The sequence below is a fragment of the Triticum dicoccoides genome, chromosome 5B (genome assembly GCF_002162155.2).
Source record: "Triticum dicoccoides isolate Atlit2015 ecotype Zavitan chromosome 5B, WEW_v2.0, whole genome shotgun sequence".
NCBI lineage: Eukaryota > Viridiplantae > Streptophyta > Magnoliopsida > Poales > Poaceae > Triticum > Triticum dicoccoides.
In genome coordinates, this window is record NC_041389.1 from 377540026 (window position 1) to 377596923 (window position 56898).

At 49.9% G+C, this 56898-nt stretch overlaps 3 protein-coding genes across 3 annotated transcripts; 1 reads left to right on the forward strand and 2 right to left on the reverse strand.

Annotated features, from left to right (window-relative positions):
• The first annotated feature begins 19831 nt into the window (after positions 1–19831).
• Positions 19832–21088, forward strand: LOC119305551. The gene is made up of 3 exons (XM_037582044.1): positions 19832–20294; positions 20467–20585; positions 20684–21088. Exons 1-3 carry the CDS (start codon positions 19994–19996, stop codon positions 20864–20866), a joined length of 603 nt encoding a protein of 200 aa, XP_037437941.1. The 5' UTR covers positions 19832–19993; the 3' UTR covers positions 20867–21088.
• Positions 21089–23749: 2661 nt separating this feature from the next.
• On the reverse strand, positions 23750–27111 carry LOC119309270 (zinc finger BED domain-containing protein DAYSLEEPER-like). The gene is made up of 4 exons (XM_037585302.1): positions 26994–27111; positions 24308–26428; positions 24165–24231; positions 23750–24076 (listed from the first exon to the last, which is right to left on the reverse strand). Exons 2-3 carry the CDS (start codon positions 26424–26426, stop codon positions 24191–24193), a joined length of 2160 nt encoding a protein of 719 aa, XP_037441199.1. The 5' UTR covers positions 26427–26428; positions 26994–27111; the 3' UTR covers positions 23750–24076; positions 24165–24190.
• Positions 27112–28384: 1273 nt separating this feature from the next.
• LOC119309271 (zinc finger BED domain-containing protein RICESLEEPER 2-like) lies at positions 28385–31676 on the reverse strand. Its single transcript, XM_037585303.1, has 5 exons — positions 31554–31676; positions 31344–31412; positions 28941–30992; positions 28804–28859; positions 28385–28718 (listed from the first exon to the last, which is right to left on the reverse strand). The coding sequence occupies exons 2-4, from the start codon at positions 31408–31410 to the stop codon at positions 28843–28845; spliced, it is 2136 nt and encodes a 711-aa protein (XP_037441200.1). The 5' UTR covers positions 31411–31412; positions 31554–31676; the 3' UTR covers positions 28385–28718; positions 28804–28842.
• Between the last annotated feature and the right edge of the window lie 25222 nt (positions 31677–56898).

A 56898-nucleotide genomic window follows, 5' to 3' on the forward strand; every position in this document is an offset into this window, starting at 1 on the left:
CTTTGGGTTTTTCAAAATGTTGAGCGCGAGCGTAACACCAACTGGGTCGGCTGGCGACAACCCGGCGAAGCCAATTGGCGAGCAGCCGGTCGTGCGGCTATTTACTTTTATTTTCTGAGCGACGGGCCGGGTTGGTCGACTCGGCAGCCTTTGACTTGGTGTTTGAAGCATGAAGGAGCTTTGGCCCATTGTGCTTGCTAGCCGACAGCCGAAGTCGGGTATGTGGCCTAGGGCAAAGTGGGGGACCGCGGCGTCCTTAGTGCATGAGGAATCACCAAGTAAGGCGGCGGGGTGGCGATCAAGCCGGCTAGCCCCCGAGCCCGCGGGTCGAGCGAGTCGGACCGGTGGCCGGGTTTAGAAGCATAGTGATGCAAAAAAGTAGGGACACAATAAGTTCGTCGACAAAAGGCAGCCCCCAGGTCTCGTTCGGGGGCCCCATAGTTTCATGCGTTTACAAAAGGAGACGATACATACACTCGTGCAGCTAACTGTAAAACGGGCCAAGGAGTTCCGCGTTCCATGGCCGGGTCATTTCTTCACCGGCGGTGTCTCTCTTGCGCTTGTTTGACTTGCGCGCGTCGATGAGGTAGTAGGCGTTGCGATCGCGCAAGGCCCTGCTCACGATGAATGGGCCCTCCCATGGAGGGGACAGCTTGTACTGGCCGACTTGCTCTTGGACGAGTCGGAGGACGAGGTCGCCCTTGCGGAACGCGAGGGGCTTGATCTTCTTGCCGTGGTAGTGCCTCGGGCCTTGCTGGTAGATGGCCAAACGGCTGAGTGCCAGGAGGCGGGCTTCTTCGAGTAGGTCGACGCCATCTTCGCGGGCTTCTTTGGCTTCGGCTTCGGTGTACATCGCAACACGTGGTGAATCAAACTAGACATCGGTCGGGATGATGGCTTCGGCTCCATAGACGAGGAAGAACGGGGTGAACCCGGTCGAGCAATTCGGCGTGGTTCGGACACTCCAAAGAACGGCCGGCAACTCGTCGAGCCAGCTGCCGGGTGAGCGGATGAGTGGATCGACCAGTCGCGGCTTGATGCTGGATAGGATGAGGCCGTTGGCCCGCTCGACCTGCCCGTTGGACTGCAGGTGTGCAACGGAGGCCAGATCAAGGCGGATGCAGGAGACAGAGCAGTATTGCTCGAGCGCGCCCTTGGCGAAGTTGGTGCCGTTGTCCATGATGATGTTGTTCGGCATGCCGTAGCAAACCGCGATGTCTTTGATGAACCGGACGGCTGCTGGCCCATCTAGTTTCTTGATTGCCCGTGCTTCGATCCACTTGGTGAACTTGTTCACCGCCACCAGTAGATGCGTCATGCCACCTCTGACAGTTTTGAAGGGTCCCACCATGTCGAGTCCCCAGACCACGAAAGGTCAGGCGATCAGAATGGTGCGGAGTGCTGACGCCGGCTTGTGGCTGCGTTTGCTGAAGTGCTAGCACCCCTCGCACTTGAGAACGAGGGACTCGGCGTCTTGGAGGGCCATGGGCCAGTAGAAACCATGGCGGAAAGCCTTGGCCACCAGGGATCGCGACGCGGCGTGGTGCCCGCATTCGCCCTGGTGTATGTCGAGGAGGATGTCAACGCCCTGCTCCTGCTCGACGTAGCGCTGGAAGACACTGGTGGAGCTGCGCTTGACGAGCTCGTTGTTGATGATGTTGTAGGTGGGCGCCCGGTGCTACACTTGCCGGGCTTCGGTCTCATCCATGGGGAGAACCCCGTTCTCCAAGAATTCTGATATTGGCAGGGCCCAAGACGGAGCCGTTGCCACGGCGAAGACGGCCACCGGGGCGGGTTCTGAGTTGGCAGCCCCCGAGCCGGGTTGAGCAGCCCCCGGGTCGAGGATGGCGACGGCCGGGTCTGGGGCGACGGTGGCCGGGTTGGCCTGAGCAGCCGCCAGGCCGGGTTCAGCAGCCCTGGGACCAGGTTCGGCAGTCCCCGGGCCGGGTTCAGCAGCCTCGGGCCGGGTTGAGATGCGGCCGCATCATCTGGAACGTGGATGGACTCGGAGTCCGGCGATGGCTTGACGGATGGCTTGTGTGGGTGCTCGAGGGAGACGCCGGATTGGATGGACTGTCGGGATGAGGTGATTTTGGCGAGCGTGTCGGCCGCTTCGTTCTCCGCGTGTGGAACGTGGAGGAACTCGTATCCCTCGAAGGACCCGGACAGCTTTTGGATGAGGAAGCGGTAGCTTGCCATGTTGGAGTCGCGGGCATCCCACTCGCTGGAGCGCTGCTGCACCACCAGGTCCGAGTCGCCATAGCACAAGATGCGTCGGATGCCGAGTTCCTTGGCAAGCTGGAGGCCGTGCACAAGGGCTTCATACTCGGCGATGTTGTTGGAGGCGGCGAAGTGTTGGAGGCCGTGCACAAGGGCTTCATACCCGTGCACAAGGGCTTCATACACGGTGCTGGAGGTATTGGGTCTCGGTCCAGTCGATGAGGAAGTCAGCCAGGACCTGAGACTTGATCATGGTGCATGGCTCGTAGAGGATGGTGTCACCAGCCAGCTGGAGCACCCACTTGGCGACCCGGCCAGAGGCATCCCGGCACCCGATGATTTCTCCGATGGGAGCCGTGTTGACCACGGTGATGACGTGCTCTTGGAAGTACTGCTTCAGCTTCTTGGCGGTAAAGTACACGCCATAACACATCTTCTGGTAGTGCGGGTAGTTCTGCTTGGAGTTGGAGAGCACCTTGCTCAGATAGTAGACCAGGTGCTGGACGACTTGGATCTTGCCCCTCTCTGGTCGCTCGACCACCAGCACCGTGTTGACCGCCCGTGAGGTCGCGGCTATGTAAAGCAACAACGGCTCCTTGTCGGCCGGCGCGGCCAGGACTGGTGCGGTGGAGAGCATGCGCTTGAGGTCTCGGAAGGCCTCGTCCACCTGGCTGTTCCATTCGAACGACTTCATTTTCTTCATCAGCTAGTACAGGGGTAGCGCCCTCTCGCCCAGCCGGCTTAGAAACCGGCTGACCGAGGCCAAGCAGCCGGTGAACTTCTGGACATTGCGCAGCCAAGCTGGCTTGCGCATGCGCTCGATGGCCTTGATCTTCTCCGGGTTTGCCTCAATGCCGCATTCCGAGACAAGGAAGCCGAGTAGCTTTCCGACCGGGACGCCGAAAACGCATTTTTCTTGGTTAAGCTTGACCTTGTATTTGCGGAGGTTGGGGAATGTTTCCTTCAAATCGTCGAGGAGCGTGAGATGCTGCTTGGTCTTCACCACTATATCATCCACGTAAATGTGGATATTGCGGCCGAGTTGCGGCAACAGGCATTTCTGCATGCAGCACTGGAAGGTGGCGCCGGCATTCTTCAAGCCGAATGACATGGTGATGTAGCAATATGCCCCAAAGGGCGTGATGAAGGACGTCTTCAGGGCGTCGCCCGGGTCCAGCTTGATCTGGTGGTAGCCGGAGTAAGCGTCCAGGAAGGACAGGAGTTCGCATCCGGCGGTCGAGTCGATGACTTGGTCGATCCGCGGGAGGGCGAACGGATCCTTGGGACAGGCCTTGTTGAGGCTGGTGTAGTCGATGCACATGCATCAGGTCTTGTTCTTCTTCAGGACGAGGACTGGGTTGGCCAGCCACTCGAGGTGAAACACTTCCATGATGAAGCCGGCCGCCAAAAGCTTGGTGACCTCTTCACCTATGGTTCTTCTCTTCTCTTTGGAAAAACGTCGCAGGGGTTGACGGACAGGCTTGGCGTCCTTGCGGACATGGAGTTTGTGCTCGGCGTACTTCCTCGGGATACCCGGCATGTCCTTGGGGGTCCATGCGAAGATATCCCGATTCTCACGGAGGAAGTCGACGAGCTCGCCTTCCTATTTGCTGTCGAGGCGGGCGCCTACGACAACGTACTTGCTACAGCTGGGATCTTCCGGGTTCAGCTTCACTTTCTTGGTCTCCTTCGAAGGCTTAAAGGCAGCCTCGTCGGTCGGGTCCTTGGTTGGGATCAACGCGGCCGAGGCTTCGCCCGCCATGGCGACGATCCGGTCAAGCTGGCGCCGCTCCTCGGCAATGACCAGTGACTCGGCCAACTTGGTGTTATCTCGGGCGCACTCCAGGGACTTGTGGTAGTCGCTAGTAATGGTGATGAGGCCCTTCGGACCCGGCATCTTCATCTTCAGATACGGGTAGTGGGGGACCGCCATGAATTTGGCAAGCGCGGGTCAGCCCAGCAACGTGTGGTATGCGCTGGACAGGTCCACCACTTCGAACCATATTGGTTCGCGCCAGAAATGGTTGATGTTGCCGAACAGGACGTCGAGCCAGACCCGGCCAATGGGAGATCATGAGAGGCCGGGTACGATGTTGTGGAAGATCGTCCGGGTCGGTTCCAGGTCCTCGGCCTTGAGGCCGAGTTTGGTCATTGTGTCGCGGTAGAGGATGTTGATGCTGTTGCCGCCGTCGATGAGGACTCGGGAAAACTTGCACGTGCGCTGTGCGACGATGGTGGGGTTGAGGACGAGGGCGTAGCCACCCGGATTCGGCATGACTGCCGGGTGGTCCTCCCGGGTCCAGGTGACCGGGCGGTCTGACTAGTGCATGAACTCTGGTTTGGCGGGGACGACGGTGTTCACCTCCTGCCGAAGGAGGCGCTTGCTACGCTTGTCGTCACCAAGGCTGGTGAAGATGACATAGGATGCATTCTAGTCTGGGTAGGCGTCGTCGCGCATTGTGCCACCGGCTAGAGGCGGCGGTGGAGCGGAGGCGGCTGCCCTGCGCCTAGAGCCAGAGCTGGAGGAGGCGGGACGTCGCCCCTCATGATGCGCTTGGTGATGCCGCACTGCCGAAGTGTGTGCGTGGACGGCCTTGCCCCACTGTGGTGCTTGCAGGGGCGCCAAGCATCTCTTCAAAGCTCATGGCGGGCTGCCACGCCGTCTTGCCGGTCTGCCGGCGCTTGGCTGCTGGGTCCGCCGCGGGCTCGGTGGCCGCGATGAGCCAGTTGTCGTAGCGCTGTGCCGGTTGGTCGGCCTTGCGCTTGTTGTTCTGGTGATGCTGCTGCCGGCCGCTTTCGCCGACCGGCTTTGGAGGGGGAACCGGCTTTGCCTTGCCGGCTTCATCCAGTGCCACCTGGATCTTCATGGCAGAGTCGGCGTTGGCGTATTTGTCCACCATCACCATGACCACGGCCATGGTGGCCGGCTCGGAGCGTAAGAGCTTGTGCTTGAGGAGGGTGCCGTCTCGGCACCCGTTAACGAAGTACTGGATTGCTTGGACTTTATGGACGCCCTCGCAGCTGTTCCGGAGCTCGGTCCAGCGTGCGAGGTACTCGCGACCGGTCTCCATAGGCCCTTGTACACACATGGCAAGCTGGCTAGGGCGGCCGGGTCGCTTGTAGGTCCCCGTGAAGTTGCGGACGAAGGCTTGCTCGAAATCGACCCACGTGTTGACGTTGCCCATCGGCAGACTGTTCAACCAGGTGCAGGCCGACCCCTCGACCATGAACGGTGCGTAGCACACGGCGAATCAGCGATTGGCACCGGTGATGCCAATGGCGGTGGTGTAGTCACTGAGCCAATCTTCTGGCTTCACGGTCCCGTTGTACTTGGGGGTGTCGCGGGGAAGCATGAACCCTTTGGGAAAGGGCTCTTCCCGGATGCACGGCCAAAGCACGCCGGCCCGATAGCGTCGCTTTCCTCCACCTCTAGGGAGTGAGCGAGCTGGTCGAGGCGGTGGTGAGCATTGGCGTCTTCGATGGCACGCGGGCCGAGTCGACTGGTGACCAGGCCACGGGGGGTCGTGTCGGTTGGAGCCGAACGCCGGCCATGCTGGCCGAGTCCATGCTGGATCTTCGGGATAGGCTCGTCGCCCAAACCGCCGGCGGCCGTGGTGGCCGGGTCGCACCGAGTCCGAGCTCGGCCGGAGTGTGCCTCGCCGAGTGGCGAGGACGCTGTGTGCTGAAGTTCGCCGGGTCCGGCGACGCGGGCGGAGCCGGATCCGGCCGGCTTGCGGAGCTGGTTGAGGCGGTCCTGCTTGGCGTTGGCCGCATTGAGGAGGTCGCGCATTCGCCTGATGCACTCCTTCAGTTCTTCGCCCGTGAGCTGATCCAGGTTGACTGCGGCTGCCTGGGCAGCGCACATGTTCTTCGATGGGGTCTCGTAGATGGTCGGGACGGCTGAGGGAGTCCTGGATTAGGGGGTCCTCGAACAGCCGGACTATATACTTTGGCCGGACTGTTGGACTATGAAGATACAAGATTGAAGACTTCGTCCCGTGTCCGGATGGGACTCTCCTTGGCATGGAAGGCAAGCTTGGCGATTCGGATATGTAGATCTCCTTCTCTGTAACCGACTCTATGTAACCCTAGCCCCTCCGATGTCTATATAAACTGGAGGGTTTAGTCCGTAGGACAAGAACAATCATAATCATAGGCTAGCTTCTAGGGTTTAGCCTCTACGATCTCGTGGTAGATCAACTCTTTTAATACTCATATCATCAAGATCAATCAAGCAGGAAGTAGGGTATTACCTCCATCGAGAGGGCCCGAACCTGGGTAAACATCGTGTCCCCCGCCTCCTGTTACCATTAGCCTTAGACGCATAGTTCAGGACCCCCTACCCGAGATCCGCCGGTTTTGACACCGACATTGGTGCTTTCATTGAGAGTTCCACTGTGTCGTTGTGATAAGGCTTGATGGCTCCTTCAATCATCAATAACAATGCGGTCCAGGGTGAGGTTTTCCTCCCCGGACAGATCTTCGTATTCGGCGGCTTCGTACTGCGGGCCAACTCGCTTGGCCGTCTGGAGCAGGTCGACAGCTATGCCCCTGGCCATCAGGTCAGGTTTGGAAACTTGAACTACACCGCCAACAGCCGCAGAGACTTGATCTTCGACGGGTTCGAGCCTACGCCAGGAGCGTCGAACAGTCACGACATGCATGACTTAGGTCTGCCATTGGACGATGTTCCGGATATCGCACCTGCGGCTGCCCCGGCCCTTAATCTGGAGCAGATCACGCCATCCGAGTAAGGTTGGATGGACCCCACCACGGAGGCCGCACACTCATCGGCGTTGGAGCCGAACACAAACTCCACCTCCAAAGAGATCTGCGTCACTGGACCCCCGGACTTGTCTCTGGTCTTAGGTTCCGAACCGTGCGCACTCGTGCCTATCGAATCTGATTGGGTACCGATCATGGAGTTTACCTCCGCGGATATCTTTCAACACTCACCCTTGGGTGACGTGCTCAATTCATTGAGGTCTCTCTTTATCAGGAGACTCTTGGCCGAACTATGTCCAGCTCGAGTGGGAAGCGGACGACGAAGAAATTTGTTACCCACCCACCACCCACTTAATAGCCACTGTCGATGACTTAACCGACACGCTTGACTTCGACTCCGAAGACATCGACGGTATGGACGACGATGCTGGAGATGAACGGGAACCACCTCCCATGGGGCGCTGGACAGCCACCTCATCATATGATATATAAATGGTGGATACACCCAAGGAAAACAACGGCGACAAAAAGGATGCAACGGAGGATAATCCCCTCGTGCAGAAACCAAAGCGACGGCGCAGGCGCCGCTCTAAATCCAGCCACAGTAAAAATAGCGATAATAGCGCAAGAAAAAATAACACCCCGGTCGACTCCAAAGGAAACGACGACCCCATGGACCCAGCGATGGAGCAGGATGAGCCAGTGGACGCCGAACATAGCCCGGAGCAGATGCCCGATCACGGCGATCCCGAGGTAAAGTCATCAACCTGCCTCCGGAGAGGAGCACAGTCCAGAAGATGATGCATTCATCATCCTGGAAAAACATTTGGAACAAGAGAACCTCCATAGAAGGCTTATGGCCACCGCAAGGAGCTTGAAGAAGCATAAGAAAAGGCTTAAGGCCATGCAGGATACACTCAATCGCAGATGGAACAAAGTGCTAGACACTGAAGAAAAATACGGCGACAATCGCCACACAAAGAGCTACCCAAAGCGCAAGCTGCTGCCCGAATTCGACGAGGAGGCCATAGAGCCCATTCCACCGAAAAACAATATGGCCGATTAGCCGGACCGACCACCTCATGGCCGCGACAGGGCGGCTAATGATGCCACACACAAATCAGCACACGATTTACGTGAGCTCCTGGACAAAAAAGCAGGTGTAAACAGGTCCATCTATGGATCCAAAAAGCGTGCTCCAGCGCAGGATTACAGACGCCAAAACGATCATATTGATCGAATACCAGCTCAAAATCAACACCAAACACAACAGCCGTCAACAGCATGCCACGACACGTCCAGATACAGAGGTGTCGCGCACCCACTATGCTTCACCGATGAAGTGCTGGATCATGAATTTCCATAGGGATTCAAACCCGTGAATATAGAGGCATACGACGGAACGACAGACCCTGGGGTCTGGATTGAGGACTTTATCCTTCATATCCATATGGCTCGTGGAGATGATCTCCACGCCATTAAATACGTGCCCCTCAAGTTGAAAGGACCAGCTCGGCATTGGTTGAAAAGCCTCCCCAAAAACTCAATTGGAAGTTGGGAGGAACTTGAGGATGCTTTCAGGGCCAATTTTCAAGGGACCTATGTCCAACCTCCGGATGCAGACGATTTAAGTCACATAATCCAACAACCCGGAGAGTCAGCCCGTAAGCTTTTGAATAGATTTCTCACTAAGAAGAATCAAATCGTCAATTGCCCGGATGCCGAAGCCTTAGCGGCTTTAAAGCATAGAATCCGAGACGAATGGATCACCAGACACCTCGGCCAAGAAAAGCCAAGGACAATGGCGGCCCTAACAAGCCTTATGACCCGCTTTTGTGCCGGAGAGGACAGCTGGTTGGCCCGTAGAGTCACCAGCGACCCAGGCACATCCGAAATCAGGGATGGCAACGGGAAGCCGTGACGCAATAAAAACAAGCGTCAAAACAATGAAGACAGTCCAGATAACACGGTGGTCAACGCCGGATTCAGGTGCTCGCGACCCGGTCAACGGAAAAAGCCATTTAAAGGCAGTAGAGATGGAGCGTCCAGCCTAAATAAGGTTCTGGACAGATTATGTCAAATTCATGGCACCCCCGAAAAACCTGCAAATCACACCCACAGAGAATGATGGGTCTTCAAGCAGGCCGGCAAGCTAAACGCCAAACACAAAGGAAGAGAGACACCAAGTGAAGACGAGGATGAGCCTCGCCAGCCGAACACTAGGGGACAGAAAAAATTCCCACCAGAAGTCAGAACAGTGAATATGATTTACGCAACTCATATACCGAAGAGAAGGCACAAACACGCACTCCGAGACGTATACGCTGTAGAGCCCGTCGCCCCCAAATTCAACCCTTGGTCGGCCTGCCCGATCACTTTTGATCGCAGGGATCATCTGACTAGTATTCGGCACAGGGGATCGGCTGCCTTGGTGCTCGACCCAATAATTGACGGATACCATCTCACCCGAGTCCTTATGGATGGCGGCAGTAGTCTTAATCTGATATACCAGGACACTGTCCGCAAAATGGGGATAGACCCGTCAATAATCAGCCAAAGTAATACTACCTTTAAAGGAGTAATACCAGGTGTTGAGGCCCGCTGCACGGGCTCTCTAGTACTAGAGGTTATATTCAGTTCTCCCGACAACTTCAGAAGCAAAGAATTAATCTTCGATATTGCTCCATTCCGAAGCGGCTATCATGCACTACTCGGAAGAGCGGCCTTTGCTTGCTTCAACGCAGTACCGCACTACGCCTACCTTAAACTCAAGATGCCCGGTCCACATGGCGTCATCACAGTTAGCGGAAACACAGAGCGTTCCTTATGTGTGGAAGAATATGTGGCGGCTCTAGAAGCCGAACACTGAGCGGCCTCTTCAACCAGAATAAATGACCAGTCGTTAAGACCACAGACACGGTTAGACGAGTCCAGCGCACCGCCGGTTGTAACAGCCCAGATAAACCTGAGCTTGGGTCTATGGATATACCCCCATAAGCGGTGCTAGGGGATTCCCGCATGTAAAAAGGCCCACAGTTCGGCTTGACCCTATTAATATAATAATAGATTGCATTTTCATGGTTCATTGAGAATAACCAACTTTTCGCACGATTACACCAGACTCTTTTACCTGGGTTTTTCCTTTTTTACAGATGACCATCATGCTACACCCTTCCAGGATACAACACAACGGAGACAAAGGTGCAGACATGCAGCAGGGCCCCGCTCAAAGGTTTCTCTTTAGATTAAGCCCATGTGTAAACCTTCTTTAATGTCTCTTGTTGCTTGACACCCCCGGTACTTAACGCACCCGAGAGGGATACTGGCGTTATTGGCATTTCATCACGACAGATTAATGCACGTACCTGGAAATTCGGGGTTCATTATCGAGGGTGTTACTCAGCCCAGTATATTTCACAAAGTCCGAATACCTTCGGGAGTGTTCGGCGTCGCGAGTTTGGCCTTATATGCATCAGCTCCAAATCATGTCTTTGGTCAAATGTTGGGTTTGCCCAGCTCCTGGGTTTTGCTACCTTATGTTCCGTTCTATCGGCTAAGGCGGCCAAAGGAGAACTACTGTGATTGTGCCCTGGTTATTTCGGATGAGCACCTCAGTAGAGAAAGCCGAAAAGTGACTGTCATGATACATCGAGAGACTGGTCAACCACTCGATGACTTAGCGGAATCTTCGGGATTCCTCAGCATTAAGGAAGGACCGTATTCCCGGTCATGTACATACGTGCACCGTATTCGGATGAACGCGGAAGTACCAGGGGCTATATAGTAGCCCCACCGTCAAACTCCTATGGCTAAGTGAAAGTGTTAAAGCTATATAGTCTGATTGCCTAGTTCGACGTGCTATCACCTCCTTAATGGACCAAGATGTTGGATCAAGTGTGATTACGTGCCTTTTTCGAACACCCCCGCATTATATGCGTGGGGGCTGAAGCCGACGACTGCAAACTTTCAGGTTATATACATACATAAATGGCCGCACAGGAGGCATTACAATACTTTCGGGCAAAAGTATAAACACAGCCTTTATAATTGAAGTAGCATTGTTTTTACAATTGGGATACATGTCACTCGAACATGGTACTCTCGAGCACTGAGCCTCTATTAAACCTGCCTTCTAAGACCTGTTCAAATTAGTGCTCGGTCGAGGCCTTCCGCCGACCCCGGGTTGCAATGTCGGTGGCTTCCATCCCTGCCCAATATGTTTTCACATGGGCAAGAGCCATCCGTGCACCCTCTATGCACACCGACCTCTTCACAGCGTCGATATGCGACACAGCACCAAGGAATTATTGCACTAAACCAAAATAATTGTCCGGCCTTGGTCCCTTTGTCCAAAGATGATCCACGATAGACCTCATAGCAAGCCCGGACAACCTATGGAGCTCGGCCCATGCGGCTATCTTTTCATTCAATGGCAGCGGACGCGTGGGGGAGCTGAACTGCGACCAGAACAACCTTTCCACCTCATGATCTTTCCGATCTTTGAAAAACTCACTCGCATCAGCAGTACTCTTTGCCAAGTCCGCATACGCGTCTGCACCACTCCATAACTGATCCAAAGGAGCATACTTCAGATCTCCAAACTTCATCCGCAACAAAAAGGGCCTCCCAGCCGTGGTATCTCCGGCTTCACGAAGCTCCTCCCTTATCCCTCTAATTTCAGAGCTGGTTTCCTTGGCTGCTTCCAAGGCCTTCTTCAGGTCAGCCGCTTTCGCTTGGCTCTCCTTTTCAAGGAGCTCGTATCGGTCGGCGGCATCTTTCAGCTCAACAGCCATCTTGGCTATTTTATCTTCGCTCTGGCGATGAGCAGCCCGCTCGGCTCTTAACTCTTCGGACGCCTTTAGGACGGCCGCATCACTTATCTTAGCTTGTCCCTTGGCAACGGCAAGCTCCGCCCGGAGGGCCTCCATGGTAGCAGCTCCATCTGCAGCCACAGCATATTATAGATACTAGCATCATGCTCCTCTTAATAGTTGCTGAAAATACTAAAAACATACCCTGTGCCTCATCAAGCCGCTTGTTCACAAGCACGATATCGGCATCCGCCACGTCAAGTTGTCGCCTCAGTTCAGCGAAATCAGCAGTCCGGTCAGCCGTCGGACCCTCAGCCGCCTGCACATAATGCAGCGCGATCACTACTTGGGAGTATGATCCACTATTTGCCGCCTCGGGACAGCAACCAGAGTCTTAGGGGCTACTATCTATATGGAGCACACCTAGTGTGTGCGGTACAGCCGAAAATATACATATTACTTTGCGTACCTCAAAGCCTTTGAGCAAGCTCATAAAAGCTTCATTCAACCCGCTTTTGGCGGATGAAATCCTCTCAAACACCGTACCCATTAAAGTACGATGCGCCTCTGAGATAGCCGCTTGCTCCAGAAGGCCCGTCAGTGTGTCCGGCTATGTGCCGGACAATCCCGAACTCCTCCTGCTGCTCTCCTTGGGAGCCAAATACTTCGGGCTTCGGGTGACCGAAGCGTTAACTTCTGGCCTTGACGGATCAGGAGAAATCCTCCATGACGACACCTCGGGGTCGCCTGCCCCATGTGCGGGGAGGCAGGAGGAGGCGTTTTGCTCTCCATCATCTCCGGAAGAAGATCCCCCAAAGACGAACTCTCTTGAGAAGGGCTACGGGCCGGACTACAAGAGATAGGTCTTGGTTATTATTCTCAGAGGTAAAGCAGGATATATTTACCAAAGTACTTTTGATTCACTTATAGCTCGGTGGAGGGCTCGCCCGTTTGCGGGCGCTGTGTGGTGAGAACGCCCCCTGGGGCAGGGCCCCTTGGCGAGGGTTTCTTCCCTCGTTTGGAAACCTCCGTTTCCAAGTCTTCGGAGGCGGCCCTTTTCTTCCCATGGGGGGAGGGGATTTTAGATTCCCCTCCCCGACTATCCTCCTTCATGGAGACATTAATTCCCTGGTTTGGATGTGTAATGTATGAAGCCCGCTCTTGGCTTCTTTATTCCTCCCTTCATCTTCTCCTGATGGCACTTGATAGGGTGCGCGCTCAAGCATCCTGGCTAGCACAGGATCCGGCGAGCCTTCGGGAAGAGGGGCCGAACACCTGATCCTCTCCGCCTGCCGTATCCAGTCCTGGACGAGAGCATTTTTCAGATTGGTGTTGTGTCAAATATAAAGACAGCATGTTCGGTTGCGAGATTACTCACTTGGGTATCTGGACGGTTGCAGTTGAGACCCGCGTCCTCGGTGGTGTCCGGACACTTTATCCGTGATCCGAAGAACAACCTCTACATCCCTTCGAGTGTCATGCCGAAGAATTGTTGAATAGTTCGCGGTCCTTCCGGGTTGAACTCCCACATGAGGAGAGGTCGACGTTGGCACGGCAGGACCCGACGAACCAGCATTACTTGCATTACCTTGACAAGACTGGCATCCCTCTTGAGAAGATCCCGAATGCGGCTTTGCAATGTCGGTACGTCATTAGCTGGCCCCCAATCCAGTCCCTCGTTGACCCACAACGCCAGTTGAGGTGGAGGGCCCGAGCGGAAGGCGGGGGCGGCCGCCCACTTTGTGCCTCGGGGAGCTGTGATATAGAACCACCTCCGCTGCCATAAGTCGGACACCTCCGGGAAGGAACCCTCTGGCCATGGGGCATCGGCGCTTTTGCTTATTACAGCGCCTCCGCACTCCGCATATCGCCCATCGATTACCTTCGGCTTTATATTGAAGGTGTTGAGCCATAGCCCGGAGTGTGGGGTGATGTGGAGGAAGGCTTCACACACGACGATAAACGACGAGATGTGAAGGATGGAGTCCGGAGCTAGATCATCAAAATCTAGCCCATAATAGAACATGAGCCCTCTAACAAAGGGAACGAGACTAAAGCCTAAGCCTCGGAGGAAGTGGGAAACAAATACGACGCTCTCGTTGGGTTCGGGAGCAGGGATGACCTGCCCTTGGGAAGGTAGCCTGTGTGGGATTTCGGCGGTCAGATAGCTGGCCTCCCTGAGCTTCTTGATGTCCTCCTCTGTGATAGAGGAGGCCATCCACTGACCTTGAAGGTTGGTTCCGGACATGATTGAAGGTCCGAAGCACTTAAGCCTGAGCTTTGGGTGTTGGAACTCGAGGTTGGGGAAGGAGCAAGCATGGGAAGAAAGGGACATGCCTTGGTCCCTCTATAAAGGGGGTGAATATCAAGCGTCCTCAGTGTGACCGTTTGGAACTTGCCTAAAATCGAGGAGTCATGCTAACAGGCGTAGTTGGGTTACCCACACCCGTATTGATGAGAATCCTGTGATAAGGGGAACACGATCTCTGCTTCGACAAGACGTGCCAATAAAACCGCCTCGCAATACGTCTAGTGGCAGGCTGGGAAAAACGGTTCGTAATAACCGGGCCGCGGCATGATGTCATGCCGTAAAAGGTTGTCAGTAGGTTAGGATTGTGGAGTATTGTGCTCTCTATGGTGGTAAGTGGAAGTTATTTTGCAGAGCCGGACACGATCCTCATATTCAAGATCTTCTATGGAGTATTCGGAGAAGGAACCTGCCTTGCATGATGAAGACAATCTGCGTGCCGGACTCATCGTCATTGAAGCCTGGTTCAGGAGCTACCGAGCGAGTCCTGGATTAGGGGGTCTTTGGACAGCCGTACTATATACTTTGGCCGGACTGTTGGACAATGAAGATACAAGATTGAAGACTTCGTCCCATGTCCGGATGGGACTCTCCTTGGCATGGAAGGCAAGCTTGGCGATTCAGATATGTAGATCTCCTTCTCTGTAACCGACTATGTGTAACCCTAGCCCCCTCCGGTGTCTATATAAACCAAAGGGTTTAGTCCGTAGGACAAGAACAATCATAATCATAGGCTAGCTTCTAGGGTTTAGCCTCTACGATCTCGTCGTAGTTCAACTCTTGTAATACTCATATCATCAAGATCAATCAAGCAAGAAGTAGGGTATTACCTCCATCAAGAGGGCCCAAACCTGGGTAAACATCGTGTCCCCCGCCTCCTGTTACCATTAGCCTTAGACGCACAGTTCAGGACCCCCTACCCGAGATCTGCCAGTTTTGACACCGACAACGGCGCCGAGGGCCCGGCCGATTGCTCCTCCCCAGGCACGCATGTCGGCAACCCGGCTCGGCTAGGCCGTGGCAGGCGTGAATCCGTACGCGGCATTGTGCTCCAGCTGAGTGGAATCTAGGCGATGCTGGGTGGCGGCGGGCGTCTCGGTCAGCTCCAGCATCTGCTGGCGCCTTTCCTCGAGTTGGGCTCGGGCCTCAGCGACGTTGGTGGCATCGATGTCGGAGCCGATGGGGACGCGGAGGCTCTGCATCACGGTGCGCAATGGATTGGACGGCTTGGTCCATTCCGTTATGGCCCTGGCTTCGACAGCCTTCCTCATCTTGCTCGATGAGGAGGAGGCGTCGTCGCCGATGACGAAGACCTCCACGTGGACATCCATTGCCCCGACGTAAATGCCACAGTTGAGGGAGAGGGGGAGTCGGAGTAGCTAAATACCTCGCTGGGGTACCCATCGGCCGTGGGCACATCAGAGATGCGCAGCGCGGCGAAGGAGGCGGCGAGTGCATCGACGACATCGTCCGCCAGCACGACGAACTCGTCGGAGTAGGAGAAGGGCCCCGTCTGAAGCGTGCTCCCGGCCAGCTCCTCGAGCTGCCCCATGGTGGGCGCCAACTGTCATGGTGGGTGCATGGCAGATGCCATGGGATGGCTAAAGAGAGGAGGAGGAGGCTCGAGGGCACTGATGGGCTCCAGAGGCGGGGTTGGCATGAGCGAGCGCGGGACGCAAGACATACCCAGGTTCGGGGCTCTCCGGAGAGATAACACCCCTAGTCCTGCCGAGTATAGTTTGATGTGCGACAGTACAAGGTTGCTCCTGGAGCTGTATGGAGGAGGAAGGAAGGCTGGCCAAGGCTTAGGCTGCTCCTTCTCCCCGTGTGGATGCTACTGTTTGGTGGCTAGTTCCTCTATGCTTTCCTGCTTGCTTTTTTCTCTCTTCCCGTATGCGTGGGCTCCTGGGGGCTTTTATAGGCCAACCCCCCCAGGGATACAGTGGTAATGTTACAAGTTGGTGGGTCCGAGTCGTTGGCGTCTGGGGACCCGGGCTAGGGGTCTGTGTTTCGCCGAGTTCCCCTAGGTGCGGGCCCTGCATGCCTAGGGGGGATGTGCGCCGTCTTGTCGATCGTCAGGGCGTGGCCGAGTCGAGTCGTGTATAGTGGCGCTCCGTCAGGTCGCCGCTTGCTGTCATCAACGGTGATGACGGGAGCATTGTAGCCACACCGGCCCTGGTCAGCGGGTAGGTGAGGGGCACTGTTGCCACGTTTCGGCTGACCAGAAGCATGGGCGGGGCACTGTTGCCACGGTCGTTAGTGGTTGAAGAGTCGTGCCATCGTATGACCTGGATGGGACGGGAGCTGACCCGTGGCTGGGTTGCGGAACACGCCATGGGTGGAGCTGGCTTGTTGAGGAAGCCTTGTTTGCGACGGGTTCGGCTGTCTTGTGCTAGTTGTTGAGGCCGAGTCGATGCGCCTGGCCGAGTCGGAGAGTTTGGCCGGGTTGCGGGGTTTGGCTGGGTCGAGCAACCCGGCCAAGCACGTGCCGGCTTCAGGGGCGAAGCCGGCCCCGTTGTTTTTTGAAAAGGATCTGGGTTCCGTTGCCTGCGCGGGGTTCATCCCCCCGACAACAGATGTATATGCCAAGCCTAGGAAAGGACGCAACTCCATGGCACACATGTACAAGAAGATTCCTGATGCTACCTTGGAGACTCACAAGTTTGGCTCAATATATTATCTATTGTATGGGCTGCCCACCATTAACTCTATTCTAAGGCACACATTGTTGCCCAAGTCTGGAGATGACAGGATGATCAGAGGGCATTCAATTAACTTGTTGCATATGTTTGATGTGCCAAAGAAGTTCAAGGTGATAACCTTGATTGTTGAGACAATAAAGAGGACTGCTGCTGATCAGAAGAGATCATGTAGCTATGCTCCACACATTCAGATGCTCATCAACTCTAAGATGGGCAAAGACATATATCTTTTGGACAAGGAGCACCATTCCCTGTTGCATGAATCTGAGGACAATGAGGTTGTCATGGATGCTTCACATCCTACATCAGTAGAGGCTCAGGAAAAGAGGGAAAAAGTAAAGGCAGAGAAGGCAGCACAAACTTCACAAGTTCCTGGTGCTTCAGCTGTACACCTCAAGACAAAGTAGGATTAGCTTAGCTATCTACTTGAGGCCACTGTGAGAATTGAGAAAGGATTGGCAACCCTGACTCAAAATCAAGAGAGTCTTGAGAGGATCATCGAGACAAAGTTTTATGATCTAGACTTGAAGGTCACAGAGATCCAGACTACAGTTGAGCAACTCCAGGAAGAAGCTGAAGAGAGAAGAGGGAGAGCTACCACTGAATTTTTCAGAGAGTGCCAAGGGCACAAAGGTCTGGAGCTGTTCCAACCAGTGACACTAGGGCTACTACTTCAGCACCAGCAGCTACAGCCTCAGTTGTTCCTCCAGTTGCAACTCCACCAGCTCCACAGACTTCTTCAGATGCATTTGTTGCAGGACTCCTCCCCACGCCACCTTCGCACACCGGAGCTCCGGTGATCGTGCTTATAGAGCCGCATAGCACAATGCATTTTCAAGCTTTTTGGTACCTTGTTGCCAAAGGGGGAGAAAATGTATAGATCATAGGCTTCAAGAGAGTGAATGTTTTGCTTCATTTGCCTCTCTTGCTACTTGTTTACTTGCTTGTTTGGTTGATACACTATTTATGCTTGTGTGTGAGATACTTCTAGGATCATGTGTATGATCATATTATGCTTTAATGTGTGCTTGAATGATGATATTCTATCTCTTATGTATGATCATTCATATCTTGCCTTGGTGATGAGTGCATATCTTATATTCTATCATTTTGAGCACTCCACCAAGATGTATGTGACATGAAAGAGTAACCCATGATCCTAAACGATTGTGCATTTGCATTCAAAAGCAAATTTTAAATAATGCACAAATTTAGGGGGAGCTCTTGCTTATCACATACTTCTCAAAGCGACGATGTACTTCATTTATATTATCATTTGTCGAAGCTTTGATCTATATGTTGTCATCCATTACCAAAAAGAAGGAGATTGAAAGATCAAATGTGGGAGATCATGACTTGTTATGTCATCTTGTACAACATGATTATTGAGAGCGAGCGGGAAGAGCCAGTGTTTGACACTGAACCATATTACATACAGGGTCCTCTTTCCCAAGTTGATCACCAGCTACCGGCAACCTGAACTGCCTTCCTCAATATGTGTCAGGAGATCTGAGACCCACAGGTGCATCAACAACTGCAGCGGGATCTGTTGGAGCACCTATGGAGGCTCAAGGGAAACGCCTAGCTCGAGACGTGATGAAATATGAGTTTTTATTTGTTGAACTATTTGTATTGAACTATTTGATTTCTATTGATTTTCTATGATGAACTATGTGATAAAAATAGCTTCGGTTCAATTTGTGCCCTTAGTACGCCGAATACGGGCTGAAATTGGTCAATTTGCGCCTATAGTGGGCTAATTTGCGCCGAAAATGAGCTGATAAGAGCATTTCTAGCAGACCTCGCATAAGTGGTCAAACTCGTAAACTTTTTGCGTTTTACAGTTTTGGGCGAAAAAGTGTCCAGAACAAAAACCATAAAAGTGGTCCAACCCGTAAAATTTTTAAGGGCCACCGCAAATGCCCACCCGAAACCCTTATCTTTGGAGGTTGGAAGGCCGAATCTAGGGGGGCCCGTATACCGTTCAAGCCTCGTCGGAGCAAACACGCCGCCGCGGAGTTTGCCGGAATCCGCCCTAAACTCACTGGAATTCATCACCGCTCACCGGAAAAGGCCGCTAGGCGCCGCAATCGATCACTGCCGGTTCGAATTGGACGAGCTCGACATAGCCGTGGCCTCCCATGACCTCAGCCTGGCCCCCGGAATCCTCCCGGCGCGGCATGCAAAGGGGCATGACTCGGCTGGCAATAGAGTAAGGCGCGGACGGCCGAGGCGGCGGGGCGTGACCGGCAAGGCTGGGCGCGGACGAGGAGGCGACAGGGCGAGGCTGGGCGCGGCCGGCGCGGTGATGGGGCGCGGCCGACAGGGGCGGGACGCGACCGACGGGCGACGCGGCATGGCCTGTGGGCGATGGGTGCGGCCGACGGGGTTGGACGCGACCGGCGTGGCCGGCTGGGGGAAGGGGCGGCAGCGGCCGGACTGGAGGAAGGAGCTCTTTATTCTAATTTTACAGTTTGTTTTATAGTATATGTTCAGCCGCAGCTAAAATGAACCATTAAAATGCACTTTTTCCAACTCGTATCCCACTTTTTGCAGTTTGCGATTTTAATGGGTCTGCTAGAGATGCTCTAAGTGGGCTAATTTACTCCAAAAATGAGCCGAAATCGGCACCTCGGGCGACGGCTGAGAACCAGATCGCCCCAAGCTGATATTTCAGCCAACGCGTCCCAGGACGACGTTTTTTTAACCCCTGAGGACCAAACGAGTGGGGATGCTCTTATACTTCTCGAATAACATAAACGGATACGGGTGAGAACGCATGAGATGAAGAAGGCGAGGGTCTCTGGCAGGCAAACAGTTTGTTAGTAGGAGTACCTTTTTGTAGACTACTGTGTGATGTCGTTTGCAGGGCGCCTTTACCCTTACCTTCGGTGGCGAGAATGGTTTTGACAAATTCATAATAGAAATTTTGCAGTTTTTTATGTTCCAAAAGAAGACCAGTTTAGTGCAGTAGTGCTCCACGTGTCCACCATTGCCCATTTGCAGTGTGCTGAGACGAGACTAGATGAGGCCAGCCAAAACTCCCCTCCCCTCATGGCCGGCGCCTTTTCCCTTCACCACATTTAACGCCACCACTTCCCTCGAAACGGCAACTGCGTGACCTCCTGCTCTCCTCTCCTCTGCTCCTCCTCCACCACCACCTCCCTCTCCCTCCTCCCCCAGAGCTCACCAGACGCCACTAGCTCCGCCGGCACAAGCGAGGTGCGATGGGCAACTGCCAGGCGGCCGAGGCGGCGGAGGTCATCATACAGCACCCCGGCGGCAAGGTGGAGCGCCTCTACTGGCCCACCCCGGCCGCCGAGGTCATGAAGACCAACCCCGGCCACTACGTCGCGCTCGTCATCCTCCGCCTCTCCCCCGACGACAAGGCGGCCGCGGGGGACGAGGCAGCCGCGGCGGCCGCCGTCGCAGGCGCGGGCGCCGCCGCCAAGATCACCCGGGTCAAGCTCCTCAAGCCCAAGGACGTGCTTCACCTCGGCCAGGTCTACCGCCTCATCACCGCGCAAGGTTCGTGTACTGTCCTCCACTCTCCCTGCGTGACTGCGTCCGTCGACATCGAGAGCCGCCGTGCTCTTCTTCCGTGTCATCCATGGCGCGGAGCTCGTTCCTGTGCCTGGATTCCGCCGTTCGTTGCAGCAATCTGTTTCTAATCGATGCTTGTTGGTGTTGCGGTGCGCAGAGGTGACCAAGGCGCTGCGGGCGAGGAAGAACGACAAGATGCGGCGGTGCGAGGCCATCAAGCAGCAGCACGACCAGCTCCGGCGCGGCGACGGGGCGGAGCAGGGCGCCTCTGACAAGGTCAGTGCCTCTCCATTCTCCTGATGATAATCTCCTCTTCCTATCTGAAACCGCACGAAGCAGTATACTGATTCCTATACGCGCTCCTGCCTCCTCAGGACGCGAACGCGAACGCGAAGCAGCGGGGGGAGAAGGACCGGCACCGGGGCTCCGGCGGCGCGCAGCCGGCCGGGAGCGGCAGGGGCCGGCACTGGCGCCCGTCCCTGCAGAGCATCTCCGAAGCCGCGGCGGGCCAGAGCAGCAGCGCCAGCAGTAGCATCTCTGAATCCACTGCGAGCTAATCGACGGATTAACAGTCCGCTTTTCTTCTCCTTTCTTTTGTTTTTCTTAGTAGTATAAAAGTGCTTGGAGTTGGGACCTACCAGACCAGAAGAAAAAACCTGTAAAAATCAGAGTACCAGAGCAGCAGCAGCAATAGGAACGAAGCTTGTTTCATCTCTCGTGTACTGTAGTAATTATTGCCGTGGTGAAACTGTGAGTGCTTTCGATGGAGTGGCTTGCAACCTCGTAATCTCAAAGCCTCTTTTGAATTTGAAACGCCCGAATTTCCGCCAAACTCCCGCGACTTAGGTTAGTAAATCTTATTAATAAGAGCATAAAAGACTTTCATTCTAGACACTTCTCAAAAATCCAATTTCATCTTGCCTGGGTGCTGTGCCCGTTTTTAATAAAAATGGGGAGGGTGAAAACCCCTTTTGATCAATTTTTTTAATTTCGTCATTAAATAGAAACCCTTTTGGATTTTTTTTCATTGTATTGAAAGAATTTTCAAAAATCAAATGAGAAATTAATCAGAAAAAGGTTAGTTCTATAATTGAAGTTAGAGAAAATAAGTTCAAACTCTTTCAAGCAGTGTTTCTATCTGGCATGGGCGCTGCCTCCTGGCGGCGGATCTGGTTACTCCCAGATTGGATCGGGGATTGAGGCTTTGGAGATGGGATTGGCCGGTGGCCCTGCGGGATGGCGGTGGTGGTGCATCTGGTGACCAGGCTCCGCCGGTTATCTCGAGGCCTCTGGGTGGAGGTGCCGGCGGCAGCGTGTGCTCACCCTGGTGGTGGCGGCGGCCGTGCACGGGAGTTGAATTCCTTCGAACAGAGCTGGGTGAAAACTTGCTTTCGGCTACAGCCAAGGCCGGCGGTGACGACGCTATCTGCATCGTTTCCTTCTTGAAGGCATCGCCATGGAGAAGTTCAAGGCCACTCTCTGCTACCTTCGGAGGAAACCCTAGATTGGATGACAGCGGCCCTCTGGTGTCGTTCCTCCCTTGGGGGCGTCATTCTTGGAGGTACACACGTGATCGAGGGACCAGAGAATGGATTCTTTGGTGGAGCGATGCGTCGTCTCACTCATTGATGGCGGCGGGTCTCGGCGGCATGGCGCTGTGGTGACTCGGCGTTCGATGCGCGGAGATGGACTCGCGCAGGAGGGTGAAGCAGTCTGGCGTCACGGTGGCGTCGACGGCAGCTAGAACGGGCAAAGTAGATGCAGCAGTACATCTTCGAAGATGGATTGGTGGCAGGTGGCTGCGGCGGCCTCATACCCGGCAGGCGTCCTGGTTGAGGAGTGCGCCGGACCGGTGGGTGACCCATACCCGGCAGGCGTCCTGCATGGGACCTCAGGTCTTAGATGTTAGGTTTGGCTGCGAGGTCTGTTTGGTATTAGGCCTAGACTATCAGCATCCCTTCATCAATTGGATAGGAGTAGCGACAAATGTTGCCTAGACGGTGGCTTTAGTCTTACTGTTGTATCACTTTGTGAGATTTTGTGTGAATAATTAATAAAGTGGATGCATGCATCGTTCAGATGCAGAGACCGGGGTCCTGCTCCATTTCTAAAAGAAAAGGCAAGAGTTTGTCGTGAAAATAATAATGAAAATGATTCTACCAGACGAAGTCTATTTTAATGAAAACTCTAATGTTCCTGAATTTCATGGATTTTCCCAATATCGCCGATTCCCGGCAATCTCGATGGAACGCCGAAATTTCGGCTGTTGGTCTGCGGCATTGCAAGTTGTACATGAGCGGCTGTTTGTTTTACCATGCACGGCACGTCGTTTGCAAAAATCAGCAGATTTCCATGTGTATTGGCAACCTGCTGGAATCAAACCGTACCACTAGTTGTCACTGATGGCGACAAAGCTGCATTGATCAACCGCAAGATCGAGGCTCCAGATGAAACTCAAGCCCGTTTTGAATTTTCAGGAAGATGGCACATGCGTTTCCAGTGTTCCAGAGCGTAAAAAACTCGGCAGCCGAGGACAACAGCGGCACCACTGCTGGTGATTCTGCACTGTTTAGTTTATCTGCTACATATGCTAACTATAACTAAGCTCGGCCAGTGACAGTCGTCCAGTCCACTTGGATAGAGCCCAGGCCGAGGGCGATGCCATTGCCACTTGCCATGCCGGACAGGCGCCGCCCAACGATGCCCGCCAGTCGAGCTCCAGCGGGGCTCCCGTCGGGCAGAGGCCACCGTCGCACGTGTGGCTCCGCGCATCGGCGCTGCTCCGGCCGCTCACCGCTCGGGATCCGGTCTCGCATGCTGTCCTGCACGCCGCACAAGGGTCAGTCAGGGTCAGGGTCAGTCTCTGCATTTGGAACAACTGAAACTGAAGCTGAGCTGAGCTAATAAAGAACTGGTGCTGATTGTACTGAGATCCGGATTCACAGGCCACGGCCAGTGCAGCAGGCCAGTGATCGCGCTTAGTTTTAGCCCCGGAGGCCAATCCCGACCTCTGAAAATAGTATTTCAGACATGTTATCTAGTATACGGTTACCAGGACATTTGTGCCAGTCGCGCGTCGCGGTTCGGTTAGAGCCCGAGCCACGACGCATGAAGATATCTGTTATCCAGCTGGTAACTTCTGTGCGTGTCTGGTCCCTTGAGATGTTCCAGATCCAGATCTTACAGTTGCGTGCATTGGGTATTTGGGTGGGAGGATTAATTGGCGATCTGGCTAGAACTGTGATCCCATGCATCCTGGCTCATGATTAAGTGAAGTGGCGAAAGCCTGATTAGCTGCGGCGTGCGTTGCTCAAAAAGGTCGGTCGAGGTGGTGGTGTATCATTGTTGAGACAAAAGCCTCCTCTTTTTTGACCAACAAATCAATCAAACCCGTGCCAGAAATTGCGAAAAAAAAGGAGCACCAGAAGAGGACTCAAGGGTAGAGGAATGTGCTGCAAGCACTAGAAGAGAGTAGTATATATAGTTGGGCATATGAACATCATGATCAGGTATCATTGGATGAGATGTTGACAAAATATCTGAAAACTAGAAGTGGAAATTACTGACAAGCTCCCCGGTCCACGACACATACGTACAAAAGCGCCATTACACCTCCACCATCATCACTAAATGTCTAAAACTACTCATAATCATAGCTGCTAAGTGATACCAGCATGCATTCACTAAAACCGTCTGAACAAATGTCGCCCTTCGCACATTTCTCGTCTTTAAATCCAGCGTCTCCTTCCAAAAAGATAAAAAGGATCCTGCATCAGAAAGGTAACTGTTGAGCCATAGCTTAGTACTACTAGTTCAGAATCGGATTGCCATGTATAAATTTGAAAAGGGTCTTACATGGAAGATTAAGAAGGCCCAAGTACTCAGTCGGAAAGATCATTGGCTGAGGCCTTGCTTGCAGAACCTAGGGTTGCACAATGTATGGTTAATACGAGAATGTGACAGGATATCGATGAGAAAAGCGAGAGAGTGGAACGTACGGTCTGGTCCGAGCCAATTTTGAGTACAGACAAGCTGCTCAACCCAGTGCTTATGACCTGACTCGCAAATTGCAAGTCCAGCAGTCCTTGTTGCTACCTCGTAGTCGCATCTGTACGGCATAGCCAATATATCACGTGCCATTCGAGCAATTGTAGGATAGGTCAGGTTATGTTCCTTCCACCACTGAAGAACACTCGTCTGGCCTCTACAGTAGCTTGGCTCATGCAAGTACTGGTCAAGTTCTATCATCGGCCGTCCTTTATTACATTTGTCTCCATAATCGCCACAGCATGCAAATGGTGCATCATCTTCATTCATACCATCTTCAGTGATAACAGTTTCCTTGCTAGTTTTAGACCCAGAAGTGCAGCTGGCGTCTTCCACCTGACCAGAATATTCATAGAAGAGACTTAGCAATGTATCATGGACATCCTTTTTATAGCCATCTTTGTCATTTTTACAGAGGTAACCGCTCCTAGACTTGATGTGTTTCAGGCCGTATGAAGGATCCATGGCTATAGTCATACATAAATGTAAGCAACAGAGTTTCCAATATTGCTTGAACTTCTGCTGCATCTTCTTTAGCATATTGGAAAATGATCCATCCGCATCGCTCTTAACTCCGCGGCGCAAATCACGCTTCACATCCCTAATTGCATCAAATAAGTGGACTGGACCACGAAGACTCTGACTTGTGTCCATGTACTGATGAAACTCTTCCAAGGTCTCACACATCTTACGCGCTTCGCCCCAGTCTTCCTGAGATGGTGCGTATTTGTAGTTGGGATACCGCACTGCAGACGACTTAGGACCCATCATAGGTTTAGAACAGTTCGCTGATTTCTCCATGATTTTTTCAAGTTCATCCAGCCCCACCTGAATAACCTGATCAAGTAAATGAGTTCCACGACGCACCACAAACAGGCTCTGGTTTGCAAAGGTTGAGTTATCTTTCATGAGCTGTGCTTTGACACTTGAAGCCACTGAATCATCAATAAATGCATCATCCAGTACAATGCTAAAAACTTTTCCACAAAGACCCCAATCTCGGATAGCCAGCAATATGGCTTCACCCAGTTCTTCTGCATTGCAGATAGTATCCATGGCACGAAATGTGACGATCTTTTGTTGCCTCTCCCATTCATCATCAATGTAATGAACACTCAAGCACAAGAATGCCGAGAGTGGATCATAGTGCCAAACGTAAACACTCAAGCATACCCGACTGCGAAGGGCTGCAAACTTCTCCTTCAGCTTGGCCTTTTCACTGTCGAACAAATCCAAAAATGTAGATATCAAGTCAGCATAGGATGGCATCTTGACCACAGGATTCAAGAAATCCACAGACTTCCTGAGTCCTCCATGGTCCATCATCGAGGGCAGGTAACCGTGCAAGGCCAATTTCCTAACAAGCTCGCCATGGGATCCGTCCTGACCAACATCCTGATTCTTCTGTTTCGTGGCTGTAGGAATGGCCTTGTGTTCAGGCAATGCAAGTTCCTCATGGGACTGATTCTTTACATTCTTGTTGATGGGATTGTCAGGGAAGGCATCATTCTCCTGCTCAGCTGTAGCTAGTTCGTCATGAGACCCATTTTGATCAACTTGTTGACTCTTTGTTTTCGTGTCGGTGGGAACATCAGGCAAGGAAAGATCATTCTGCCCAGGCGATCCAAGTTCCTCGTGAGACCCATTGTGATTACCCTCTTGGCTCATCCGATTAGTGTCACTGCGAAGCAAAACAAGATCCTTCTTCTCAGGCCTTGCATCTGCTGTGCCCAAGCATTTCTTCTGGCTGGTGGGAAAGAACGATAACTTCTTCTGTGTCGGATCAGAGCCAGCTGATGCTGTACTCTTCCGTTGCATTGGCCTCTTCTGGGCCCGGGGGCCGCACATGGCTTGGTGCTTAAGCAGGTTGCTAGTGCCATTTGTGCTGTTGCTATTGAAGACCAGGTGGCAATGCATGCACTCAGCCTTCGCGACCTTCCCGCCAACGTAGATTGGTGTGAAATCTTCCCACGCCTTCGATCGGAGCCTTTTCGGGTTTGCACGGGAGAGGCTGCCATTGTTGTGCTCTTGTGCCACCATGTTTTTGCCACCGTCAACTTCCTGTTCCATGCCTAGGCATAAAAAAAGGCAGGACCAGTAAAAATGTAGCCATTTGAAGAAAAAAAGTGTGTGTTAATATTTCAGCATTTCCTTATAAGTTTGAACAAGTTCTCTGTGGAACTTTAAGTAAACAAATTAGCAAATGGTCGATTCCTGTAAAAATGGATCGAGAGACCGAATTGGGAGTTAGAGGAGTAACAGCTAGAAGAACAATGGGAGCGCAACAGAAAATACCGATACCATTCAAATCGATCAAATGGAATATCGTTGCAGCTTCTGATTAATGGTTCTGATGCCATTCAAACTACATAGATTATAGATTGGTATGGGAGATGGTACCATTTTTCACCCCCATCCCCTCCCTGCCGAGCCATATGCGAGAATCACATTACTGATCCATACGTACACAGTTAGGGAGATGCAATTTTATCCGTCGCAAGTTGACCAATCAGATCTGACGCACATATCAAACGAACAGGAAAGTGCAAAATCCACCAAGAAAACCAGTCATGAGTGACAGGCTGACAGCACTATCTACGGAGAAGAAACGGAGCAAGAATTCCAGAAGGCGCATACCGTTGGCCCGGAGGCGGCAGGTCAGAGTAGAGCTGGATTGCGATCGCTGCCGTGTTTCTTCTGCGCCCTCGGGGAGGGTGAGACCAAGAGGGGATTGAGATTTTTGTTGCCTTCTTTCTTTTACCTCGGCGGCGGAAGAGAGGGGGCCGTGGAGGGAGAAGTGAAAAAGGAGAGAGCCTTTCGCGCCGCTTTTCCGCGCGCAATCGCTGCGCCTCCTGCCTTATGGGCTACTGGGCTTGCTATGTAGACAGGCCATACCCTAAAAGACAGGACGTTTCGGCCTAATGGATGGATTTGTTTCTAACTGCACACAGTTTCTGTCCTATCAAAAAAATGCACACAAGTTCAAAATAAAAATGCACACGTTTTGTTTTTGTGTATGAGGATGATCCGAAAGTACAAATCACTCCAAACATAATAAAAAAATTCATCGAAGCCCCTGAACTACCAAACGACCACTACCACCGCCGAAACAAGCCACCGGCTTGACCTGCCGATGACAGCTTGCACACGAATTTTGATCCAAAGACTGCAAACGGGCTCTACTTTCATAATTTTGGATTCCATCATTCCAAATAAACATTTTATTTTGCGCAAAAAAAACATTTTATTTTGTGGATAAACATAAATATTTTTTAGTATAATTGTGAAATGTATGACACTATGTGTGCACTAAATATATGTTTACGGAGTATTAATACCGTTGTGAAAGCAGTCGAATCGACCGTCAGCCAATAATTATACCTGGCCAAACCTCGGGCCGGGCCTAGCCAAGCCCGAGGCAAAAAACCCAGGCCCAGGCCCGGCCCGGCCATCGGGCCTGGTTTTTAGGCCCGAGCCCGGCCCTAACATGTAAAAGCCCGACGGGCCTTGGGCCACGGGCTGGGCCCCTTCAGGAAATTGCAAAATCGACGGATCCGACCATCAGGCTCAAAATCTAGGCCCGAGCCCGGCCCGGGAGCAGCGTCGGGTCGGGCCAGGCTTCCCATGGCCAGGACTACCAATAATGGTGATTAAACGGAACCGAGATACACCTACACACGCAAAATCGATGGACGCATGACATTTTGGGAACAAACGCTAATGCCATTGCTCACAATCTCATCGCTTCACTTGCAAGCAGTGTAAATGAATTTTTAGTGACATTTCTTTGTTTGGCCATGCATCTGATTCTTATTGACGCCTTGTTGAGACAACCGTAAGCAAATTCATAGTTGATTTATTATTGTTGTTGCTGTTAAAAGAAAAGAAACCAATGAATTTCGCAAACTACAGGCAGTCCCTATGGACCACGCTTTGGACAGCCTCGGATGAGAAATTTATAAACAGAAATCTTAGAAAGACAGGAAAGAGGATTCTAGTCGTAGAAGTGGCATAAATCAGATTAGCAGCGTGCTGAAAGGCTGAGTGCATCACATTGTTCAGAAGTCTGAACCTTTGAACCGACAAATCAAGCTGGTCCAGGAAAAACGTAAAATTTTCACGCGAGGTACTAGCAAAATTATAAGTAATATCTGGACATAATTTTCAGGTGTATCTGAAGCTAGAAGTAGGAATTACTGACAGACTCCTCACCAAGCATAGACACAAAAGCCTCGCTACACCTCACTAGTAACTGAGAAGCTACTGTGCTGTTAACTACATCTTGACAAATCAGCTTAGCATACTGCCTCCAAAACTGTCAAAAAGGAACTCCCTGTCTGCGCAATATCTCGTATTTGAATCCTGCATCAGAAAGGTAACCAATCAGCAGTCACTCGTCGAAAAGGATAGGATTAAAGTGGGTGGACTAGGAAGCAAAGCAGCTTACATGGGACATCCTGAAGGTTGAAATATTCACTTGAAAATATCACTCGCTCGAGGAACCTATGATGACATGAGAACTACGATTAGCACAAGACAGCTTTAATGGGATAAAAAAGAGAAAACCAAGGGTATGGACCATACCATCTGATCTGAGCCAGTCCTGAACACACACAACCTCTTCACGCCACAGGCTACTAGACTCGCAAATTGTGCGCCTCGCAGTCTTTATTGCTACGCTGCAGTCTACACTGAGTGGCACGGCCAATATATCACGTGCCATCCGAGCAATTGTAGGATAGGTCAGGTTGTGTTCCTTCCACCATTGGAGAACACTGGACTCATCTGCAGAGAGACCTGGCTCCTGCATGTACTGATCAAGTTCTATCATCGGTCGCTCACTGTATGGATATTCGGCGGCTTGGTAATAGTCCATCAGTGTATCACGTCCCTCCCCAAGAGTTCTTTTTCTAGTTTTAGATCCAGACGTGCAGCTAGTGTCTTCCACCTGATCAGAATATTCACAGAAGAGGTTGAGCAATATGGCATGCACTTCTTCAATATAATCTTCTATATCATCTTCAAAACTCCGCTTCTCCAGATGATAATTGCCTGCATCAGACCGGAGACGGGACTTGATGCGTTTCAAACGGTATGAAGGATCCATGATCATAGGCATACATATATTTAAGCAACAGAGTTTCCACTGCTCCTTAGACTTTTCTTGCATCTTCTCCAGCTCTTTGGAAATTTTACTATCTCCCCAGATATAGGAATCAGCATCACGATGCAAAAGTTTCTTAACATCCCACACCTTGTCAAACAGGTCAGCTGGATTGCAACAATTGTGTATTTCATCCATGTGTCGTTGCAAATCTTCCATGACCTTACAAATCTTCTTTGCACTTTTCCAGCCTCCTGGTGACGGTGCATATCTGTGGTTCGGATAATGTACTACCGGAGGAATGTGGCCCTTTGTATACTTAGAACACTTTGTTGACTTCTGCGTGACTTTCTCAAGTTCATCCTTCCCAACCTGTATGACATGTTTAACTAGATGAGTTGCATACCTTATCACAAACAAGCTCTGATTTACAGATGTAGACACACTCCGATTAGCCGAGAGAAGGTTCCATTTTTCGAGACGAGCTTTGACATCTGAAGTAACTGAATCATCCAGAAATGCATCGTCCAGTATAATGCTGAAAACCTTGTCACGAAGACCCCAATCGTCAATAGCATACAATATAGACTGGCTCAATTCCTCTCCACTGCAGGAAGGATCGACGGCACGAAATTTGATGATATTTTTCTGCTTCTCCCATTGACCATCAATGTAATGAACACTCAGGCATAAGAACGCTGAGAGCAAATCGTAGTGCCACACATAAGCACTCAAGCAAACCCGACTGCCCAAAGCGGCAAGCTTCTCCTTCAGGTTGGTCTTTTCTTTGTCAAACAGTTCCTTAAAGTACCTGCACATGACATATTCATCTGGCATCTTGACCATAGGATTCAAGCAAGCAACAAACTTGCTAAACCTATCATGGGCTCTTATAAATGGTGACTGCCCGTGCGCAGCAAATATCCTGACAAGTTCTTTGTGTGGCTCACCCTGATCAACCTCTGGATTCTTCCGATTCATGTTAGTGAGAATGTCCTGCTCAGGCACTGCAAGTTTTGCTCCCAACTGATTCTTCTGCTCGCGTCCTGCAAGTTCCTCATGAGATGAATTCTGATGAACCTCCTGATTCATGTCATTGGGAATGTCAAGCAAAGCAAGACCCTTCTTCTGAAGCATTGCATCGGCTGTGCTCAAGCATTTCTTCTGGCTGGCGAGGGAGAATGGGAGCTTCTTCTGTGTCAAACCAGGGCTAGCTGCAACGGTGCTCTTCTGGGTAGATGGCAACATTTGAAGCTTGTCTTGCATTGGCCTTTTATGGGCCCTAGCGCTGCACTTGGCCTGGTGCTTTAGCAGGTTGCTAGTGCCACTGGAGCCGACGTTGTAAACCTTCTGGCAGTGCATGCATTCAGCCTTTGCAAGCTTAGTTCCGACGAAAATGGGCATGAAATCGTCCCACCCTTTCGACTGGAGCCTTTTCGTGTTTCTGCCTGAAAACGATGGGCTAGGGGCGCTGCCGGTGCTTTCCTCTTGTTCTACCATGTCATTAGCACTGTCTACTTCATCTTCCATGCCTAGATATCAAAACATGCAGCCATTTGAGTAAATTGTGTATATTGACAGCTGAACATTTCCTGATGAAATCGAGTAAATTCTTTACAGATAATAATTGAACACATTTGAGCAAATGACCAAATATCGAACAGGCCAAATTGGACCCCGAAGACTAAAACTGGATCTCAACATCGTACATTTTATTTATACTAAGATCAGTGAGCAAACGAGACAAGTAGCACTTGGAAGGCTAGAGGTAGGGTAGAGTATGTACAAGTATGTCAGGGCGGCCAACAGTCCCATCCAGATGGATTGAAGGAAACGACATTGCATCGCAGGAACATATTGCAAGAACGAGATAAGAATCGTACCCGTCAGTATTTCCACCTCTTCCTTGCTACTGGGACTGGGATTGGGGCCATCACGTTCTTGGTCCATACCTACACACATTTGTCCCAACCAGCCAAGAACATGGTGAGACGAATCAGCCACTGGCTAGGAGCAAAATCACCAAGAAAAAAAAAAGTCATGCGTACAAGATTAGAGAGGGGGGTCTAGGATTCAGGAAAGCACATACTAACCCTCACAGGTATCAATTGCAATGGATCAGTGAGGCGCGGTGCGACCAAGATTTCTCGCCGGCCCCTTTCTCCGTGGCGGGGAGGAGGGAGGACCGTAGGAGAGAGAGACAGAGGAAAGAGGAGGGGACGGAATGGAGGGAAAGAGCGAACACAGGAAAACACTTTGGCGCCGCTTTTCCTCCTCGTTGCCGCCTCTCACACACGGCACAACATTTTGTCCCCGCGGAATAGCGGATGGGCTAAGCAAAGTATAAGGCACTAAATGTTCCGCCCACGTCCGTTTGAAAATAAACACACAGAAAACATGGTCCAAAATTTTCGATCCATTCCCGACCTAAACATCAACCCCTATTACGTGTTCTGACCAGTTGGCCCCACCACCGGCGACCATGACTCCTCCTGTTGGACTGGAACGGCCGTGACGACCAGCTGGCCGCAACAGCTGCTTCCCGGCCATGTCTGGGACACCACAGACGTGGTTAAGAGGAGGTCGAGCCCTCTTGCGTGTGGTGACGAACAAGTATTGTGTATTGGCGGCGGCTTCTCTTCCTTGATCCCCTTCTCCCCCTCGGGAACCCTAGCTACCAATTGAATAATTATATCCCATTCAATATTCGAGAGATAAATTCCTAGCGAGAGCGTAACAAGTGGTATCAGAGCCGTTCCGATCCACCAATTTTTTTCTCTATCTCCGAATCTAGTCGGGTGTTTCCCCTCCATCATCAAAACCCCGCGCAGCAAGGACGAGCACGCCAAGGCGCTGACGAACCTGACCACGGCCATCGCTGCGCTGACGGCCAAGATCAACGACATCCACCCTGTGGTGCTCGATCTCTAGAGCTGGAAGCCCTCCATCGAGCGATCCATGGACGAGTTGCGACAGGAGGCCAACAACATCCATACCCAGATCAACGACAAGGCCCCGTCGGTGGACAAGGCGAAGGAGACAACGACTGCACATGTTCGTCTTACTGATCTGCCTGCTCTACTTCCTCTGTTGGCAGACATGTCGTGCCCACATCAAGGCAACCTACCTCAGGCCAGGGGTGACGAAGGTTACTGGTCGCATGGCCACGGCGTTGCAGTAGATCTTCGGGGGAAACCGTTGGGGGAGATCCACACCCCACGATTGCATCTGGCCACTGGTACGTTTGATTCCTTCCATGCTGGGGAGCACTCGTTCTCAGGTGACCAAGAATATCACCGTTTTCCACCATCATCGCGGTTCGATTTTTCTCTGTTTGATGGAACTAACCCAAAGGCTTGGCGCCTCAAATGCGAAGCCTACTTCCGGGTGTGCACTCTTAGTCCTGATACATGGGTTTGTTGTGTTGCCATGTACTTCACAGAGGGAGCCCTAACATGGCTTCAATCCTCTCAAGCTCACGTACATTACCTAGATTTGGGAGAGTTTGCCACCGCCATTTGCACCCAGTTTGGTCGGGAGAAATTCCAAAATCTTCTTCGCCAGTTCAATAGGCTTAAGCAAACAGGGACGACAGCTGAATATGCACAACTCATGCACCAACTCCTAGCTCATCACACATCTTGGGATCCTGCATTCTTTGTTACTCAATTCATGGATGTTTTGCAATGCGACATCCGCGCAACCGTCGTTTTACATCGTCCCCAAACCTTGGATACTGATGTGGATCTCGCGTGTTTGCAGGAAGAGGTGGTGGAGACATTCAGGCGTGAGGACAGGAGGCACTCCTTTCCGCCCCTACTGTCGATGAGTGGACACGCGGTACCCACATGGCCCTTCCTCTGCCATTGCCGCCATCAAGATCAGGCGTGCCCTAGCCTAACGTGTGCCAAGAGGACAACCGCGCAAACGACAACAACCGGCCAACCACGAATAACGACAAGCTAGCTGCTCTTCGCGCATATCGACGCAGCAAGGGCTTATGCTTCACTTGTGGTGAATGGTAGGGACGCGATCACCGATGCGCGTTGTCGGTGCAACAAACCCCAGGTGTGTTGCCCTGACTATACACAGGCACAAGGGCAAGCTTACAACATCCAAGACAATACCAAGCAGAAGAAATAGCTCTTTGAGAAATCAAAGGGCAGATTAAGAAGACCAAGTCAAGCCAAATGAGAAAAATACCACTAAGGAAAAAGCTCCCTCGTCGGGCAGGCGAGCATGGCAAGGTCGAAGTTACCCCGAAGACAACCTCAAGAATCCCCCGGCAAGCTTGTCAAGCCCCCAAGTGACTGAGTGGCTATTATTTGACACATGGCAGCCACTTCTAAAGGAAATCACCTCCAAAATGACACCCATCCAGAGACATGTCAAGCAGATAGGCGAGAAGGTGGCCGAACGACCCGGCAAGGCTTGTCGGGCACACCACGATGTGACACTAAGCGGCGCATTTAATGCGCTCTGCCCTGTCTGCAGAGTTAGGTATGATAGCATTTTTTACTATCTAGTCAGTACACAATGACTGATTTGCCATTGTGGTGACCCCTTAATCTATAAAAGGAGGGCCATGGCAACCTTGGAAAGGATTTGGACCTTTGTACACCCATACACGCATAGATGCTCTCGTCCCAAGGAAACCCTGTCGGGCTAGAGCGATGCGTCTCCACCACGGTCCTCTCATCTATCCACCAAACCAGGAGTAGGGTTTTACGCCTCGCGGTGGCCCGAACCTGGGTAAAATTGCATGTGTGATCGCTGTTGCGCTGCCCCTGCACCCTCCGCTCTTTATGCAATGCATTCCTTCCCCCCGCCAAACCACAAGTGGTTGATGGCCCCATAGGTGGCCGTGGTTTCCCACGACATCTTTGGCGCGCCAGGTAGGGGGAGCGCTTGTGCGAACCCGAGAGTGTACGCAGCGCGTCATCTTCATCATCGTTTTCTTCATCGATGGCTTCATCATCCATGGCGCCCAAGAAGAAGACCGGCGCTGCAGCTCCCCCGTCCACCTCGAACGCCCCTCCGCACACGGTCGTCGAGGTCATGGGGGCTTCGGGGATGCACGAGGACATGGACGCTGTGGGGGATGGGGCGGGCGTAGGCGGCGGCGTCACCACCTCCCCTGCGTCTGAAATGGGAGCAGGAGGCACCAGAGAGGGATAGCGCCAACAACATCCCAACAGCCACGCCCCACAAGGTACGGGTGGAGAAATCATTCCATCGCTGCCTCTCCGTCCCGTTGAGGGGCGTAGCCGCACCGATGGCGCTCATTCTGGGGCAAACCGCCGCAACGCTCTGGCTGCCCCCGCTGTGGGTGCGGCCATAGGGCACGCGCCACCCCAGAGCAAGCTGGCAAAGATAATGCACCGGACAGGGTCGACAATCCCCGCGCGCATCCTCCTCGTCGCCACGCTGCGTTGGCGACCGGCTCAAGGCGGCGAGAGCATGGTGCCATCACTACTGGCACCATCAGAAGCCGAGCAATGTCACAATCTGCGTCGCCGTCCATGCCAAACACTGCTTTGGAGGCTATGGCGCGGGCCCAACTCCTATTGAGATTCCCACTGGCGGCCGATCAAATGGATGAATGGAGAGCTACCATTTAGAGTTTGATTGGTTTCGACGAGGTGGGAGGACCACAGCTGGTAGGCCCGCCATGGCCTCCATAGGCGGCAACGACGGCCCGGGCTGCTGGCCGTACCGAAGGGGGTACCCCCATGGTGCAGTCCCCTTCGCGGCAGCCAGCGCAGGGGCCACAGCTAGAGCCACACAACCAAGAACCCGACGACGTATCGATGGCTTCATCCGACCCTCGAGTGCATCGAGACCAGCGGCGAGCCTAGAAGACATGCGGAGGGAAGACGCGCGCGTCACCATCGAGCCATGCCGAAAAACATGTCGCCAGTCTGATAGGTGCAATGGCCCCGATGTCGACGAACCCACACCCGGTGAGAGCGGGTACCTGCCTTTCGAAGTTGGGTGCCCCGCCTTCACTCGTGAATTGTGGCAAGTTCGTTGGCCATCCTCCCGCATGTTCAAGCCAGAGATACCAGAGAAGTACAATGAGAGATTGAACCCGTCAGAGTTTCTGAGCATCTACACCATCGCTGTTCAGGCAGATGGGGGAAGAGATGAGAAGGTATTCGCCAACTACTTCCCTTTGGCACTTAAACCAAATGTGAGATCTTGGCTGATGCACCTGCCAAAGAACTCCATCTTAACCTGGGCTGGTCTATGCCATGAGTTTGTTGGTGCCTTCACGGGTGGACATCAAGAACCTGGACGGCCCAGCGACTTGCAGCTCCTCCCGCAGAAGGAAGGAGAAAGTCTGCGGAAGTACATGCAAAGGTTCAGTCGAGTGCACAGGAACATTCCAGACATCCACCCGACATCGGTGATAGCTACGTTCCAGTCCAACATACGCAACCGCATGATACGTTCCAAAATGAACGTGCGGTTGCCCAAGACTGTGAATGAGCTGTACACCCTGGTGGACAAGTGTGCCCGTGTAGAAGAGGGGAGGCGGCTCCCCGATGAAGAGGATGGCGCCGATGTTGGCTCAAAGGAGGACGACGACGACACCACCAATCAGAAGAAAAACGGAAAGAAGCGCAAAGACAAAGCAGTGATGATAGTTGAAGGATCAAGCGCACCTAGTACCGGCAAGAAGGCCAAGACCGAGGACCTCGGCAAAGAAGCTGCCGCGTGCGCTGATTGCCAGGAAGTCACGGTTGTCGAGAAGGCTGGGAAGGGTGATTGGCAGTACTGCAAGATCCATCAGACCAAGGGCCACGATCTTCAGGAGTGTCATCAGGTTGAGCAACTCGTCAAAAAGTAGAGGGCTGAGTATGATAAGCGTGATAAGGAGAAAGGTCAAGATGGTGCTGGCAAGAAAGGCCGAGGCGGTAGAGCAAACCGCCCTGGCAAGGCTCCTTGGTATCAAGGGAAAGCCACCGAAGGTCGTGACAAGAAGGATTGTGATGGTGAGAGTGATGAATGGGATGAAGAGGAAACCAACGAGCAGGAGTTCCATAAAGCCACTGACGCCTTGTGCATTGACGGGGGTGCATCTTTGCACTCCTCTCACCGCCAACTTAAACTGTGGGCGTGTGAAGTCAATGCCGTGGAGCTAGCGGCAGATTCTCGGAAGTTGCACAAGTGGTCTCGCACGCCCATCATCTTTGATGAAGAGGATCACCCTGACCGCACCACTATGGTAGGGTGCTTGCCGTTGTTGGTCTCACCAACAATCCGCAACCTCAAAGTCACAAAGATTTTGGTTGACGGCAGGGCCAGGTTGAATCTGATTTCTCCAAAGGTCATCAGCAAGCTCCAAATAGAAGATGAAGAACTCAAGGTTACTCGTATGTTCCAAGGGATCAACCCCGGCAGGAGATGTCCTAAGGGAAAGATCACGCTGCCGGTGACATTCGGAGGGGAGTTAAACTACCAGACCGAGAAGATCGTATTTGATGTAGTTGACCTCCCCCTGCCGTACAATGGAATCCTTGGATGCCCAACACTGGCCAAAATCATGGTGGCACCCGCTATGCCTACAATACTCTAAAGATGCCAGGGCCGGTAGGCATCATTTCCATTCCATTAGACCAGAAGGAGGCAATCATTTGCATGGACAAGATGTATCGGGAGGTAGTCACTGCAGAAGCTGCGGAAGCTACTACTCCCGCCAAGGAAAGCAAGAGACAAAAGAAAGCTAACAAGGGCTCCAGTGAGGAATCCGGGAAGCGCACCTCTTTGGAGTGCGCTACGCCTGTTGATGACTTGTCGGAGAGTTCCAATAGTAAGAGATCCAAAGCTGTTGCACCTGCTGTGAAGAATGTCCTGGCAGGGCTGGCTGGCGCTGATGGTACCTTTACTATCAGTGCCACCCTCGACGACAAATAGTAAAGTGCTCTTGTGTTTGCATGGCAACCATCTGACATCTCCAGTGTTCCTAGGGAGGTAATCGAGTACCACCTTGTTGTCTGCCCACATGCCCGGCTTGTCAAGCAGAAGGTACGGAAGCAAGCTTTGGAGCGACAATAGTTTATTGCTGAAGATATCAAGAAACTTGAAGCGGCTAGTTTGGTTAGAGGAGTGTTGCACCCAACATGGTTAGAAAATTCAGTGGTGGTGCGCAAGGCGAATTGGAAATGGAGACTCTGCATAGATTTCACAGATCTAAGCAAGGCATGCCCGGAGGACCCATTCCCCTTGCCGCATCGACCAGATTGTGAATTCCACCTCTGGATGTGACCTGCTTTCCTTTCTGGATGCCTACTCCGGATACCACCAGATCTTCATGTCCAAGGAATACAAAGAGAAGACCGTGTTCATAACCCCATGTGGCACATACTGCTTCGTACGGATGCCCTTCGGGTTGAAGAGCGCTGGATCCACTTTTGCAAGAGCAGTACAAATTGGCTTTGAGTCCCAGCTGCACAAAAACATTAAAGCCTACATGGATGATATAGTCATTAAGACCAAGGACAAAATGACTCTCATTCGGGATTTGGAAGAGACCTTTGCAAATCTGCGTAGGATCAACTTGAAGCTGAACCCGGAAAAGTGTGTCTTTGGTGTTCCTTCTGGCAAGCTACTTGGCTTAGTCGTGTCCCATCGGGGGATAGAGGCCAACCCCGATAAGATCAAGGCTATCGAGCAGATTCAAGCCCCCAAGATGGATAAGGATGTGAGACGTTTGACTGGATGTGTTGTCGCGCTAAGCAGGTTCATTTCCAAGTCTGCCGAGCGCGCCCTGCTGTTATTCAAAATCTTGAAGAAGGCAGGACCCGTGGAGTGGACCCCATAGGCAGACGCTGCGCTACAAGATTTGAAGACCTATCTTTCCTCTGTGCCCACTTTGGTTTCTCCCAAACCACAAGAGCAGTTGCTGCTATACTTAGTGGCAACCAATCAAGTGGTAAGTGCAGCACTAGTGGTGTAGCGGGAAGTGGATGAAGCAACAACCACAACCACTGTTGAGAGGAAAGCGAACATGTCCCGGCAAGGTCAGATGCAGTTCAAGATAAAGAAGAGCAAGGCAGCGGAGACAGTTCTAAGGTCACGACAAGGAAGAATGTGGTGTAGAGTTCAGTGTACTTCATCAGCTCCCTATTACAGGGGGCTAGATCGAGGTACTCTGGCATGCAAAAGTTGATTTTTGGCCTCGTCATGGCCTCAAGGAAACTGCACCACTACTTCCAAGCCCACGAGATCATAGTTGTCACCCAATTCCCTTTGCAACGCATACTCAGAAACCCAGAGGCCACCGACAGGATAGTGGAATGTGCCTTGGAGTTATCTAGCTTTGGATTAAAGTTTGAGAGCACATCAACTATTCAGAGCAGAGCACTCACAAAGTTTATTGCAGAATGGACACCAACCCCTGATGAAGAAGTGTTGGAGACAGTCATCCCCGGCAAGGAAGCGCCCCAAGAATGGATTATGTATTTCGATGGTGCCTTCTCCCTACAAGGTGCAGGGGATGGCGTTGCTCCCACTGGGGAGCACCTTAAGTACGTCGTCCAGATGCATTTCCCTTGGGAGAAGGCTACCAACAATACTGCAGAGTATGAAGGGCTCCTTGTCAGGCTCGGGATCGCAACAGAACTGGGAATCAAGAAGCTGATCATCCGCGGAGACTCACAACTTGTGGTGAGACAAGTAAACAAGGACTACCAAAGCCCATTGATGGAGGCATACATCGAGGAAGTGAGAAAATTGGAGGAGTGCATTGACGGATTACAAACAGAGTGTGTGCCCCGTGCGAAAAATAGCATTGCTGATCATCTGTCAAAGTGAGTTGCGCAAAAAATCCATGTGGAACCAGAGAATTTTGTTCTCCATCTGACTCACCCTCCATATCCTCGGCAACAATGGCCAGAAAGAGGAGGAAACTAGACTCCGGCAAGCCTCTCCAGGCAGAGTTTTCCGAAGCCCCCGACATAGAGCTTGGCAGGAACAACTCCCCTTCGATTGGCGAGTTGCACCCTCCTGCCAGACCACCGGTCCCTGCGGGCGAGGAGTGCGCTCCCATGAATGAGGAGGTGCCGCTGGTCCTCGTTGTCGAGCCTCTGGCTCCAACTTGGGCACGACACATTGTCCATTTCCTCCAAACAGGAGAACTTCCCGAAGAGCAAGAAGAAGTTGAAAGATAGCCCGGAGGGCCAGTATGTATCAGTTTGTTGACGACACACTACATAGAAGAGGGCCCAACGGTGTGAAATTGAAGTGCATTTGTCGAGAAGAAGGAAAGGAACTATTGGCAGAGATACACAAGGGTATGTGCGGCTCACACATTGGATCGAGGGCCCTGGTTGGAAAAACCTTTTAGCAAGGATTCTACTAGCCCACGACCCTCCAAGATGCAATTGAACTCGTCACCAAATGTGAAGCCTGCTAGTTTCACTCCAAGAACATCCATCAGCCTGCCCAAGCTCTCCAGATGATCCCTTTATCATGGCCCTTCTCGGTCCGGGGGCTCGACATCTTGGGCCCATTCCCCCGTGCTAGCGGGAGCTTTGCGTTATTGTTCATCGCTATCGACAAGTTCACAAAGTGGCAAGAGGTGGAGCCTGTGAGAAAGGTGACCGCACAGTCAGCTATCAAGTTCTTGAAAGGATTGGTGTGCCGCTTTGGGGTCCCTGCCCGAATCATCACCGACAATGGCACCCAATTCACGAGTCACGCCTTCATGCAATACGTTCATGCCCTCGGAAGCAAGATCGCATTTACCTTTGTTGCCCATCCCAGGAGCAACATGCAAGTTGAGAGGGCGAACACTGAAGTGTTGCGAGGCCTCAAGACAAGAAAATTTGATAAGGTGTGGAAGTGCGGCAGACGATGGATCGACGAGCTGCAGTGGTTCTTTGGTCCCTCCGTACGACACCAAATCGAGCTACCGGGCAGACTCCCTTCTCCCTAGTCTATGGGGCAGAAGTATTTATCCCCACGGAACTCATATACAGGTCACCTCGAGTGCTTTCCTACGATGAAGTAGCGCAAGAACATCACCACGTGGGATGATGTTGTGCTACTTGAGGAGAACCGTCTCCGGGCTACTAAGTGTGCTGCACAATACCAGCAAGCCCCGCGTCACTATCACAGCCGCAGGGTTCATGCCCGTAGCTTAAGGAAGGTGACCTTGTCCTTAGGCTCATTCAGTCCGCCAAGGGTACAAACAAGTTGACGCCAAAGGGGGAAGGCCCTTACCGGGTAGTACGAGTCACCAGACCTGGCGCAGTCCGTTTGGAGACCGGAGAGGGCATTCAGTTGCAAAACTCATGGAACATTGAGCATCTCCATAAGTTCTACCCGTAAGGCATGGCTGTTAGGCCCTGCCCAGCAGCCACCCTTTTGTATAGGCCTTGCCGATGTTAAATGTAACCCCTTGTACAAAGCCAGGCGCAGACCCTGAGCGACAGAGAAATAAACAAAGAACAGCCCCCCTCTGACAAATGCACGCATGCATAAGCATATCATGAGCATAGCATGCTCATGTACATAAGATTGCATGTAGCACTGTTTTCATCTGCACTAAGTTGCAGGGTCCTTGCCGTGGATTTGGACCCGAAGAAAGGAAGAGAAGACAAGTCTACACAACGATCCCTGATGAAAGGTCGTGGATGTCGCCTAGAGGGGGGTGAATAGGCGCTTTAAAATAATTATGATTTAGGCTTGAACAAATGCGGAATAAACCTAGCAGTTAATTTGTCAAGCACAAAACCTACAACAACCAGGCTCACCTATGTGCACCAACAACTTATGCTAAGCAAGATAAATAACTAAGTGATAGCAAGATATATGACAAGAAACAATATGGCTATCACAAAGTAAAGTGCATAAGTAAATGGCTCGGGTAAGAGATAACCGAGGCACGCGGAGACGACGATGTATCCCGAAGTTCACACCCTTGCGGATGCTAATCTCCGTTTGGAGCGGTGTGGAGGCACAATGCTCCCCAAGAAGCCACTAGGGCCACCATAATCTCCTCACGTCCTCGCACAATGCTAGATGTCGTGATTCCACTAAGGGACCTTTGAGGGCGGTCACCGAACCCGTACAAATGGCAACCCTTGGGGGCGGTCACCGAACTTGTACACTTTGGCAACCCTTGGGGGCGGTCACTGGTACCCATCAAATTGCTCGGGGCGATCTCCACAACCTAATTGGAGACCCTGACGCTTGCCCGGAGCTTTACACCACAATGATTGAGCTCCGAACAACATCAACTGTCTAGGGCGCCAAGGCACCCAAGAGGAACAAGCTCTCGGGTGCCCAAACACCCAAGAGTAATAAGCTTGTCAACTTGAAACTTCCACGTATCATCGTGAAGAACTCAAACCGATGCTCCAAATGCAACGGCTAGGGCACACGGAGTGCCCAAGTCCTTCTCTCCCATATTCCACCAAAGCAACTAATGCTAGGGAGGAAAATGGGAGGAAGAACAAGAAGGAGAACACCAAGAACTCCAAGATCTAGATCCAAGGGGTTCCCCTCACATAGAGGAGAAAGTCATTGGTGGAAATGTGGATCTAGATCTCCTCTCTCTTTTCCCTCAAAAACTAGCAAGAATCCATGGAGGGATTGAGAGTTAGCAAGCTCGAAAAAGGTCAACAATGAGGGAAGAACATGAGCTAAGGAGGTAAGGTTTATTGGGGAAGAAGACCCCCTTTTATAGGTGGGGAAAATCCAACTGTTATCCTCACAGCCCACACAGAGCGGTACTACCGCTCCAAGGAGCGGTACTACCGCTCATCCTCACGGTACTACCGCTAGGGATCGTGGTACTACCGCAAAGGGTAGCGGTACTACTGCTTGCGAGCGGTACTAAAAAAATACATCCGTGCCTACCACCGCATGACTTGGGACGAGTTTTTGGTCCAGAGCGGTACTATCGCTGTAGGAGCCGCGGTAGTATCGCTCTGGAGCAGTAGTAAAAAAGTATATCCGCTCCAATTTGCAGTAGTACCGTTGCAACCTTTTTAGAACACAAAAACTGCCACAACTTCTACAAACGGACTCCGAATTCAACGAAACCAAGTTTGTTGGAAAGCTAGCGACAAGGCCTAACACAATCTTGATAGAAATAACAATAAGAAGCAAATTAGAAAAGGCCCAAAAGAAAATAGTGAGAACCCTTCCTCGAATATGATCGGTAAAACCTCCAACACCGAAAACGCAATAGAAGAAGCATGTGAACTCCGTTTTCGATGAACTCGAGCTTGTCAAGAAGATGACCACAAGCTCTAAAACCTCAAAATAAAAAACAAATAAGAATCAAGAAAGATGATGCAAGGATGCATTGGTTTGATCTCTCAACGAGCGATACGATCAAGCTAGTAACTTGAGAGCCCCCCTTGATAGTACGACTATCGATCCTATAACCCGGTCGCCAAACTATCACCATGAGACCGGTAAAATATAAAACCTATCAAGGGAAAACCTTTGCCTTGCACGAAGTCCACTTGAGCTAGATGATGATGATCGTGACTCCCTCAAGTTGGACCACCTTTCTTGATTGCGCTCGCTCGACGAAGACTAGTTGATTGCTCCCCCATACTCCACTATGGGTGAGCCACTCTTTGGCACATCTTCACAAGTCGATTGACACAAAAATGGAAGGCAAGCTTCAAGCATTTGATCTCTTCGTGATGCTCCACTTGAACTTGCACACGGCAATCTTGATGACGATGACCACTTGATGTCATCCTCTCCATGGGTTGAGTGATATCTTCCTCTTGACGCAAGCCCATGAACGCGTACCTAACCCACATAGAACTCTCACATAGACCATGGGTTAGTACACAAAGCACAATGGACAATGCTTACCATACGATGGGATCACTTGATCCCTCTCGGTACATCTTCTACGCTTTGTGAGTTGATCAACTTGATTCACTCTTGACTTAGTCTTGATCAACCTTGAAACTTTCCAACTCTCTTCATTTGGATGATGTCTTGAAGGTAAACATGAATGATCACACAATATTCTTCTTCAAGACATGCTTGCAATAAGCTCAACACTCGCATGACCAATCTTTGGATAATTCCTTAATAGCACCTTGGTCAACACATAAACTCCTTGAAACCAACACATGGACTTCAAGAAAAGCCTATGGACAAATCCTTCCAATATAACTCAATGCAACCATTAGTCTATAGAGAATGTCATTAATTACCAAAACCACACATGGGGGCACCGCATGTCCTTTTAATCTCCCCCATCTTGGTAATTGATGACGATCATTTTCAAGAGAGTTTATAAAAGGAATTATGCATCACCATGCAATGCAACAACCAATAGTGCATGCGTATGAGATGCAAATGCTAAGGAACAAAACCAAAGCAAGAAGAGATATCTCCCTAAACTTCTCCACAAAACTTTCTGAAACTTCTCCCCCATTGGCATCGATTGCCAAAATGGGCGAAAAGCTTAGAAGGCCAATATATTGTGTTCCTCCATAAATTGTGTATTTCTCAACAAGAGAGTGGAATGCCATACGCATATCCAAAGGTAAATACTTAGAGGAAGACAAACTATATTAAGGCACAAAGATTATTAAAGAAAGATATGCCACAAAGACAAATCAAAGAGAGTCACACGCAATAAAGCAATCAAAAGATACCAATTCAAGCAAGCAAACAAAAGATATCAATTGAACCAACTATACCAAGGATCCTATGAGCCACAAGAATAAATGATATTATGATATGAGCATAAGAGTGTTCTAAAGAAACTAGAGAAGCTCCCCATGATTTGTGCACAAATAAGAATATTTGTATTGGATACAAAGTGCACAAAATAGGATCATAGCTCCCCCAAAATCAATAGAAACTTACAACAAGTGCAAGTTAGCATATAGGAGACAAAGCCTAGCACTTGCAACAAACACATGGTTGGGCAACCTATAAAAGAGGCAACTTAAGAATAGGCTCAACCAAAATGATGTGTGTGAGTCATGGCAAAGCACTTGAGAAGACTAAAATAAGGATGAGCATTAAGCATCAACATAGTCTTGGATAAATGAGATACATGGTGCATGACATTCCTCCCCACATACACCCAACAAGCAAATGGGTTCACAAGCACACTAAAAATGCAAAATGAATAACCAACACTTGTGACAACCCATGGTGAAGAAAGAAGAAGAAAGCCTTATCAAGACAAGGGATACCAATTAAGATGGCAAAAGCCTCGTAAAGACAAGCATGAGGAAAATAATCTTTACCACACAAGAGTGCATCAGGATGCAACAAGAAATAAGATCCGCACTCAAGACAAAAGCTTTCACGGAGCCACCAAAGAAATAGCATAAGAAAGACAAGGTGGACGTGAAAGAAAGGATATCATCTAGAGATGTAATTTCTCTCAGGTGTATAAGGTTCTAGGTAGACGAAATCATGATGATATATGTCTACAAAGAAGGATGTACACCCGACATAGTTACAGCACGCAGGAACAAGATATCCACAAGGAAGTCATACATATACCAACAAGATATTTGCTTGGAAGCATAGCACATGGCTAGATATGGTCTTATTGTATATAAATGAATTCCTACCACACAACCATCAAAGACATCACAACTAGTAACATGAGATCATCGTTGAGATGCTTTGAGAAAGGAAACAAGTATCACAAGAAAGAGTGAATTACATGCCATGATACAACCTACACAAGGTTGATGCAAGAAATGTGTGCATGAAGTAGATGATGATACTTGTTACCGAGATATCATTGGAAGGATGTAGTAGATACCAAATGAAGGTAGATGGTAGTTAATTGATCATCCTAGCTTGACTCCAATAAGCACATGGTGACAACACCTTCCTTGTGAGTGAGCCGAGCATCCAATGCATCTCCAACCGTTGCTAGAAGAACAACACAAACTAAACGGTACCCAAACTCATTGGGACCAAATAGTTAGAAACACCAATACATAGGACAAACTCCACATAAATATGTGCATATAGATATGGAAATGAATTTCATGCACATCTCATCCAATTTGAGACTTGGTGGAGTTTCCCCTATATATTGGGTCAAAGAAAGAAAGCATGCCAAATAAAATACATGAAGTAAATATGCATACTCAAAACTTTCAAGAACCGAAACCAAATGAAAAAGAAGTGCCAAGTGAAAAGGATACCAAATGGAGAAATCATCACTTGGAAGATATCATTAAAGATACATCAAGTAATAAGATATCCATTGATACACACTAAATTAAAGATGTCAAACTCCCAAAGAGAGAATGGTTCCAAACAAACCAGGCTCTCAACAAAGTTTCATGATGGCACAAAGTACCAAAAATAAAACAGCTTACCTTCCACCAACACACACTTGATAAGGATCACAAGAAGAGTGTTCTAAAGAAAATAGGATAGCTCCCCCACGATTGTGCATTATAGAGAATTTGCATTTGAATACAAAATGCACAAGGTGGGATCACCGTTTCACTATATCTGGAAAACACTAGACAAGAACAAGAAATTAACAAGATCCACAAGTGGTATGGAAGACAACGGGATTTGACACAATCCTTGGCAAGAGAAAAGGCAAATAAAAACAAAAACCAATGTAAAGATGATCAATAGATTCTACCACACATAAGTGAATACCAATTGTCAAAAGACAAGAAGTATTTGGAAATAATTCCTGGTGGTAGATAACAAGGATATCCAACATCATCTTCACAACAAACACAAGCAAGCTACAACTTGTAGAGCTAACATGTCACCTAGGAACAATATAATTACAATATCAACTCTAAGTGACAATATCTCAAATGTACACATTTTCTAGGCTTGTAATATGACCATAGCATATTACTCCCCCATAATGTGATACCAAAGAAAACTTAACAAGATGCAATAATAGGATCCAACGAGAGATAATCAATGGACTTTTAGAATTTGAATTTCTCATGAGAGATATAGCACCTAGCGACTAGATAATATTGTAATATCAATACTAGATGGTATTCCTAATGTACACACATTTATAGGATTGTGAGGTGCACAAAGCACATCACTCCCCCAAAATGGGATGTTCCATTAATCTCTCACACGAGCCAACTAGGATACAAACAAGAAGCATAAAGGCTCAACGCACGACACACACGTACATGATGTTCAACCCAACACACACATACTTGATTGCTCAAGATAAGCAAGTTGGAAGCACAACATATACAAACACATGCAAGGAACAAAACCAAAACATGCAAGGGGCAAGTAACTTTCAGTGTAAACAAATTAAGTACAAGTTACCGCAAGGAGGTACATTGGATATAAGATAGAAACTTGATAATCCAATTGACTTGGCTTGAGACAATAAGAATGATGAAGTCCCCTTAATTATTCATAATGTAGCCAAGTCTCCAATGCCCTCCAACAACACCTATTGATCAAGTTTGAGCTTGGTGGTCCCCAACCAAGTTGGGTCCTAAGAGGTTAGTCACAATAGGCTTGGCTACCCAGATGGTTCTTTTCTTGACACCACTTTGAGTACCAACAAACTTGGCAAACACATTGCCAACCTTATACTTCCCAAGAGAATAGATATCATCAATAATATTTGGGTTGGATAAGTTACCACTAGTGCATGAAGAAGCAACGTGACCTTTCTCATGACATAAGTAGCAACGTCTACTCTTCACTTTCTTCTCACTTGATTTCTCAACAAGAGAAGCATTAGCTTGAGTTTTCTTGGGAAGAGGCCTTTCTTCAACTTGAGGTTGAGCATGAGAGTGAACTTTTGGTCGCTTCCCTTGTTGCTTGTCACTAATGGGCTTCTTCTTCAATGGGCAAGATCTAACATGATGCCCTTCTACTTTGCACTTGAAGCAAATAATCTTGGCCGAATTCTTGACTTGTTCTTGGCCCTTCTTCTTGTTTCTCTTGGACTTCTTCTCCTTATTGGAGTCGAATCCAAGTCCACCTTTGTCATTGGGGGATTTTTGCACACTCAAGATATTGTTGAGTGTGGATTTCCCTTCACGACTCTTTTCCAAGTCTTTCTTCAAAGAAGTGACTTGGTCCTTAAGCTCTTTGATTTCCTCTACATGGTTAGTCTCAACACAAGTACTAGAGGAAGTATAAGCTTCATCATTAGAGCAACAAGGCAAGGAAAGCAATTCATCACAAGATGTACCAATGTTATGCATGGATGAATTACAAGGACTAGCACAAGGCAATATAGCATTTTGACTAAAAGTAATGCTAGTATCCACATGAGGCTCACTTGATGTTACCTTAGCAATCATGGCCTCATGAGCTATCTTTAGCACATTATGGGATACTAGTAGATCATCACGAGAGCTTTTCATGGCTTTATTTCAATTTTCCATAATTGCTAGATAGCAACTCAAGTTGAGCCCGTAGCTCAACATTCTCCTTCAAAATGGATGCTTCACAAGAAATAGAGTTAGTAGCACAAGTGTCATCATTGACAACAAGAGGAGAGGCAACTTGGCAAGCTCTTTCAAATAGGAAGCTTTAAGTTGAGCATGAGACTCGGTGAGTTCGATGAGCTCACTCTTAATGACCCTAGAGCCATTTTCGAGGTGCTCAAAGTCCTCAAGGAGTCTAGCATGAGCAACTTCAAGCTTAGCATTTTTTGTTTTGAAATCATTGGCCACCTCAAGAGCTCTATCATGAGATTCCCTCACTTTAGATAATTCTAGAGCAAAAGTCTCCTTAAGAGATTCAGAGGTGTTTTTTTTCATGTTCAAGAGCTTGAGATAGCTCCGCGATCTCATTTGCGTAATCACGTTCATGAGCTTCCATTCTCTCAATGGTGACCTCATTCTCCTCTAGATGGGATTCCAACTCCTCAATGTATTTATTGCCATCAATGGCAATGGACATTATTTCCATGAAGTTGGAACAAGCAATTTTATTTTTATGAAGAGCTTTAAAAATCATTTCCCCCTTAGTTTTTAAGGAGGCAACATTATCATTCTCTTCATCATTATCCTCATCATCATTAGCATCAACATCATCATTAAGAGACATATTGGGGTTCGAGGTAGGAGATACCTTTGAAGCCTTGGCCATAAGGTAAAACGCAATAGATGATAATATAGGATCCCTTGAGGCACCATTAAAAACCACATCTTGTTCCATGGAGTGTTGGTTTTCCTCTACATTGTTAGCACAACAATTCGAGGAAATAGATGCATTTTTTCATGGTAACAAGACATAGCAAGCATGTCATCATGAGATTTAGTCAAGCAATTTCTACATGATATGAAAGGACTATCAACACAAGAATGTGAAACATTTGGAGTGCTCGAAGTGTTATATCCCAAAGAAGGAGCATTGCAATAATATAGTGATGAAGGATCATCCACAATAAGCATACTATCATTATTGCAATGACCAACACTACTGACCATATCATTACCTTGTGGCAAACCACATGTAGGTGAAGTAGAAGAAGTTGAGAAGACTATACAACCGGGGGTGGAGGGAGAACAATCATCCCCACAAAACTTGGACACACCATATTTATCTTGAAGCTTCGTCCACAACTCATGGGCATCCTGGAACGGCATGAGTTGAAATATAACTACAATGCTCAAACATCGAAAAGCACATTAGAAGCTTGAGCATTGACATAAGAGTTTTTCTCATCCTCTAAAGATAATATTTGGGGATCCTTTGGAGGAGAAAAACTCATATCTACAATTCGCTCTAAATTTGGGTCCATGACCCTAAAGAGATTAAGCATGCGAATAACCCAAACATCAAAATTTGTGCCATCGAAACTAAGAGTGTCAGAGAATCCTAATCCCCTAGTCAACATCTTTACTCTCTAGACGGTAAAGCCTAATAAAGAGAGACGAGGCTCTGATACCAATTGAAAGATCATGGATGTCGCCTAGAGGGGTGGGGGTGAATAGGCACTTTAAAATAATTACGGTTTAGGCTTGAACAAATGCGGAATAAACCTAGCGGTTAATTTGTCAAGCACAAAACCTACAACAACTAGGCTCACCTATGTGCACCAACAACTTACGTTAAGCAAGATAAACAACTAAGTGATAGCAAGATATATGACAAGAAACAATATGGCTATCACAAAGTAAAGTGCATAAGTAAATGGCTCAGGTAAGAGATAACCGAGGCACGTGGAGACGACGATGTATCCCGAAGTTCACACCCTTGCGGATGCTAATCTTCGTTTGGAGCGGTGTGGAGGCACAATGCTCCCCAAGAAGCCACTAGGGCCACCATAATCTCCTCACGCCCTCGCACAATGCAAGATGCTGTGATTCCACTAAGGGACCCTTGAGGGCGGTCATCGAACATGTACAAATGGCAACCCTTGGGAGCGGTCACCGAACCCGTACACTTTGGCAACCCTTGGGGGTGGTCACCGGTACCCGTCAAATTGCTCGGGGCGATCTCCACAACCTAATTGGAGACCCCGACGCATGCCCGGAGCTTTACACCACAATGATTGAGCTTCGAACAACACCAACCGTCTAGGGTGCTAAGGCACCCAAGAGGAACAAGCTCTCGGGTGCCCAAACACCCAAGAGTAATAAGCTTCTCAACTTGAAACTTCCACGTATCACCATGGAGAACTCAAACCGATGCACCAAATGCAATGGCAAGGGCACACGGAGTGCCCAAGTCCTTCTCTCCCAAATACCACTGAAGCAACTAATGCTAGGGAGGAAGATGAGATGAAGAACAAGAAGGAGAACACCAAGAACTCCAAGATCTAGATCCATGGGGTTCCCCTCACACAGAGGAGAAAGTGATTGATGAAAATGTGGATCTAGATCTCCTCTCTCTTTTCCCTTAAAAACTAGCAAGAATCCATGGAGGGATTGAGGGTTAGCAAGCTCGAAGAAGGTCAACAATGGGGGAAGAACACGAGCTAAAGAGATAAGGTTCATTGGGGAAGAAGACCCCCTTTTATAGGTGGGGAAAATCCAACCGTTATCCTCACAACCCGCACAGAGCGGTACTACCACTCCAAGGAGCGGTACTACCGCTCGTCCTCACAGCACTACCACTAGGGATCGCGGTACTACCGCAAAGGGTAGCGGTACTACTACTTGCGAGTGGTACTAAAAAAATACATCCATGCCTACCAGTACATGACTTGGGACGAGTTTTTGGTCCAGAGCGGTACTACCGTTGTAGGAGCCGCGGTAGTACCGCTCTGGAGCGGTAGTAAAAAATTACATCCGCTCCAATTCGCAGTAGTACCGCTGCAGCCTTTTCAAAACACCAAAACTGCCATAACTTCTGCAAACGGACTCCGAATTCAATGAAACCAAGTTTGTTGGAAAGCTAGCGACAAGGACTAACACAATCTTGATAGAAATAACAATAAGAAGCAAATTAGAAAAGGCCTAAAAGAAAATGGTGAGAACCTTTCCTCGAATAGGACCGATAAAACCTCTAACACCGAAAACGTAATAGAAGAAGCATGTGAACTCCGTTTTCAATGAACTTGAGCTTGTCAAGAAGATGACCACAAGCTCTAAAACCTAAAAATAAAAAACAAATAAGAATCAAGAAAGATGATGCAATGATGCAATAGTTTGAGCTCTCGATGAACGATACGATCAAGCTAGTCACTTGAGAGCCCCCCTTGATAGTACGACTATCGATCCTATAACCCGGTCGCCAAACTATCACCATGAGACCGGTAAAATATAAAACCTATCAAGGGCAAACCTTTGCCTTGCATGAAGTCCACTTGAGCTAGATGATGATGATCTTGACTCCCTCAAGTTGGACCACCTTTCTTGATTGCGCTCGCTTGACGAAGACTAGTTGATTGCTCCCCCATACTCCACTATGGGTGAGCCACTCTTTGGCACATCTTCACAAGTCGATTGACACCAAAATGGAAGGCAAGCTTCAAGCATTTGATCTCTTCGTGATGCTCCACTTGAACTTGTACACGACAATCTTGATGACGATGACCACTTGATGTCATCCTCTCCATGGGTTGAGTGATATCTTCCTCTTGACGCAAGCCCATGAACACGTACCTAACCCCACATAGAACTCTCACATAGACCATGGGTTAGTACACAAAGCACAATGGAAAATGCTTACCATACCATGGGATCACTTGATCCCTCTTGGTACATCTTCTATGCTTTGCGAGTTGATCAACTTGATTCACTCTTGACTTAGTCTTGATCAACCTTGAAACTTTCCAACTCTCTTCATTTGGATGATGTCTTGAAGGTAAACATGAATGATCACACAATCTTCTTCTTCAAGACATGCTTGCAATAAGCTCAACACTCGCATGACCAATCTTTGGATAATTCCTTAATAGCACCTTGGTCAACACATAAACTCCTTGAAACAAACACATGGACTTCAAGAAAAGCCTATGGACAAATCCTTCCAATATAACTCAATGCAGCCATTGGTCCATAGAGAATGTCATTAATTACCAAAACCACACATGGGGGCACCGCATGTCCTTTCACCTGACAAGCCAAACATATAAGTTTTATCTCTTATCCATACGTGTTCTGTGAAGAGAAACTTGTGCATATGAAAACCCTTCAAGCATATGTGCTCCCATCCGTTGACTCGAACGTTGCTTCGGTCAGGATAGTTGTAGTGGCCTTTGACAGAAAAGGTTTGGCGGGGGGTTGGTCCCTTTTTGTGATTTTGTGCTCGGCAAGCTTTAGCCCCGCGGCAACAAACTCCAGCAGGATAGCCAGCCGGGGATAACTTGTTTACTTGAATATATAGAGGCATTTCACCTCTGCATGGATATAATACATCCACAAGTGCCCGACAAAGCTTGTCTTTTTCATTAATATGCTAATAAGCAAGTACAGATCTTACAGAACACAAACATGGATAAAGAAGATTGCATAATTTAGACTAAAGTTTGGCAAGTGCCTACATATTTTAGACTAAAAAAATATAAGTGCCCCGTAATCCATTTTTCTTGTTCCTCTTCTCCAAGGTACTGCGGTGGGAAGTGAACAGAGCAGAAGGAGTGCTTGAGCAGACGTCCGACCCGTTCCTGCCAAGGCTTGCCGGGTGCGCCTGACAAGATCGGGAGTGGCAAGGCTGCGAAGGAGAGGGGCGGGGGGAGGGAGAATCTCGGCGGTGCCCTGGTCGCCACCTCCAGGACCAGCTAGAAGCCCTTGCACAAGCACCGGCGGGGAGAACCGCAGTAGCTAGACTAGAAGACTGCTAGAGGAGGCGAAGGCACCAAGAGAGAGATCCCCTCCCCTACAACTAGGAGGCCCGTGATGATGGTGCCAGGGAGGGAGGGGAAGAGCGGAAAGACGAGGTAGAAGGTCGGCAGTACGAGACAAAGGCGTCGGTGCCATCGTACTCTGACCCGACGGCCTGCTAATGTCTACTACGCAACCTTCTTCTTGTAGACTCGTGTTGGGCCTCCAAGCACAAAGTTTTGTAGGACAATAGAAAATTTCCCTCAAGTGGATGACATAAGGTTTATCAATCTGTGGGAGGGTAGGATGAAGATGGTCTCTCTCTAACAACCCTGCAACCGAATAATAAAAAGTCTCTTGTGGCCCCAACACACCCAATACAATGATAAATTGTATAGGTGCACTAGTTCGGCGAAGAAATGGTGATACAAGTGTAATATGGATGGTAGAAATATATTTTTATAATCTGAATAAATAAAAACAGTGAGGTAACTAGTAATAAAAGTGAGCGAAAAAGGTATTGCAATGCTTGGAAACAAGGCCTATGGTTCATACTTTCACCAGTGCAAGTTCTCTCAACAATGATAACATGATTAAATCCTCAACATGCGACAAAGAGTCACCCCAAAGTTCCTATCGTGGAGAACGTAAGATGAAATTGCTTGTAGGGTACGAAACCACCTCAAAGTTATTTCCGATCAATCCATTGAGCTATTCCTATAAGTGTCACAAACAGCCCTAGAGTTCATAGTAAAATAACACCATATGATACACATCAATCAACCCTAATGTCACCTAGATACTCTAATGTCACCACAAGTATCCGTGGGTCAATTATAAGATATGCATCACACAATCTCAAATTCATAATATTCAATCCTACACAAAGAACTTCAAGACTATCCCAAGATTTCTATCAGAGAAAGGAATATGAAAATGCGTACCAACCCCTGTGCATAGATTACCCCAATGTGACCACGGGAATCCACAAGTTGATAACCAAAACATACATCAAGTGGATCAACAGAACACTCCATTGTCACCACGGGTATCCCACGCAAGACATACATCTAGTTTTCTCAAATCCATAAAAGTATTCAATCTGATAATAGTGAAACCTCAAAGGTAAAACTCAATTCATCACAAGAGGATAGAGAGGGGGAAACACCATTTGATCCAACTATAGTAACAAAACTCGCGATACATCAAGATCATGCCAAACCAAGAACACCAGAGAGAGAGATTAAACACATAGCTACTGGTACATACCCTCAACCCCGAGGGTGAACTACTCCCTCCTCGTCATGGAGACCGTCGGGATGATGAAGATGGCCTCTGGTGATGGTTTCCCCCTCCGGCAGGATGCCAGAACGGGCTGCCGATTGGGTTTTCATGGCTACAGAGGCTTGCGGCGGTCGAACTTCCGTTCTAGGTTTCTTTCTGGGGGTTTCGTGATTTATAGGAATTTTTGGCATCGGTCTCACGTCAAGGGGGTCCACGAGGCAGCAACAAGACAGGGGGGCACGCCTTAGGGGGTGGGCGCGCCATCCACCCTTGTTGTCACCTTAGGACTCTTTTGGCCTAACTCTGGTGCTTCGGGGGTCTCTTTTGGTCCATAAGAAATCACCATAAATTTTCAGCGCATTCCAAGAACTTTTAGTTCTGCACAAAAAATGACATCATGGTAGTTCTGATGAAAATAGCGTCAGTCCGGGTTAGTTCTAGTCAAATCATACCAAAATCATATAAAATTGTTGTAAACATGGCATGAATAGTTCATAAATTATAGATATGTTGGAGACGTATCACCTGCCATCCGCCTTCTCTGTCTTCCCTCGTTCTTTCTTTGTCACCACCGCTCCAGGAGGACGCCAGCTCCTCGAGCCGTCGCCTTCCCCGAAGGAGCATCGGGCAACGGTGACATCCGAGACGTGCGAGGAGCATCACTCCCCACCTCGGAGGGCAGGAAGGTGCCGTCGTCGTGAATGTTCGCCCTGACTTCACCAAAGGGAGCAGTGCTAGGATTACCAGAAGCCCCGAGCGCTGCGCCCCAGACAGGCGCCGGAAACCCCAGGGGCCCCGGCGTCAGGGTGACAAGCCACGACGACTCACAGCGAGGTCTAGCGCCCTCCACCAGATGGCCAGCCCGAGCGGAGGAGACAAGCATTCCACCATAATGGAAAAGCTTGGCGCCTCCTATGTTGCGAGCGGCTCGACTGCCGCATCTCCTCGGAGCTCGGACCAGACTCACTCCCCAAGCATCGACACAAGCATTCAGCGCCATCGACCCCAAGCTAGAGCCCGGGGCCTGACCCCATTCCCTCCACCTTAACATAGCAAGAAGAAGGCGGAGGATGGAAGAAGAGGGGCGTGTGGATGAGCATTTCCGCTCCTTCCTGCCCCCACTTTTATAGGTAGTCTGGGGCTGGGGTATGATCCCTCGATGAGTAACCACCGTCCCTCTTCACCAATCTGGGAAGACCGCCCCCTGCCTTGACGCTGTCCCGCACCATGCGCCCCCGTTACCTACCCCACTCAATACATGCATCATACGTGGCTAAAGGTAAGGGCGTGGTGGGAAGAGTGAATTGGCAGTTACTCACCCCATGCATTAAAGTCATTCACGGGCCATTTCAAAGATGGCCCCACTGCAATTGGCATCACGCAACGTGCGGGAAAACCAGAAACTGATCCAAGCTCAAATTAATGAAGAAGCATAGAAGACCTGAAAGGACAAACTACCGCAACCTCTTCGCCTGTGTACTTGGAAGGGCCTACCCCGACGACTCTCGACAGCGCGTTCGGGCCAGGCCCAGGGGATCCTCTCAGTGCAACAAACCCCAGGTGTGTTGCCCTGACTATACACAGCCACAAGGGCAAGCTTACAACATCCAAGACAAGACCAAGCAGAAGAAATAGCTCTTTGAGAAATCAAAGGACAGATCAAGAAGACCAAGTCAAGTCAAAGGAGTAAGATACCGATAATCCCCAAGTGTAGGGAATCATCGTAGCAATTTCCAAAGGTGGAAGTGATAAATATGGAGTGTCGAACTCACGAGGAGATAAAGGTAAGATCAATATTCTCTCAAGTCCTATCTTCCACTGATACGACTCTACGTACACCGAACGTTTGCTTTCAACTAGAAATGAGAAATAAAAACATGTTGTGGGTATGAAGAGGATAACTTTGCATGGTATCAGAGAGATAAAATATAAAAGTAGGTGCCGTTATCATAAAGTTAGAATATATTACTTAAGTACTATAAATAGTGAGTGTGGAATAATGATGGGTCGGTGTGCGGAATTATCCTAGGCAATTGTTAACAAGATCAATAATCATTATTGCAATTTCATATGAGGGAGGGTCATAAGCTAACATCCTTTCTCTTCTTGGATCATATGCACTTATGATTGGAACTCTAGCAAGCATCCGCAACTACTAAAGATCATTAAGGTAAAGCCCAACCATAGCATTAAAGTATCAAGTCCCCTTTATTCCCATACGCCATGACCCACTTATTTGTGTTTGTGATTAGGTCAGTCACGCAACACAGACAAATAAGCAAACCATGAACATATTGCAAACCCTACAGTGGGGATCCCTCACGCTTGCGCGACACGGAGGGCACCATAGGACATCACCAATAATAAAACATGCAACTCAAACCAATCTAGATCATCAATCAATCCAAAGACAAAGGAAATCTACTCAAAACATCGTAGGATGGCAACACACCATTGGATCATAATATGTAGCATAAAGCACCATGTTCAAGTAGGTGATTACAGCGGGGTGCGGGAGAGTGGACCGCTGAAAAAGAGATGAGGATGGTGATGATGATGGTGATGTTGATGAAGACGATCACCACGGTGATGATTCCCCTCCCGATGGCACTCCGACGCCACCGAGAGAGAGGAGGAGAGGTTCTCCCCCTTGTGCTTCCTCCTCCATGGCCTCCGCCCTGGATGGGGAGAGGTTCTCACTCTGGTCCTTGGCCTTCATGGCGATGATGGCCCCTCCGACATCCTCCCCCATGGCCTTCGGTGATGATGCCCCCTCCGACAGGGTGCCTAAGAGGGCCTAGATTGATTTCTCGTGGTTCTGGAGGCTTGCGGTGGCGGAACTTCCGATCTCTCCTCTGTACTGGGTTTTTTAGGATTTATAGGAGGGGTTGGCGTTGGTTTCACGTCAAGGGGGCCCATAGGGAGTCCACGAGGTAGGGGGGCACGCCCT

Bases quoted from the DNA above. Each gene is read 5' to 3' on its own strand.
- LOC119305551 (XM_037582044.1), top strand. From the start codon at position 19,994: ATGGGCAACTGCCAGGCGGCCGAGGCGGCGGAGGTCATCATACAGCAC. The intron at 20,295-20,466 runs GTTCGTGTACTG...TGCGGTGCGCAG, and splicing joins CCGCCTCATCACCGCGCAAG to AGGTGACCAAGGCGCTGCGG. The intron at 20,586-20,683 runs GTCAGTGCCTCT...CTGCCTCCTCAG, and splicing joins AGCAGGGCGCCTCTGACAAG to GACGCGAACGCGAACGCGAA.
- LOC119309271 (XM_037585303.1), bottom strand. From the start codon at position 31,410: ATGGACCAAGAACGTGATGGCCCCAATCCCAGTCCCAGTAGCAAGGAA. The intron at 30,993-31,343 runs GTACGATTCTTA...TTTGATATCTAG, and splicing joins AGAGGTGGAAATACTGACGG to GCATGGAAGATGAAGTAGAC.
- LOC119309270 (XM_037585302.1), bottom strand. From the start codon at position 26,426: ATGGAACAGGAAGTTGACGGTGGCAAAAACATGGTGGCACAAGAGCAC. The intron at 24,232-24,307 runs GTACGTTCCACT...GTGCAACCCTAG, and splicing joins AAATTGGCTCGGACCAGACC to GTTCTGCAAGCAAGGCCTCA.